Consider the following 72,089-nt stretch of genomic DNA (forward strand, 5'->3'; position numbering starts at 1 on the left):
TGTAATTGTGTACGTCTACACGCCATTGGCGCGTATGTAAATAATTGGAGTTGCAGTGATTCTTCAGTTTTTCCCGGCGTATTTGTTGCTCGAACAGTCCACGGGTATACTGCCGGTTCATAGTGTCTAACGGGCAATATATCTCGACAATCAGAAATGCCATCGTCAGGTGCGCTGACGAACTGAGCTCCCGAAGGCGGGCGGCCGATTTAAATCCCCTCCCCCCACGGGCCGCTCTCTCCGCCGTCCGCGCCCGCGTCCGCGCGCTGGCGGTCGCGAAGACGTGGGCGTCAGAATCTGTCGTAGCGTCGACGTAGCAAGCAAGTAAAAGTAAACCAAACAACAAAAAAGGACAGTGTGTCCCAATCAAACCTCCCCGATTTCTAGGACCCAGGAGTGAGAAACCACATTAGACACGACAACGAAAAATTCACCACATTGTAGAGCATCTCAAAGAATTTATATTCCCGCGGCAGAAGTGCCAAGTACCGTCGCCAGAGTGCAGCATGGTCACATGAAGTGAAAATGGCGACTCCACAGCAGTGTGCGCAAGCAGTAGTGTGGTTTAGCAGAAACAAAATCGCCAATTACTGCGCAAAGAAATTATAGTCGTGTGTATGAATGTGATATACCTGATGTGAGAACAATTAAGGAATGGTATAGGAAGTTTCTGGCAACAGAAAGTCTTCTGAAACATTCTGGAGGTGCACGTTACAGAGTTTCAGCTGAGACAGTGGAGGATTTAAGACAAACGTTTCTCAGAAGCCCACGTAAGTCTATTCATCAAGCATCTAGGCAACTTGATATACCTTAATCAACATTGCATCCTTTAGTTCAGCAGCGTCTTCGTATGTGTGCTTACAAAGTACAAATTCTGCAACATCTGACACCGAACGACAAACCATGCCTACAATAGTTTGGTGCAGATATGCTGCAGTGTACTGATATGGATGCCAGCTCCCTGGAAAGATGTTTATTCTCAGATGAGGCAACCTTTAATCTATCAGGAAGGGTTAAAAGGCTTAATGTTCGGATTTGGGGTTAGCAAAATCCGTACTTTGTCACGGAACATTTTCGTCATAGCCCTAAACCAAATGTCTGGTGCGGGCTAATGCAAACAGGATTCTTGGACCGTTCTTCTTTGCAGAACAAATATTGAAAGGGTCAATGTATCTAGACATGTTGGAGCAGTTTGTGTACCCTCAGACACAAGACTTGCAACCCAACATAATTTTTCAACAAGAAGGAGCTCCACCGCGCTGGTCAACGGCTGTTCGCAGTTCCTGGGTAGGAAATTTCCCAATCGTTGGATCGGACGTGGAGGATCCATTGCCTGGCCACCACGTTCTCCCGACATTACGCCGCTTGATTTCTTCATGAGGGGATTTGTGAAGGACCGCGTGTATGCGACCAAAGTGGACGATATTCCTATACTCCGACATCGTATCACTAATGGGATAGCAACAATAATACAGGAAATGTTACATAGAACTTGGCAAGAAATTGACTATAGACTCGATATTCTTCGTGCTACAAATGGTTCACATGTAGAGATGTCTTAATGATAAATAAATAGAATCTTTGAGATGCTCTACAGTGTGGTGCATTTTCATTGCCGTATCTACTGTTGGTTTTTTTTCCCTGTGTCTTTGAAATCAGGGAGGTTAGAGTGGGACCCCTGTAATTCGAAAAATCCTTTGTTACGGGAATCGCGTTGTTAACTAAATAACTGAAGCAGGTACTTTTAAAAAAAGAAAAAGTTTCGAGCTCTTCAATTCTATCCAAATGGCATCCTGTAGAAACATGATGACAATTATCAGTACGTTGTTCCATGCTTCTTCCTGTATGCTCAGTTAAAAAAAAAAAAAGAATCAAAAGCTGTTTTGTGTTATACAAGTCTCACTTTCAGTATTTATTAGGTATTACTCTTTCCTTACGCCGTATTTCATGTCGAAGTTGACTGCCCGTACGGGCGAATACTCGCGTTTTATTCTCAGGGAAAGTAGGAGGAATCTGTTCAGACATCGTTGCTTTTTAATGTGATACAAAGAATTTCTTTTTTTTAATTTTGTGTTTGTCCCTTACACTGCTCATGCACTTCTTAATTATGATCTTATGCAAGTTATTGACATTCTTTTCTTTATAAACGTTATTCACCTCTACTCGTTTCAGTATGTCACGTTCATTATTGTATACTTCCTGATATAGAGGTAGATTGTGTAATCTGTAAGTCATAGACCAGAAGCACAGCCAGTTATATTGCTGGGGAAGCACGACTTCTGATTGATGATGGCATCTGAACAGTTCGGTTTACGGTTGTCAGCGAAACTGTTTATAACTCTATTTGCACGTATTAATATCTGAGAAATTAACGCTGTTATTGTGGTGTCACCGCCAGACACCACACTTGCTAGGTGGTAGCCTTTAAATCTGCCGCGGTCCGTTAGTATACGTCGGACCCGCGTGTCGCCTCTATCAGTGATTGCAGACCGAGCGCCGCCACACGGCAGGTCTAGAGAGACTTCCTAGCACTCGCCCCAGTTGTACAGCCGACTTTGCTAGCGATGGTTCACTGACTTCTACGCTCTCATTTGCCGAGACGATAGTTAGCATAACCTTCAGCTACGTTATTTGCTACGACCTAGCAAGGCGCCAGTATCCGTACTATTGATATTGTGAATCATGTACCATAAAGAGCGACGTTCTCCATTAATGGATTAAAGTTAAGTATTCCACCAGCTACGTCCGTTTTTCTCAATTCTAATTCCCTTCTCATGTTCCAGACCTCACGCCAGCCTGCGTGAGCTAAAACGCGTGCATTTCGGCGTCCTTTAGCAATACGGTGTTGGCTCTCCTGCCAACCACCACATTGGCGACGAGGGTAAAAGTGTTCTTACCTAGATTGCCCTGATTTACTTGTATAATGGCTTCGCCACAATCTCCAGATATACTGTCCGAATTTTATAGCTTACAGAATCAGCAGACTCAGGCCTTACTGGATGCCCTTGGACAGCTCGTCCAGGGTCAACGTGCGATGCAAAACGATGCGGCAGCAGCCTATTCACCGCTAACGCAGCCACAACACGCTGTTGCACCAACTTTTCGACTTTTTGATTCTGCACTGGAAAGCTGGACGGAGTGGTCACGCCAATTTGGATTCCATCTCGCCGCTTACAGAATTCAAGGTAACGAGCGGCAGCCTTTTCTCCTTTCGTCCGTCGGCGGGAATACGTACCTTGTGATAGTCAAATTATTTCCCCGACGCGATGTAGCAACTCTGTCCTACGAAGAAATTTTGTCTGCATTAGATGCATATTTCGAAGAATCAGTCAATGTAGTTGCGAAAAGGTATACCTTCTTTCGTACAAAACGTACGGCAGGTCAGACTAATCGGGAGTGGGTTGCAACCTTGCAAGGCCTTACTACGGATTGTGCTTTTGAGTGTCAATGTGGACTCCCTTATTCAGATACTATGGTACGTGACGCAATTGCACAGAACGTTTCTGATGTTCGTATAAGGGAACAGATTTTGAAACTAGTAAATCCCTCCCTTGGACAAGTGATGGACATATTGGATCGGCATGACACACCTGACTTTGCTCAGGAATCATTTGAAACTTGGCCAGCAGTGTGTCAGGTTCACCGGCCCGCCGGGCGAGCTGCACGCAGCAGTAAAAAGCACTCGCGCCCGGCCGCGCCGCTGCCGCCAGGCTCTCAGCCACGTGTTCCCCGCTGGCAAGCAAATGCAGTGATCAGATCATGCCCGCGGTGTGCTACTAAACATTCGCGTGAGAATTGCCCGTCACGCCAAGCTATTTGCTTTTATTGTAATAAAAAAGGACATGTTCAGAACGTTTGCCAGAAAAAGCTCAGATCGGAAGCTCAAAACCGTTCCAAGTCCTTTGCTTCGCGCCGGAATCGGAATCGAACCAAGGGTACTCAGGCTCGCGAAACTTCGCCCATGGAAATTCATGTAGTTCATTCCACTCTGCTCAGTGCCACTCTCTCTAACAGTGACTGTGTTCGTCCCAAAAATAGTGTGCGTCGACGTTACCGGAACTCCCGTCAAGTCGCAAGTAATTCTGCACCAGTGTCAGTTCACGTTGCACGAGACAATCGCTCTTGTTGTCAGCACGACAATAAACTTTTTGTAGACTTGGACACTAACGGCAAAATGATACCATTCCAGCTCGATATCGGAGCTGCAGTTTCACTGATCAATCAAGACACCTACAATCTGCTGGGCACACCTCCGTTGCGTGCCGCAAATGTTAACTAGCTATTCAGGTCAAAATATCCCTATGTTAGGACAGTGCAGGCTTCTTGCAACATAAGAAGGACAAACAAAACATGTGCCATTTTACGTCCTTCGTTCTTCTTCTGCAGTGAACTTGTTTGGTTTCGATTTATTTCAGTTGTTTAACTTGTCTATAGTAAATCAGGTCCTATCAGTGAACCAGACGGTGCCTTCAGACCGTGTTTCTCGTCCATGTGTAGAATTTGCAGATATTTTTGCACCGGGCCTCAGTTGCGCTAAGAACTATAAAGCACATTTGGAACTGAAAGTAAACGCTCAACCGAAAGTTTTCAGAGCGCGCAATGTTCCCCACCCTTTGCGTGATGAGGTCGCAAAAACATGACACGATTTGGAATCACAAGGTGTAATTGAACGTGTGCAGGCTTCTCTCTGGGCATCACCCTTAGTAATTTTGCCAAAACCTTCCGGAAATTTTAGACTTTGTGTGGACTTCAAGGCAACAGTGAATCCACAAGTAGTGATTGCAACTTTTCCTTTACCCCGCCCGGAAGATCTTTTTGCCCGGGTAAATATCTTTCGAAGTTGGGCCTCGCAGATGCGAACTTGCAAATACCGGTGGACGAAGAATCCCAGCGCGTTTTGGTGGTTAACACGCATCTTGGATTGTATCGATTCAAACGACTGCCATTCGGGTGTGCATCCGCCCTGCATTGTTTCAGCAATATCTGCAAACTGTTTGTGCGTCGGTCCCTACTGCAGCAAATTATCTGGACGATATTGTGATCTCCGGAAAGACGGAAGAAGAGCACTTGGCCAATCTCAGAACATTATTTCAGGTCTTGCGACAAAATGATCTTCGCTTGCGGAAGGACAAATGTGTGTTTTTTGCTCGGGACTTGCCATGCTTGGGACATGTACTCAATGCCCAAGGCATACATCCCAGTCCAACGCACCTCCGTGCCATACGAGACTTGCCTCCGCCGCAGCATTTGAAGCAGCTACAGTGTGTGCTGGGAAAAATCAACTATCAGAATAAGTATGTGCCGCACGCCTCTTCCATTTCAGCTCCGCTTCATCGCTTACGCCGTAAGGGTGTTCCGTTCGTCTGGACGACGGAATGCGAACGCGCCTTTCGCCAGTTGAAATCGGCGTTGCTTTCCAATGCTTGCCTTACACCACTCGATCCCCAAGAAGCCTCTTTTGTTGGTGGTGGATGCATCGGATTTCGGGATCGGTGCTGTGCTTGCGCACAAAGATGGATCGCACGATCGCCCTATTGCCTTTGCGTCCAAATTGCTCTCGTCTGCTCAAAGAAATTATTCACAGATCGAGAAAGAAGCATTGGCTCTCGTATTTGGTGTTACAAAGTTTCATGATTTCATGTATGGTCGTCACTTTACCATAATCACAGACCATAAACCTTTGACATCGCTTTTTCATCCGACCAAGTCTGTAACTCCACGTGCAGTGCAGAAATTCATTCGCTGGTCTATTTTCCTCTCGCAGTACCGCTACGATATCCTGTATCGGTCCACTGCTAAGCACGGAAACGCCGATGCGTTGTCCCGCTTGCCTGTTGCTGAGGATAGGGCATTTGATTCGTCCGAACTTGCTTGCATGTTCATTGATGCGGAAACCGATGACGTGGTCGAATCGTTTCCGATTGATTTCCGTCGTGTAGCTACAGCCACAGCTGCCGACCCTGTCCTTGCTCCCGTTCTGCGTTTTGTTGCTACGCAATAGCCCTTGTCAATGTCAAGGATCGGGGACCCGTTGCTCACAAGGAGAGACTTTTTGTGCGACGTGGTGTTTTGCTGTTGCGTTCTGATAATGATCAGTCCAGGGTCGTGGTGCCATGTTCGTTACAGTCCTCTGTCTTACAGCTTCTCCACCAAGGACATTGGGGTATAGTGAGAACGAAACAACTTGCTCGTCAGCACTGTACTTGGTTCGGAATCGATGCCTCGATTACGAATATGTGCTCTTCTTGCATGGTGTGTGCCGAACAACAATCAGCACCACCACGAAAATTCTTAGCATGGCCAAAAGCCACTTCCCTTTGGCAACGCTTACACATCGATTTTGCTGGTCCATTCTGGAATGCTCGATGGTTGGTTGTGGTAGATTCATTAAGTAATTTTCCTTTTGTTGTCCGTATGTCTTCCACGGCGTCATCTGCCACCATCCACGCGTTATCCGCTATCTTTTGCATTGAAGATCTTCCACAAACTATTGTTTCCGACAATTGCCCACAATTCATGTGCGCAGCATTTCAGTCATTCTGCAAGGCCAATGGTATTCAACATATGACGTCTGCGCCGTTTTCACTACAGTCAACGGTGCCGCTGAACGATTGGTTAGGACTTTCAAGACACAGATGTTGAAGTTGAAAGAGTCGCATTCTCGGGAGGACGCATTATTGCTCTTTTTGTCCTCGTATCGCTCTCAGCCCCGCGATGGTCGCTCGCCGGCTGAGTTACTCCACGGTCGCCCTCATCGCACCTTGATGTCTTTGCTACATCCGCCGCATCAGGTTCCTGTGCAGCGACAGACACCTGCTTTTGCTCCAGGCGACGTTGTTTACTATCGCCGCTATCGAGGTTCACGGCGTTGGCTCGAAGGGCGCATTCTTCGCTGCCTCGGCAGCGCTATGTATCTGGTTTTTGGGGCCTCTGGTGAGGTGCGTTGGCATCTCAATCAGCTGCGCCTCTGTCGTCGCACGGGATATGTCGTTCGCCGTCTGCTTTCAGCGACGGTGCCGTCCGGTCAGTGCCCCGGGGACCCATCTACTGGCTCGTCTCAGCCACAGGTGTTACCGACGCTGCCTTCCATTTTGCCCCATGGCGACGCGCCGCCGACGCCGCCGCCGCCGCATGTTCTCCCGCCGGCAACGCTCGCAGTGGACGCGTCGCTGCAACCGCCGGCCGCCTCCCTCGGTCACGCGTCGCCGATTGCTTCCCGTGACCAGTTGTCCTCCGACATGGAACTCTTGCCCGCTCCGGACCATATGTCGTCTTCGCCCGTCGGGTGCCCCGGCCCGATGGAGGTCGACCCTTCGGCCCCTGCTGTCTCTCTACGGGCGCATACACCGCATGTTGGCGTGCACCCTGGAGCAGGTTTTCAGGCGTTTCCTAGCTCCCCGCGGTCCGAATAGCAGGGTGCGGGTGGCACAGCCTCGCCTGTTGTTAGCCTCCCCACATCGTCGCATGCGTCAACATGCGGTCCTCCTCACGGCGGGCGGATGCCTTATGCCACAACCGTACGCCGATTTGCGGGGGAGGAATGTGGTGTCACCGCCAGATACCACACTTGCTAGGTGGTAGCCTTTAAATCGGCCGCGGTCCGTTAGTATACGTCGGACCCGCGTGTCGCCACTATCAGTGATTGCAGACCGAGTGCCGCCACACGGCAGGTCTAGAGAGACTTCCTAGCACTCGCCCCAGTCGTACAGCCGAGTTTGCTAGCGAAGGTTCACTGACTTCTACGCTCTCATTTGCCGAGACGATAGTTAAATGGTTCAAATGGCTCTGAGCACTATGGGACTCAACTGCTGCGGTCATTAGTCCCCTAGAACTTAGAACTACTTAAACCTAACTAACCTAAGGACATCACACACATCCATGCCCGAGGCAGGATTCGAACCTGCGACCGTAGCAGTCGCACGGTTCCGGACTGCGCGCCTAGAACCGCGAGACCACCGCGGCCGGCGAGACGATAGTTAGCATAGCCTTCAGCTCCGTTATTTGCTACGACCTAGCAAGGCGCCATTATCAGTTTCTATTGATATTGTTAATCATGTACCGTCAAGAGCGACGTTCGTCATTAATGGATTAAAGTTAAGTATTCCACCAGCTACGTCCGTTTTTCTAAATTCTAATTTCCTTGTCCTGTTGCAGACCTCACGTCAGCCTGCGTGAGCTAAAACGCGTGCATTTCGGACTCCTTTAGCAACACGGTGTTGGGTCTCCTGCCAACCACAACAGTTATACTCTTTCTCTGCAAAAACAACTTATCAAAGGGTAACAAGCGAGGTAGGGTACCTGCCGCGCACCCCTCCTAGTTCACTTAGAGACGTACATTATTTAGAGGCACAGCCACGATCAAAAATGACGTCAGCAGATATACGACTAGTACTGTATTTCGGTTGATACCAATTTTTGCTAGTAACTGAATCAAAAGTCTCACCCTGGATGCTACTGTCACACAATGTTAAACGTCTTATAGCTCCAGTTATACTCTATCCTATTCTATGCTTCCTTGGGGAAATGTACGCTCTGCTGGACGATCAGGAGAAAACTGTAACCGTGCTACTGGTGATTATTATTTCGCTCAAGTTCTTGAATCGAACAGGAAACGCGCTGAGAGTTCATGAAACTATCACTGGAAACCTCATGACACTTCTCGACGAGAGGAAGAATGAACGTCTAGCTGAAGCGCCTCAACAAGTGGTTGGCGCCATCAATACAGAGCGAAACAATTGAAATTATGACTCGCACGAGACTTTCGCTGCAAATAAAAAATTGTTTGTTTCCCGGAATTATGGCAGATTCACTGTCGGGCGTGGTTGGCCGAGAGCAGTTAAGTCTTTCTGTACAGTGCGTCCTCCCCGAGGTGCTGGAAGTAAAAGAACGTTGCCCCATATGTCAAGTAGTGTTCATCATTTCCAGTAGATATGATTTGTATTTTATACATTGTTTGCATATTAGAAAAAGCTACAAAGATTTCCTTTCTTATCTTTCCATTACTTTTTTTAAATTTCCAACATTTTTTTATTTAACATACTACGTTTTCTTTCATTCAGTTTTCTCTGTAACTCGTAATTATTACTTTAAATTTTTTAGTGCTGAAAACAATATTTGCTTGTAATGTGGAACAATTTTTGTTATTACGCGGAAAAGTGTTCAATTTACAACCATTTTTTAAACTGACTAATGAAAAAACATCGCAACACCAAGAAAGAGTTGTGCGACGTCATCGAAAGTTGAGAGACGCGTCTGTACACCTGAAAGATGATGTCTAATAAACTTTTGGGCCAATCGCATAAGAGTGATGCTAGTAGCACCACTATGAGGATGCAAATCTAGTTTGTTCTAATAAACGCTGGAACGGTCGTGAGCATTAGTTACCTTCGAGATTGGACGTGGTGAGCTGACGTTAGTCAAGAATGCCTTCAACGAAACAAAGACGCCATTATCAACACCTCAATGAGTTCGGACGAGGTGGTGTAATAGGGTTACAATAAGTTGGATGTTTCTTCTGTGACATGTACGATCGCTTGGTAGTGTTACGTGACACTACCGAGAGGAGAGACTTTCGTGTTCGGCATCTGACTCTGGCGCATCGTACTGAATCTGCAGCAGCAATGTGAGCAGCAGTTGACAACACAATGGCACAACGAAGTGTTACAAATCGGTTACAACAAGACAGATCCAAGCCAGGCGCCCTGTAGGGTGCATTCCACCGACCTCAAACCACCGCCATTTGCGACTTCAGTGGTGTCAAGTGAGATCTCACTGAACGGCAAGGTGGAGGTCTGTTGTGGTTTCTGATGACAGTTGAGTCAGCATTGCTGCCAGCGATGGTTGTGTGATGGGTGGACAGAGGTCGGTTGAGGACCTGCAGCCAACCTCTCTGTGTGCTAGACACTCTGGACCCACACCTGGTCTGCAGTAGCACTCAGGTTGTTGACCCATGCACTCTGACTGCAAATTTGTACATCAGTTTGGCGATTCGACCTGTTGTGCTCTCATTTATGCACAGTATTCCGAGGAGCGTTTTCCAGATGGATAACGCTTTCACACATACCTCTGTTGTAACCCACCATGCTCTATAGGATGTCGAAATGTTGCCTTGGCCAGCTCGATCACCAAATCCGTCTCCAGTGAAGCACATATGGGACACCATCGGACGACAACTCCTGCGTCATCCACAAACAGCAGTAAACGATCCCGGATTGTCCGACCAACTGCAACAGGCATTCCATCTAGTGCTTCAACAACACAATGCAGAGTCGTTTGCAAGACTGCATTCAATATTCTGGCGGTTACACAGGTTATTAATGTACTAGCGTTTCACATTTGCAATGACTTATCTCGCGCTTACATTAACATGTGATCTGGCAATGTCAGTCAGTTAAATATGTTACTTAGACAAATGTATTCCCGAAATTTCATTACTCTACACTAGTTATTCCTTCCTGTTGCGAATTTTTCTCGCCAATGTATTTCTCAACAGCTTTTTAAATATGCAATAAATGAAGCGAAAAATGCTACAAATATTCTTAAGATGATATTCCCGGGGAACCTTGAAATTTTTCCAGTGCCCTTATTCGTTACTGAGATCCATTGGTTCAGAGTTAATTATAGAGTAGTTTTAACTAACAGAGTGAGCCGGCCGGAGTGGCCGAGCGGTTCTAGGCGCTTCAGTCTGGAACCGTTCGCCCGCTACGATCGCGGGTTCGAATCCTGCGTCGGGCATGGATGTGTGTGATGTCCTTAGGTTAGTTAGATTTAATTAGTTCTAAGTGTAGGGGACTGATGACCTCAGAGGTTAAGTCCCATAGTGCAAAGAGCCATTTAAACCATTTTAACTAACATAGTGAACACATGGCAGAGGGTCTGGGTCATTGCAAGGGTAAGTCACCATTTTTTCGACATTAAAACTTTGTGCCGTTCTGTCTCTGTATAATAGGCACTTCAAGCCTATACAGGCTGTCTTGACGTGCAAATTATATGACGGTGCCATTTGGCGGCGCACAAGTTCCTTGCAAAATTTATTTTGTCATGCGAAATGCTTTGTACTTACGATAGAAACTCTGCATTTTTCTTTAGTGTAGGTGTAGTCTAAAAATGCTTGGAATTTTTGTGTAACGTAGTCTAAAATGAACTTGCATTGGATAGGAGATTGTTTTCTTTTAGCCTTATATTATGCCTACGTATTGTTGTTTATATGTGTCAAAGTATATAAATGTGTCGAAGTATATAAATAAACTATCAAAACTTTACTGTCCTACACAATACGTTTTATATAACCAGCACACACTGACGCACAGGGAAAAGAATTGAACCAACTGAAAAATGCTCTTGTTGGAGCGCAGAAATGGCGAATATGCTCCTCTTTAGCACGGAGGGATATTTTGTAAGGAATGGTAACGAAAAAATAAAAACAGCAGAAAAAAAGGTCACCCTCTACGAAATTCAACCTTCCAATAAAGAGTTCTAAATATTTATAAATTCCCTGAGAAATGATGACAGTTTTGACAAAAACTGATGTGAAACTGTAATTTTTATAAACAATATATGCATAAAGGCTGAACATGTCATAGGTGCGCAATGTAGTGTCGTAACCAGAAGAAAAAGAAACGAAGAAGGTGCCACAATATCAAATTCAGTGATAAAAAGCTACTTATCTATAGTACAGGCAGAGTAAATGTGGTGGGAGAAGCCAGTACCTTCTGTAAGATTGGGAATAGGCTGGAAAATGTGAAGGTTTTGGTGGTGGAGTCTGATTTTCAGATAATTTTGGGACTAGAAACGTGTTCAAAACTGAAGCTGATAAAAAGAGTAGAACAGATAAGAGTAAGCGTGCTAGGAGTCTACATTCCAGATGCATTATATTTTTCACGCTTGGGATGTGTAAAAGATTTCGTGTACGACATAGATCTGTACCAAATACGAGATGAACTTGAGATAATGGTTGAAATTGGAGTAATCAAGCCTGTGAAAGATGATGTGCCTGCTGCTTCACGTATGATAGTCATATACGAGATAAGAAACTTCGTATTTGCTTGGATCCAAGAGAACTAAATGTAATTACTCTTGGAAGTCACTATCCAATAAAGACACTGGCAGAAATTAGTACGATAGTGAGAGAAGCGAAATATTTGACACTTTTAGACTGTGCAAAAGGACTCTGGCAAATCAGTGGCAGAAAGAACTAAATACTTAACATTTTGCACACAGTGGGCAGGATGAGTTGCACATGATCACCAATTGGCTTAGCTTATGTTCCAGAGGTTTTCCAACAAGTCATATCTAGAGTCCTAAAGGACCAAGAATGTAGCATGTTTTATAGACGATAGTTCGATTAATGCAGAAACATATAAATACTTAATGAAGTAACAAAACAAGTTATACAGAGATTGAAAAATCTGAGCATTAAACTAAGTAAAGACAATGTGAATTTGGTGTGAAGGAAACAAAATTCATATGACACGTTTTCGCAGAGGATGGACTTCATTCTGGTAAAGTAATTGTCATTAACAACTTCAAACTGTTCAAAATAATTAGCAGCACCAACATCTATTAGGTATGGTGTATTACTTACCTAAATACGTACTAAGTTCTTATGTAGTTAGGTTAGTGGTTAGGTTAGTGTTGTTTAACGTCCCGTCGACAACGAGGTCATTAGAGACGGAGCGCAAGCTCGGATTAGGGAAGGATGGGGAAGGAAATCGGCCGTGCCCTTTCAAAGGAACCATCCCGGCATTTGAATGAAACAATTTAGGGAAATCACGCAAAACCTAAATCAGGATGGCTGGAGACGGGATTGAACCGTCGTCCTCCCGAATGCGAGTCCAGTGTGCTAACCACTGCGCCACCTCGCTCGGTCTTATGTAGTGATAGACCTATTGCAGTAGTTGCCAAGGAAAGAAACTGAGTGGAAATGGGATTTGGCAAAACAGTAAGCACTTACCAAAATAAAAGCATGTCTCACAATACTGCCAGTGCTTCATTGTTATAGTGAAGCTGTGAGTTTATCAGTTGATGCCAGCCAAAGAGCCATAGGAACTCTCCTGTTACAGGGTAAACAGCCAGCTGCATATGCTGCAAAGTCATTGTCACAAGCACAACAATTATCTCCACAAATAGAAAAGTAGGCCATGGCAGTTAAATACGCAGTCAAGAAATTTCATGACTATATTAATGGCAAGAGTTGATAACTGAAACTGACCACAGACCACTGGAGACAAATTTTAAAAAAATATTGTAAGGTGTACCTGCTAGACTAAAACGCATAATATTTGAAATTTTGTCTTTCTCCTAAGGTAATTTATACTGAAGGGTCATATATACCGATTTCAAACATCATAATTGGAGACTGCAAGAACCAAGAAGATAAAGCAGAAATGGTAGAACTAGAGGTATTGACGGTTTTACCTATCAGTGAAGAATTCCTGACAACTGAAGGAAGCTACACAAGAGCTGTCATTTTTGGACCTTTAAAGAAATTATTAACTATGCTGAAGGAATTTTCTTCAAAGGACAAAAGATAATTACGCTATCACAATTACTTCAAAGGAAAATGAAATGGATCCATGAAGGACACTTTGACATAGAAAGCTGTTGCAGGAGAGCTAGAAAATATGTATACTCGAGAAATATGATACAACACATCAAGAATTATGTATCAACATAAAACATATGTCACCTGCATTCAAGAAAAGAAACGCATGAGTTCATTGCAGTAAAATCAATGCCAAGTTATCCACGACAAATAATTTCTGCAGATTTATTTTATTTGGGAAAAGAAGAAAATTTATTGATAGTGGACAGTAACTCTGGGTTCTCTGAATTTTATTACATGCACTGAAAAAGTTTTGAAAAAATTAGGTAACTAGAGCAGTTTGTTTGGAATACCTGAGGCGCTGAAACCGAATGGACCAACTTTCAGTTCTAAGTCTACTAAAAAGTTAACTGTCTAAATGTTCAGTAGATAAAACAAACATTTCTCATTTACCGAAACACGCCACAAGATAAACACTTGGGGTCATCAACCAGATATCATTTTCAAGAAAAACTAGAATATACACTAGAAACATTCCGTCCACAGGCTATAAAACCACAGCAACTTAGTCGAGAATTGGAAAATAAGGGATATTAGCAGAGATGTTACGTAAATATACAATATCTGAAAATTCTCGACTAGCAGGTGATAAATCTTGAATATAGTTTGTCATGGAAATTGAAAAGGAGGAGAAGTTGTAAGACCAGCAAATCCTCTGAGATCAGTAATGGTTAAAACAAATGATGGTAAACTATACAGACATAAACTCAACATGTTCAGCCAAAGTAACGGTCATCAAACCGGAACTAGTTGTCGTTTCCGAAGAGGTCCAGAGAACACTTTCACGACATAAAAACATTTATTATAAATTAAACACAGTAGAGTACACAAATACTGACAAACATTTTAAAAATATAATATTCTGAGCAGCATACTACGTTATGAAAAGCGTGATACATTAAATCTTTTTTCCTTTTTTTTTCAAATTACCAAGTGAGCAACACAATTATAACTGCTACAATATAAGCTTAGAAACCAACAATGACAAAATTATTTCACACAGATCTTCACATATATTATGGCTATTACACATTTACCTGTCCACCACTGAACTAGAAACATTAAGTATAAATACCTTCAGCTTCCTCAGTAAATGTTTACACCTCCTCATCAAAACACACATATTACCTCGGTTATATGCTACAGACAAAGATATTATTTCAGATTTCTGCGCCCATGATAGTTCAGCACAAGCCAATTCTCTTATTAGATGCTGACTTTCAAGACAGTCTCTCACGTGGGAAATAGGTGTTGACTTGTTTCTTCATGGCAATGCGCATACTCCGCCTGGGCTGTCCCTCTTTACGTTCAGCCCACACATGATGAGGTAAAGTAAAAGCGTGGCGCGCAACAAAGCTAAGAAGTCCTTTGTGGTCCCACGGTTCCCTGCTCCTCCTCTCGAAGAACCCGGCATGTGCTTTGCGTGCATCTTCTTGTGCAGGGACCTGGCTGGAGGAGGGCGCTACCACGCTTTGAGATGTCCCCAGTAGTGGCTCTGATTCCATTGGGGGCGAATGTTCAGGCAGAGATACTGGGAGCAGCGCAGATGGCTCGGGCTCTGATTCCATTGGGGATGGATGTTCAGCTACAGAAGCTGGCAGCACCGCAGATGGTTCAGCCACAAAAAATTGCTTCATGGGATGATCATGTGAGGAAGATGGCAGCTCTGCAGGGAGTCCTGACACTAGCTCTGCAAATGGAGCCACAGGCCCTGGTCGATTTTCAGCTGGTTCCTCTGTGGTGCAGTCCTGGACATGGGAGAATGGTTGGCGTGAACAGAGCTGCATGGGAGACTGTGGTGAGAGTGCTACGGCTGCCTCTTCTGACAATGCGGCTGACTGAATACCTGCTTCATTGAGATGAATTGGTAACACAAACTCCTGTGCCAGCGGGGCTGGCAGCTGGACAGCAGGTGTGCAAGCCTCAGCGCCCATTGGTGGAGGATCTTCTGGTAGCGAATGAATCGCTGGCGGATCTCCAGGCTGCATCTGCTCGATGTGTGGCTGGATGTTGGAATTCTGCTGAAACTGCTGCTCCCCAAGTGGTGACGACTTCTCAGCTACCTGCTGCTTTTCCTCCTGGGCTCCTGCCGCGTTCTTCTCGTCATCAGGAGTAAGATCAACCATTTCATACTCATTGTTGTCACTTCTGTGATGCTGTTTATTGCGAGTTGCTTCTCTGTCCACAGATTGCCCTCTGTCTACATTGATGTTTCCGAACTGTTGCGTGACAGAGTTCTGTGTGGCGTTCGAGACATGAAGCCCAAGGAATGTAGTCTTTTCCGTTTTAAAATTCGGAATATTGTCACTTAACCGAGCCTGCCATTTCGACAAGAGTTTCAACAACCTGGTCTTCGGCAGTGCCTGAATCAATATATTGAAAAGGCACTCTTCCAGCATTGCAGTAGAAACGGTACCGGGTCTGTCATTTATGAGCAGGAGCTGACTTGCAAGCAAAGAGCTGTAAAGGGGTAAGGCTTGTACATATGCATTCTCAATCCGTTTCCAAGGTTTAGGGTATGAAGCTGTTGCTTGTTTTTTCCCATCTGAATCATCTACTGAATCATTAGAAACGTCCGACAAATGAGTGTAGGTCGGACGTCGGATGGGTGAGCCAGGCCGTCCCTGCTTAGATGGCTGCACAGGGGTGTCGCCGTCGCCGAGGCCGTCACCGTCGCCATCGTCAGAATCGTCAAGCTCTGAATCTGAGTCTGTGTGGCTTGGTACATCTTGGTTACCCTTGGGCATAGGCGGGTCAGTTGGCCCCTCATATTCTGGACAGTTATCTGAAACGTCGCCGACCGCGTTATGAGATGCTGGGCGTGGCTGCACTGAAAATCCTAAAGACTGATCGCTTCCGTGTGCTCCATATGAACCAAAAGATGAGGTGGAAGGAAAAGCATATGGCTGCCTCCTGTGAGCTGTTGTATTCTGAAAGGAGGGCTCCGCTTGTGGAGCAGTGTTATCTGAGCTTGTGTCCACTGACATTTTTCGAGACACATACGCTGAGAGGTTGGCATCATCTCTCGGGATTGGCTCGTGGAATATGGAGATGGTGGCGCGGACTTCGCTGCTGGCAGGTGAGGCTCCTCCAGTGACGTCATTCAGAGGAGCATGGCGCGCTTCCTCGTCCTCGACGGAGGGGAAACTGCTGGCGGCCGGTGGTGGCTGCTGGAGCTGTGGCGAAGATGCCTGATCTAAGGCAGGAATTCCGAGTCCACTCAGCAGCTGGTACGCTGGATGGCAGCTTTTCTCCGATGCTGTTCCCATCGTCTGTGACAGCCACAGGTTGTGGATGCTCCTCCAGTTCAGCAAGAACATGTTGTCAGAGCAGATTTCCATCTACTACTGTATTGCTTCCAGCCCTCTAGCTTGGAATGCTCTCAGGTACCCTGAAAAGCAGAACAAAAAATGTTTTTAATTTTTATAGTTTTTTCACACTATTTTCACAGACTTTATAACTACCAGTTGTATTATCAGTTCTGTTATATGTGTCTTTTTCGCAATTTTCGTACAACAAAATTTTATGAAATTTAGTGTAATCTGCTATTTATATAGTACACTACTGTTATAGCCTGGTTCGTACCAAACCTTGTTTCTAACCATTCTTTATCAATTCTAGGCGTGTGTTGGCTTTTAGCGTCAGTATTATTGATTTCCAATGGATACTTATATCACAAACGCCTGTTAGAAACTGATTTTCCTACACGTGGACGTTGTGCATATTACCTAGCGTTACAGATTAGTTAACAGCACTGAAACAACTAATCAAAACAAAGGACCTGGAGTAGACGACATTCCCTCACAGTAGCTGAGATCCTTGAGAGAGCCAACCAGTTCAAAACTATCTGCAAATACAAGCGAAATAAACCCAGACTTGAAGATCAAATAAATAATTCCGACTCCAAAAAAATCTGACTAACAATGAATGGCTGAAAAATAAAAGTAGGCATTATTTACAGACACATAGGAAAACTAGCAGAAGCCAACCTTATGGAAGAACAGCTTGGCTTCCGAGAAATGTAGGAACACACAGGGCTTGCCTTTAAAGATAGATGAAAGAAAACAAAGCTTATTTTCATAGCATTTGTAGATTAAAGAAAGTTTTTGGCAGTGTTGTCTCGAGCCCATTCTTTGAAATTCTGAAAATGACGCCGATAAACTACAGTGATTGTAAGGTTACTTACAACATATACAGAAGCCAAGGTTGGAGTGATGAGAGTCGAAGGACACGAAATGGGCGCACTAGCTAACAAAGCAATGTGACTGGATTGTCCCCTGTGCCTGATATTATTTAATCTGTACACCGAGCAAGCAGTAAAGAAACCGAGAAGTAATTTAGAAATGTGATGAAAATTGCTGTTTCCCTATGGCACAGAAACCCGAGGTGGCAAGAAGTCTTGGGATAGCGATATGCACATACACTCCTGGAAATTGAAATAAGAACACCGTGAATTCAATGTCCCAGGAAGGGGAAACTTTATTGACACATTCCTGGGGTCAGATACATCACATGATCACACTGACAGAACCACAGGCAACAGAGCATGCACAATGTCGGCACTAGTACAATGTATATCCACCTTTCGCAGCAATGCAGGCTGCTATTCTCCCATGGAGACGATCGTAGAGATGCTGGATGTTGTCCTGTGGAACGGCTTGCCATGCCATTTCCACCTGGCGCCTCAGTTGGACCAGCGTTCGTGCTGGACGTGCAGACCGCGTGAGACGACGCTTCATACAGTCCCAAACATGCTCAATGGGGGACAGATCCGGAGATCTTGCTGGCCAGGGTAGTTGACTTACACCTTCTAGAGCACGTTGGGTGGCACGAGATACATGCGGACGTGCATTGTCCTGTTGGAACAGCAAGTTCCCTTGCCGGTCTAGGAATGGTAGAACGATGGGTTCGATGACGGTTTGGATGTACCGTGCACTATTCAGTGTCCCCTCGACGATCACCAGAGGTGTACGGCCAGTGTAGGAGATCGCTCCCCACACCATGATGCCGGGTGTTGGCCCTGTGTGCCTCGGTCGTATGCAGTCCTGATTGTGGCGCTCACCTGCACGGCGCCAAACACGCATACGACCATCATTGGCACCAAGGCAGAAGCGACTCTCATCGCTGAAGACGACACGTCTCCATTCGTCCCTCCATTCACGCCTGTCGCGACACCACTGGAGGCGGGCTGCACGATGTTGGGGCGTGAGCGGAAGACGGCCTAACGGTGTGCGGGACTGTAGCCCAGCTTCATGGAGACGGTTGCGAATGGTCCTCGCCGATACCCCAGGAGCAACAGTGTCCCTAATTTGCTGGGAAGTGGCGGTGCGGTCCCCTACGGCACTGCGTAGGATCCTACGGTCTTGGCGTGCATCCGTGCGTCGCTGCGGTCCGGTCCCAGGTCGACGGGCACGTGCACCTTCCGCCGACCACTGGCGACAACATCGATGTACTGTGGAGACCTCACGCCCCACGTGTTGAGCAATTCGGCGGTACGTCCACCCGGCCTCCCGCATGCCCACTATACGCCCTCGCTCAAAGTCCGTCAACTGCACATACGGTTCACGTCCACGCTGTCGCGGCATGCTACCAGTGTTAAAGACTGCGATGGAGCCCCGTATGCCACGGCAAACTGGCTGACACTGACGGCGGCGGTGCACAAATGCTGCGCAGCTAGCGCCATTTGACGGCCAACACCGCGGTTCCTGGTGTGTCCGCTGCGCCGTGCGTGTGATCATTGCTTGTACAGCCCTCTCGCAGTGTCCGGAGCAAGTATGGTGGGTCTGACACACCGGTGTCAATGTGTTCTTTTTTCCATTTCCAAGAGTGTATATACACGACGGTAGTATAGCGTGCACAATGTATTAAAGGGAATTGCATGAGCGGAGTTGTCATTTGTGCTTAGGTGATTCACATGCCAGGTTTGCGACGTCATTATGGCTCCACAACTGGAGTAACAGACTTTGAAAGCAGCATGATAGTTGGAGCCAACTGCATGGTACATTCCATTTCAGAAGTCGTCATGGAATTCAATATTCCGAGAAACAAGGTGTCAAGAGTGTGCTGAAAATAGCAAATTTCAGGTATTATCTCTCACCACAGACAACGGAGTGGCCGACGGCCTTCACCTAACGACGGAGAGCAGCGGCATCTTCGTTGAGTTATCAGCTGTAACAGGCAAGCAACATATGTGAAATAACCGCAAAATCAATGTGGGATGTACGTCGAATACATCCGTTTGGACAGTGTGGCGAATTTCGCGTTAATTGGCTATAGCAGCAAAGTAACGATGCGACTGCCTTTGCTAACAGCACATCAGCTGCAGCGCCTCTCCTCGGTTCATAACCATCTTGGTTGGTCCCCAGACGACTTGAAAATCGTGGCCTCGACAGATGTGTACTGATTTCGGTTCGTAAGAGCTGATACTAGGGTTCGAGTGTGACGCAGATCCCGCGAAGCCATGGTCCCAAGTTGTCAACAGGACAACTGTGCAAGCTGTTGGTGGCTCCGCAAAGGTGCGGACTGTGTTTACAAGGAATGGACTGAGTTCTCTGGTCAAAATGAACCGATCTTAACCGCAAATGATTATGTTCGACTACCTGGAAACCATTTCAGCTATTCATGGACTTCATATTACCAAACGACAATCAAATTTTATGGATGGGAATGTAACATGTCACTGTCCCCAGTTATTCGCGACTGATTTGAAGAACATTTTGGACAATTCGAGCTAATGATTTGGCCACCCAAATCGCCCGACATGAATTCCATAGGACATTAATGGAACATAATCGAGAAGTCAGTTTGTGCACAAACTCCTGCTTCGGCAACACCTTCACAGTTATGGACGACTGTAGGGGCAGCATGGCTCAGTATTTCTGCAGGGGACTTCCATCGACTTGTCGAGTCCATGCCACATCAAACTACTGTACTACACCGGGTAAAAAGGCGTCCGACACGATGTTAGGGGGTAAGAGGAAATACCGTGATACGAGGCTTGTTGATGTTTGGGATGGAATACAAAAAAATCCAGAATTGCACTACACAAGGTAATTTCGTGATTAAATTACAAATTTTCTGGCACGATGGAGAAACGTATCAATTTGATGCAAGAAACACTGGTGTGTAAACGACGGAGTTATAAGCGAAAATGGTTCCAGTAGCTCTTACAGTGGACTACACCTACCAGTACTGTTGCTGCCAAGATTTTAGGGTAGGCAACTTTCGGAGGAGAAAGTACGGTTTAAAAGACGAAAGGTATGTCCTGTAAATTTGATCTCTAAAATGCATACCTAAAGACCGATGAGCACTTGTACATTTTCGATACAGTAAAACACCTTTCTTCTACTGGTAGCGCTTTGCTTTTCATACTTTTGGAGGAGTTTGTGTGGGCCAAAATAAGAAAAACTGTCCAGTAAACAACCTTGCTACACGCTATTACGGGTATGAAATAAGCTTCAAATAAACTTTGGAGACATATTACAGCTGAGCTTTCAACTACCATGCTCAGGCGAGTGTCCTTGTAATATTTTGCTGAAATCGGCATTAGCACTTCCTTATCTGCAAGGACAGTCCAGGAACCATGACATTCTGCCATCTGCTAAGGTGAAGGCGGCGTGGGGAGGGGAACAGAGGGGAGGGGAGGGGAGGGGAGGGGAGTGCCCTATCGCCTCTCCCCCTCTGCGTTCCTGTTATTTGCAAGAAGCATAAGTTTTTATGCCTGTATGCAGTTTTCATTATCTACCTGTAAACTATATGGAGATTCTTAACACTGGCTCCAACAATGACAACATGAAGTATTACACAGAAGTGCTATATTAAAGCAAACGAAACATATTTCTTCCAATTCAGGACATTGTTCTGTAAACTATATGGAGATTCTTAACACTGACTCCAACAATGACAACATGGAGTATTAGACAGAAGTGCTATATTAAAGCAAAGGAAACATATTTCTTTCAATTCAGGACATTGTTCTCCCGGATACCATCGGATATAGATACAGCCGAATTAGGAGTGGCACCCACAAACAATGTTATCCCACAAGTCAGAAGAAAAAGAGGAAATATATTGCACAGACTTAAACCATTCCCCAGTACAGAAATTACGTCTTTTAAGTGCAGTTACTGTGGTGCAAGTGCGAAAAAGGAAACTAGAAGTGGCAGAGATCGAAGCCAAAAAACAAAAACTGGAGTATTTGGAGAAGACAGCTGCCATGAAGAAACAATATACACTGCAATTGGAAAAAGCGAAAGCTACTGAAGAATTGCAGGTAAGGCTTACATATTGTTTTTAACACAGTGTATGGCAAAATCTGGCAACGGATAGGGAATATAAAAATCAGAATTTTACTGTTAATAGTACTGGTAACTGGCAATATGTTGGAGTCCTGACCGAAAATGATGGACTGGAGCATGTTTACTAGATTAAAGAACACGCGAAAAATGTTTTTATAAAGCCCCTAAATGTGTATCTAAATTTGCCAGACTGGATATTGCGCACCTGGCAACAGATAAACCATTTTCAAAGCTTTAAACCAACGGAATAACAACATTTAATGACGACTCGTTAGCAAAAGTTGTAAAAATGAAGTTGTATACAGAAATTCCACAAGATTATGCAGCAGAAGAGGTGGTCGCGTACGCCGAGGAATATGTGGAATGCTATAACAATCGTGCAATGCAAGAAATAAGAGGTACGATTAAAATCCCCGAATGCTCTCGACTAGTACTACTGGAATGAAAGGAGCTATGTGTCAAAGCCATAAGAGAGGTAGTTTACAGGAAAAACTTAGATATGTATTGGAATTCAAGAACATACCTCCTACTGGCTGGGGAAAGGATTAGAATAGTACAATGTAGACTTTAATTATAAGTTGCAAATTAAGTTGTATGTAAGAGGTACACTGCACCAAATAAAAGGATACAGTGAGGTTTTGTGTGAATGTTCATGCAAGAATGAGTGAAGTTTCAGAATATATTATGCTTTTTTATTCGCTAGCCAGGAAAAATCCTAAAACTTCTCCCAATAATGGTTATCTATGTGTATGGCGCGCGAGTGGTTGCATAACCTTGGAAAGTAGGTGAAGTTAGATAGATAAAAGTGTAGCGACACCCTATATAACTTCAAGGGTCTACGTTTCCGGTTTTCTTTTCTGTCCCTTATGCATCACACATGACACCTTGGGCTACACTAAACAATAAGGCTGCTGGGGATGCCTGTTTAACGTAGATGACTTGCAATTGTAGAGAAAAACCTACAAAGTACATTTATGTGTTAAACGATAAACCCAGGAGAAAGCAAAGTTATTGTGAGAATGGGGAATTTTTATGTTTTCCTTGGCTAAAAAACATGGTACTACCAGGCTAGAGACCGTTACATAATGGATCGTGTGTTTGATCCCTGTACAAGACTGTGTAGGTATGTACGCAGCAATTTGTACCTTTTTTCAGCTAATCTGTTATGGAATATAATTACGTCACTTTGTCAATTATTGAATACGCCTCACCGATACTGCTCCTGTAATCACTTTATTCCATCTCCATTTTCCATGTATTACACCATCAACATATTCTTCTCTGCTTTGTCATACTGTCCCACTGCAATGTAAAGGTAACATACCTTGTAATATTTATAGCCATTCTGTTAGGGTTTCCCTATTGGAAGTCCTAACATGAACGATGTGGTTGAGGTCTTGATATTAAGCATATATTTCAACTGAGGCAGCATCATGACTTTGTAGGAACTCTTACATCATTTTCGGTTGTGACTCACTAAATTTTAGAACACGATAACTTCCACATCTACGCATCTATACATTATAAAGAATAACACTACTTTGATAGTTGTTTAGTAATTATAATAATGGAAGCTGGTCATACGACGTCTTGCGTTAGGCGTGTTTTGATGGCTCGTTGTTCTTGCAAGGTGCACAAAATCGAATTTTCGTAGCGATTTTGATTATATTAGGATAAATATGTGGTGGTGTAGTTGCTTACAGGTTTTTCTTTTCGCAAGCCATAGTTTCTAGAAATCCAACTGCACACAGTGAATACACTCTTTCCGTATTTTGATCCCCTGCAATATGAAATCGAGTTTTTCGTGCTGCTGACGTATTTTTTTGAACATCGTCAGCAATTTTATTGGAAATATACGATCTATAAAGCTTTTTGGGAGACTTCTGACTACCAACTGCTGTTATTGTGCATAGCCTTTAGTTGGCCTGTATTATTTGTAATAATGGCAATAACTGGCAATGAATAACATCGTTTATATTATTTCTAGTGCAATATCTATATCCCTCCTAAAATGGTGCTTGAGAGCAATTTAAATAATGGAATGTATTCTTTGATGACGTGTTGTTACTTACATCAAGAATAGCCCTAATTATTTGCATTCAGTCTATTTGCGTGCTTAGCGTAATATTTTTTAACTAAAACATATTTTTCTATTGTTATGAACCTACTCTATGGGCAGTTTTATGGTACTGAATTATTACACCTAGCTTCTACGTCAGCATATATTAGACACTGAAATCTACCATTGGGGTACATACTTTAGAAATTTAAGCGTTCATTGGGTGCACTTTTGTATACATGGAAATTAACTTCTGCGTTCTTTTACATTGAATACATATGTGACGTCATATTAATTGACTTTGCCTGCTTACGTATTCTGTAGACTTCCAGAATTTTTCAATACGTTAACTGTGGAAAATAATTAATTTGCGACTGTCTTGTGTTTTACCACAGCAGATATCACTGCAAGCTGTTATTATTGCACATAGCCTTCAGCACGCATGTGCCATTTGTAATACTAGCAATAACTGGCATTCAGTAGCATCGTTTCTATTGTTTTTAGGGAATAACATGATGCTTTATCTTTGTCTCTCCTAAAACGGAGCTTAAGTATAATCTAAACGAGGATATTTCTAATTGGAGGGTGTGTTGTGACAGGGCCTAATTAATTTCGTTCAGACTGACTATTTGCGTGCTTAGAACAATAGTTTTTAGCTAAAGCGTGTTTTTCCTGCAGTTATACGCATGGTAAGGTTAGTTTTACGACTTCGAATTATTAGGCCTACATTCTCAAATGACAACTATTATCAGGCATTAAAATCTTGCATTGGGAGTAAATTACTTTTGAATTTGGGGACGAATATGTGTATATGTGGAAACTGACTCACACTTTCTTTTACGTTACAGACGTACTCTTACTGTAACGTGACATGTCATTAACTGATTTGAGTCTTAAGGCGTTTTTTCAGGTATTAACCTCAACTAAGTCCTGGATACTCGGTGCAGACATTGCACTTTTTGTGCTGCCGACATATTTTATAAACATTGACGAATATCGCAACATCTTAACTATGGAAAATGATTAGTTTATGACTCCGTTATGTTTTATACTGTAGAGCCACCTGTTAGTAACAGTGACAACTACTTACTAATGATACAGCAACGAAGCAAGGACGATTTTAACAGCTGAACCATCTATTAGGGTAGTCCAAAGACCGCACTACATTCATATTTTCAGTGCAGCATCTGCTGGTGACAATAGGAATTGGGATGTGAAACAGGACTTCACGTTTTATGGGTTTGTAGGATAGCATTTAAGATAATACTCAAGATCAACAAGTACGAATTCCTATCTTGTTATTTATATTTTACAAGCAAATGTTGGTTTTTAATTATTTAAACAGAAATATGTTAGCTACTAGTTCAGTACCCATGGCGAATGATATATCGCTCCAAATCAATGTTACCAATGTCACTGGTGAGCCAGTCCTTAAACGAATTTTGGAAGCCAGTAATGCAAACATAGGTCACAAATTTTTCGGCAATTCAGATACTTAACCATATTTGGCTTCAGAGTAGGGGCACCAGGGACAGGGGGTGCTTCATGAAAATAGCAGGAACGCAGGGGAGGGGGGGGGGGGGTAGCGAGAGAACCCTTCCCTCTCCTCTCCACTCCTCATCACCGCTTCCATTCCCTCCTCTTCTCTCCTTGACTTTGTCATGTGGCGGGATGTCATGATTGCTGGAATAGCATTGGAGACAATTAACTGCAGATGCTGAAATCAGTGAAACATAACAAGCCTGAACGTGGTATTTGAAAGCTCAACTGTAACATGACTCCAAAGGTTACTGTCTTGAAGGTTTTTCGTAGAACTGTTCTGGCAGTGCACTACTACTCTTGTTCACCTTCGTTGCTGTGAAATATATCTCTTCTACTGAAAAAGCGGCCGTAACTCATATGATATGAATTTTTAGGTATATCTACTGCATGTTTTTGCTTGCTTTGGTCTATACTTCCACCTCTGAAAGTTGGTCACCATACAATCTAAGCAACAACGGTACAGGTATGTGTATTCCACTGACAGAGGTCTCAGAAGGACTTTCGCTTAAAAGTTCCACCTCGGTCGATACCAGACTAGAGTCCCTTCCCTCAAATTGATACATTTACCCCTTCTATATCATCCTTGAAAGTTTTAACATCATCACGGAATCACACTATCTGTACTGGTGCAAATACAATTTTCATTCCGTCTTGAGAAAATCACTTGGAAATGTTCCGCTTGTGTGGGTCATGCCTGCTAGTAAAGCAGAGTGCGATATACGGTCCCAACTAAACATAACGTAACACCGCTGGCTCTCAGCTCTATGGGACTTAACTTCTGAGATCATCAGTCCCCTATAACTTAGAATTACTTAAACCTAACTAACCTAAGGACATCACACACATCCATGCCCGAGGCAGGGTTCGAACCTGCGACCGTAGGAGTCGCGCGGTTCCAGACTGTAGCGCCTAGAACCGCTCGGCCACCCCGGCCGGCTAACACCGCTGGCACCATTGTCTTGGCTGCCATATGTAGTACAATTCTGGGCGATTCTTGTATTCCATCTCAAACAGCAACACGCATTATATTCTGGTATTTCCTCTCTTTGCGAGTTCCCCAATATGTATAAGGAGAAATGCATCTCCCCATTTCAAAGAAGATATTGATTTCTTATTTCGGTATATTAATAAATTACGAATACTGGCCAAACAGAGAACTATTAGGGAGCCGAGTGTACTGTCGCAGCGTAAAACATAAAAATGAAGGAATTTAGGGTTTACCATCCCATGAACGTACTGTCAGTGTGTAGGAGACGTTTACGTTTCGAGAAAACGTGAGTTCTTCGCGTGATGGGTACTAAACTCCGTGACGATTTCGATTTCAATCATGAAATGGTGACAACCAGCCATATTTACTTCTGTTTTTCCAATTTCTTCCACCATTTCCTGTTCTGTGTCGCACTCACATTCAGAACGCGATTTTAGCTCAACAAAACTTTCATTTCTCTCTCTCTCTCTCTCTCTCTCTCTCTCTCTGCCTCTCATCGTCAACAACGATACTGACTAGGAGTAGAAGAATAGTAATAATACGAGGGGACTTAAAAAAGTATTTTGTACATTATTATGGCAGGTCGAGTAACTTTTATTTAATGCTGCACTGCACTTCAAAGAGACACATGTTTGTCATACTAATTTTCAACATAATCACCCAATCCCTGTAAACAACGTTCTGCTAATCCTTCAGTTCTACTTTGAGAGAAATGCGCTTCTTGATCACAGAGCCATTCGAGAATCGCTGTGTAAACGAACGCCCACAAAACTTCTTTCCCCCAGGTATTCTTTCGGCTTGCCTAAAACATGGAAATCGCACTGTGCAAGATATGGACTTCGTGATCGATACCAGTGGTGTGGCAGTGGTCAAATTGCTGGCATGCTCCATTGCCAGAATCTCACGATGAATCTATGTGCAACTCATATGTTTTGTTCGCAAGAATCGGACTGTCTCGCAGAGTACGTTTACAGCTGTCGCGCCATTTTGCTGGCACACTGAGATGCGCCTGTCATCCGTGCCGCGGCAAAACAATGTCTGCAGGAAACCCGAAACATGTACTCTAATATGACAACTCACCAGTCCTATTGCGCAATGGTCTCGGCGTGGGACGACATGTGTAACTTACTTTCTGCAGTCCCTATGTAATAACGCCAGTGGCGTTACGTCAGAATATAGGAGACCTCCACCAATAGAGTTAGTCTCATGAACGTTAATATTAAGTGTAACGACAGTGTACTAAAAGGAGGAATGGAAAAAAGGGCGTAACAAGCGAAGGACAGTGGGGAGGGCAGCTGCCATCCCGGCCACCACCCCCTCTCTCACTCCCGCCCTTCTTTGGAGTTAATGATCTTTAGAAAGTGAACTCGCATCCTTTCTTGCTACAACAAACACATCAGCTCGGTTTCAGTGTGAAGGAAGTCAGAAAAAGTAATGGATATTAACAATCAGAGCTGCATCCTTCCTACTCCTACATCAGTCAGTCTGGTCCCTTCAATCCCCCAAACCAACCTACATCAGTGCTTACCATCCTTTATGAGACCCTTACCACTGAGTACATTCAGATATTAGCCAGAACACTCTGCCCCCTTCTTTCTCCCCATCATCTACATTAGTGCCTCACTAAACATTTAAAATGACCACATATAAATAATTTTTTGATGTTTTATTAAAACACAAATTAGTGAGTAAATGAGACAGCTGGCTCTGTTTGTTTCTAATTGTTTTTTCTCATACTGTATTACAGGGTGTTAAAAAAATGGTACGGCCAACTTTCAGGAAACATTCCTCATACACAAATAAAGAAAAGATGTTATGTGTACATATGTCCGGAAACGCTTACTTTCCATGTTAGAGCTCATTTTAGTTTCGTCAGTATGTACTGTACTTCCTCGATTCACCGCCAGTTGGCCCAATAGAAGGAAGGTAATGTTGACTTCGGTACTTGTGTTAACATGCGACTCATTGCTCTACAGTACTAGCATCAAGCACATCAGTACGTAGCATCAACAGGTTAGTGTTCATCACGAACGTAGTTTTGCAGTCACTGCAATGTTTACAAATGCGAAGTTGGCAGATGCCCATTTGATGTATGGATTAGCACGGGGCAATAGCCGTGGCGCGGTATGTTTGTATCGAGACAGATTTCCAGAACGAAGGTGTCCCAACAAGAAGACGTTCGAAGCAATTGATCGGCATCTTAGAGAGCACGGAACATTCCACCTTATGACTCGCGACTGGGGAAGCCCTAGAACGACGAGGACACTTGCAATGGACGAGGCAATTCTTCGTGCAGTTCGATAACCCTAATGCAGCTGTACAAGGTAACGTTGACCACGTCACTGTATGGAGAGTGCTACGGGAGAACCAGTTGTTTCCGTACCATGTACAGCGTGTGCAGGCACTATTAGCAGCTGATTGGCCTCCACGGGTACACTTCTGCGAATGGTCCATCCAACAATGTGTCAATCCTCATTTCAGTGCAAATGTTCTCTTTACGAATGAGGCTTCATTCCATCGTGATCAAATTGTAAATTTTCACAATCAACATGTGTGGGCTGACGAGAATGTGCACGCAGTTGTGCAATCACGTCATCAACACACATTTTCTGTGAACGTTTGGGCAGGCATTGTTGGTGATGTCTTGATTGGGCCCCAAGTTCTTCCAGCTACGCTCAATAGAGCACGTTATCATGATTTCATACGGTGTACTCTACCTATGCTGCTAGAACATGTGCCTTTACAAGTACGACACAACATGTGGATCATGCACGATCGAGCTCCTGCACATTTCAGTCGAAGTGTTCGTACGCTTCTCAACAACAGATTCGGTGACCGATGGATTGGTAGAGGCGGACCAATTCCATGGCCTCCACGCTCTCCTGACCTCAACCCTCTTGGCTTTCATTTATGGAGGCATTTGAAAGCTCTTGTCTACGCAACCAAATGTAGAGACTCTTCGTACTCGTATTGTGGACGGCTGTGATACAATACGCCATTCTCCAGGGCTGCATCAATGCATCAGGGATTCCATGCTAACGGAGAACATTTTGAACATTTCCTGTAACAAAATGTTTTAAGTCACGCTGATACATTCTGTTGCTGTGCGTTTCCGTTTTATGATTAATGTGATTTGAAGAGAAGTAATAAAATGAGCTCTAACATGGAAATTAAGCGTTTCTGGACACATGTCCACATAACATATTTTCTTTCTTTGTGTGTGAGGAATGTTTCCTCAAAGTTTGGCCGCATCTTTTTGTAACACCCTGTATAAAGAAATTTTCAATGCATTGCGAGTGCTGCTGTCAGCAATGGTTCCCAACCTGAGCGTTTTTACCCCCTGAGGGGTAAAGTCAAATATTCTGAGGGGTAAAACGAAAAGTTCAATAGTGTTTTTCTCACGAAAATAAATTATTTTTGAAAGGCCATTACTGTTAACACTATCTCGTAAGGTGATAAAACTGATAGCGTAAGTTACCAATGATTACATTTTTTGAAATACGAGTATTAGCATAAATGTGTGACAATATCTTGACTACAGCTTGTGAAGCGAATATATAGACAACATCTTCCTCATGTAGTCCATCCACTACACACATACTTTGAACATTGTACCTTGCTACTATGACGGTAAAATTGAGGCATGTACATCATATACCCTTCAATACTTAAAATGCCTTCTCCTCCTCCTTGCTGTAAGTGATTCCTGCTATAGAACACAAATTGCTTCATCATTCACTTTGCAACAATAAACGAACTGGTTGATGCCGGCCGGTGAGGCCGAGTGGTTCTAGGCGCTTCAGACTGGAACCGCGCGACCGCTACGGTCGCAGGTTCGAATCCTGCCTCGGGCATGGATGTGTGTGAAGTCCTTAGGTTCGTTAGCTTTAAGTAGTTCTAAGTTCTAGGGGACTGATGATCTCAGATGTTAAGTCCCATAGTGCTCAGATCCATTTGATTTTTGAACTGATTGACAGCACAACAGGACAGTAAACCATGTGCTGGCTGCCACACTGCTTTAGGACCAACACTGTATTATTATTATTATTATTATTATTATCGTCATTAGTGTCAGTCGTCAGACACAACTCCCAATCTGAAGTCTACCAATGTCTGCCAGTTCAGAAGTAAGAAGGCGACAATCGAGTGATTTGCAAACAATAGGCCTAACTGTAGTGCACACATTTTAACTTGGTCTATTTGAAATGGGGATGCAATGTGTGGGCGAAGCAACTGACGCCAAGCAGAAGCTTGTTTTGTAACAAGTGTCATCCCTCATTGTGGATAGCTTTCTTTCTTTTCTGAGAAGGAAATGTAGGTAGCACTCCTGATGCACTGCGAATTGCTTCATCATTATATACAAAATGTTGTTAGAAATAAGCATTACAAATTGTCTCGTTGACTCATTAGTTCGTGGTTTATTAAAACCCCCATATCAAATAAATAGAATTTATCTTCCGTCATTTTAAAACTGAAAGTGTACGAAGAAAATTCTTTGCCATTCTAGTTGACTTAGGCGCTAACGTTGATGAGGATAGGGGTATGGGTAAGGGGACGAGGGAGGGAGGGAATGGGACTACCTAATACCTCAGTGCACTCAGTGATAATAGGTTCAGAAATACTGGTAACCACTGACATAGAGAATAGGCACTTGTTACGAAACATCCTTCTCTATCAATCCTGACCCTCGCGATACTTGCTTCACACCCTGAACTCCCATTTAAAATAAACAAAGTTAAAAATTTTCTGAATCACTTGATTGCTGGACTTCTTTCTTCTGAATTGGTAGAAACTGGAAGCATTCAGCCTCACCTGCCACTAATAATAATAATATTTAATAATAACAATACGCCCTGCAACAATGTAGTAGCCTTTACACGTAAGTGAAGTCAAATGAAACAAGCCACATGTTATCAATGTTGTTCCGACTACACTGCAGAAGATTCGCTGGGGAGCCCTTACACATTCTCTATACACTCCCAGCGTCTCCCCGTTCGACTTCCATATTTTTGTGCCCTGAAGAAAGACACTCGTGGCCATTGATCTGCTTCGGACGAAGAGATGCCTGGGTACAATCATGGGTCCATACGCAATCGCAAATATTTTCCATGAGGGCAATGACCGACTTGCCTCACAGTGGTATAAATGTATTAACAGTTACGGCGATTACTTTTGAAATAATAAAAACTTTACTTAATTTTTTTCGATTTGTCTCATATTCGTTTGACTTCCCTTACAGTTGTTACCGTGTTGTGCTGTCCATTACTTCAGTTATTGTTGCGCAGCGAATAGTAAAATAAATTTTGGTCTATTGCGGGACTTCCTACAACTCGACGACGGCATTTTCATGAAATGTTTAAGCATATGTGACATGAAGCCTCAATTTTAATGTCATAGACGGATGGTACAATGTACAATGCGTGTGTGTGTGTGTGACATGAAGTCTTAATTTTAATGTCATAGTTGCATGGTACAATGTGTAATGTGTGTGTGTGTGTGTGTGTGTGTGTGTGTGTGTGTGTGTGTGTGTGTGTGTGTGTGTGTGCGTAGAGGGTGGACTATGGGAGGAAAACTTTCATACATTCGTTTCACATGCTGTAATCTCCACAATATTGTGTCATATGTTTAATGCTAGTATTTAAAAAATATATAATTATTAGTAGCTTACGTAATCAGTAACAGAATATTACTAAAAAATGATAATCAAAATTATCTTCTAAAAATAACTTAGTTTTGTGACTGAAACACAATTGTACGTTTGTCTATTTATCCCTCAGAAAATTTCATTTTACCCCTTCATGCGGTAATAAACATCAGGCTCAGAGCTCAGACCCTGGGCACGCTCTCTTATGGAATTGTGGAGTGGAGCAACAGTGGCCATGAACAAGACAGACACAATAGTACAAAAATAGAAGCTGCAGAGAACGAAGGAAATTGTTAAATGAAATGAATGATGAAGTGTGACGTAATGGAGGAGGAGGTTCAAATGGTTCAAATGGCTCTGAGTACTGTGGGACTTAACATCTGAGGTCATCAGTCCCCTAGAACTTAGAACTACTTAAACCTAACTAACCTAAGGACAAGACACACATCCATGCCCGAGGCAGGATTCGAACCTGCGACCGTAGCCGTCGCGCGGTTCCAGACTGAAGCGCCTAGAATCGCTCGGCCACAATGGCCGGCGGAGGAGAAGGAAAACAAACGTAAGGAGAGTGCATATATGTGACAATAATGGATTGTGAGAAACGTCGCTTCTACTTTTTCTTAAATGCCGCGTGAGACTATACCAAACGTAAATTGCGAAGAATCAGTAACCAGTGGCGGATAGAAATCTCAGATCTCGTCCTTCAAAGGTAGTCATTTCATTTAACGATTTTCTCCGTTCTTTCGCAGATTATATGCTTTTAGTGTTGTGTCTGTCTTGCTCATGGCAATTGTTGCTCCACTCCACAGTTCCATACTGTAATTACCATTATCATTCTAATTACTATTATCATTATTTCTTTAGATTATGATACTGTTTACATAAACTATTAATAATTACATCTTTTTAATTACTAGCATTAACATGTGACACAATATTGTGGACGTTTTAGCATGTGAAATGAAAGTATCAAAGTTCTCCTCTCTTAGTACATTGTACCATATACGTCTACGATGGTAAAATTGAGACTATGTGTCAAATGTGCTTAAACATGTCTTCAAATTGCCTTCTCCGAATTTTAGGTAATCCCACAACAGGCTAGAAATTTATAACATTATTCGCTTTGCAACAACAAATGAACTAATTCACAGTACGAGACAACAGTTACTATAAGGGACAGTGAAATGATAACGAGAATGATGGAAAAATGAACGTATGGACAGGTGCGACCATTATGGTTCCACTCGTTCATTTGCATGTATTGCATGTATGAGGTGAGTAACTGAGCTCACTGTAAGCTGACAAACTTTTAAACAAGGCACAGTACGCGACAGACACGTTGCTTGTCCGGAAACATTCAAGTTATTTGAAAGTGTAAGGTACTAACACCGTCAAACAGTCGAAATTCGGACACATATCGAGTGCAATCCCTGACGGATAGCTCCAGTAGAGGGGCGTTGTCATTTATGTAGCCATTTTTGACTACATTACAGTTTCTAAAAGGAATGGGTTCGTTAATAATAATGAGCGTATGCCATTGGTGGCCGGGAGACTCCTCGCGGGGCGGTTCGGCCGCCGCTCCACAAGTTCTTTAACGCGACTTGCGAGTGAATGAGGATGAAATGGTGATGAAAGACACACAACAGCCAGTCATCTCGAGGCAGAGAAAATCTCTGACCCCGTGCGCGGGAAGCGAGAACGCCACCGCAAGACCACGAGTCGCGGACAATGGTTTCATTAATGGCAGAAGTATGTTCAGAATTTTCTAATAGCCTAGAGGATGGACGAGATTTATCTGGATGTTAAAATAGTGTCTTTCGCCCAATTAAGGCTTTAGTTATGATTCCACCAACTTTTTAATGTGGTAACTGGGCGTTATCCGAGAAAAACGAGGTAAATCCTCACGGAAATGAGAGAAGAATCCTGTTTCCTCCCAGAATTATCCAATTCCACCTTCCTAATCTTCTTGACTAAATTACTCACCGGCTTCATAAGCATAACGTGTCCCCCCCCCCCCCCCCCTCAGTGACTCAGCCCCGCGTACTCAGTCTCTCCCAGATGACGAGAAAAGTTTTCACTATCTTCCAGTCCAAATTAGGGTTTCATTCGCGTGCTCCATGTTTTTGTATCGCGTTTGTTGCTACGGACACCGTTCAGAAAGATACATAAATTTACGAGGGCAAAAGGAGATTACAGTCCACGGCGTAGATTTCCGGAACGGTAAGAGAAAGGCCGTTAAGGTAAGTAAGACAAGAAGCATCCATAATAAACTTTTTTATGTAAGAGGTCGCTCTCAGCTGCTAATCATTGTACTGTAATCCGAATTCTAAACCAGGATATTCGCGTACAAATTGTTCACATTTATCCTAGTTCGTGTGTTGAGACACCTGTATGCAACAGGAGTGCTCCTTCCGTTCATTTTTAAGATGACAGAAAGCACCAGTCCAGTCGTGGGAACAAGAAGTCTTATACGGATATCAGCATATGAGTTCTTTGCTCAAAAAATGTGACTTTTGTGCTGTATGAAGTTCGGCGCTTAAACAGAATACGGGTGGTGAGGGTGGGGGTGGGGGATGGTGGGGGAGAGGGATGAAAACTACCGACAAAATTTCGCATCTTTGCTGCGTATTTTCGTACAAAGGACACGCTAGCTCCGGTGGTTCGTTGCAGAACAATGATGTAGCTGTAATTTATTCATTGTGTTAGCCCAGTTACTTTTATTTCCGTTACGGTACATTTACCACATTGAAAAAGCCTGCAATATGTAGTCACCAAAATGTGCAAAACAAAAAACAGAGTAAGGAGACACACATCAAATTGCTGTGATGTGGTTGCTGTCGGTGCGTCTAAAGCTCAGCATAACGTAGTTTCATTAACATTAGATTACCAAACCATCGAAAAATTTACGGTTCCAGTAGGGTACAAAACAAGGCATTTTGTACTAAATTTGGTATGTAACATAAAGTCTGCAGGAACGAAACTTAAAACATCCGAAATGGATTCCGTATTGCAGACCTCACTCCTTAAATGGACTTGACTGAACACTGCCCACAGTAGGACACTGTAACGTGAGAAATAACTGCTTTCCTATTTGATGTGGGAGCATTTAAAAAAGAAAATCGCGTTGCAGAAGGAACACAGTCTCACAAACACAGTCTAGTTACCTAATCCCACTGTCGTTAAAGAAAATGCGAGGATACAAGAATTCATTGTGGCCTTGAAAGAATTACAAGGATAGTTTCCTAAACATTCTGAGGGCTCTGCCAAGCTAGCATTCGTTTTCGAGCCGTTTTTGAGACCTCTTGCCGTTTCATTTGAAAGCGACCTTGTGCATATGCAGACTTAACTGATTGACCTGCAACGTAATTCCCGTTTTAATGACAAATCCTTTTACATTAAAACTCTAAAACACATGAACTTCCTCAGGTAGAGTTTGCATGTCTCCATAATAGGGTTGCAACGGTGCTACAATATTTCGATCGACATAGTATTCAGAAATAACTCTTTCAATTATGAAACTAAATAAGTCACAATTATGCAGCAACCTGAGTGAGAAAATCTGTGAAGTAATAATTAAACAATACTTCTAGAATGAAATTTTCACTCTACAGCGGAGTGTGAGCTGATATGAAAGTTCCTGGCAGATTAAAACTGTGTGTCGGACCGAGACTCGAACTTGGGACCTTTCCCTTGTAGCTTGGGTATCACAGTTGGTAGAGCACTTGCCCGCGAAAGGCTCGGTCCGGCACACAGTTTTAATCTACCAGGAAGTTTCACATCAAATAATAGTGCTTGTCAAGGTGCTGTTGAGAAATGTGAAATATAAAACCAAGTTGTATGTAGTGTGACTGCACAGCTATTTAAATGCACCGCATTTGCTGTTTACCCCTCTTCTGGCAGCCCGCAGTCAGACTGCATGGTGTGGTGGTGCGGGAAGTGTGCATTGAGGGTGAGCGCTACACCACTTGTGCCAGGGCATGGCTCGTGAGCCAAATTCTTGGCTGCGCCTGCAATAAGTGAACCAATACACGAGGTGCATACGGCCGACTCTCCATCTGTAAAACTGCCTAGACTGCAGCTTATCAATGTTGTACAGCTAACACTGATGGAAAAAGAAAACCAAGACAGTACTGGGCAGTACTGAATGCAAGGGCGAAAGTAGTGTGGGCATTTCTGTTGTGACAGCAACGTACACTTCAGGCTAACAGCAGAGGGCACTCGTATATGCAGGAGCGGAAATGCAAGGGAAATGAAGAAGTATTGCAGTGTAGTGGATGATCAAAGGGGTTAGAGGTGGCAGGAGCATATGTATATATGAAAATATGTTTATTTTATTTTATTTTTTATTATAAGGATGCTCTCCACATCTGACAAACGAACTGAAATCTCTCATCTGCTTTGCCTACTACCGAGCCTACTTAATCGTTCCATTTCATATCCGTAAAAATTGTTATACTCATAAAATCTGGAAATTTGTGGTAAGATCCAATGGGACCTAACTGCTGAGGTCATCGGTCACTAGGGTTACACAATACGTAATCGAACTTAAACTAACTTCCACTAAGAATAACACACACACCAATGCCCGAGGGAGGACTTGAACCTTCGACAGGGGAAACCACACTAACCGTGGCAAGGTGCCTCGGCGTAGCTATACTCAGGTTTGACATTGTATCAGATGAAAATGAATTTTTTCGTTTTGTGAAGTGCTCAGTGATACATTCCCAAACGCCGAAAGCAACTTATCCATCTGTGCACCACTTTGAAATATTTTCAAGATGTGACTGTACATTTGCCGGCCGCGGTGGCCAAGCGGTTCTAGGCGCTTCAGTCCGGAACCGCGCAACTGCTACGGTCGCAGGTTCGAATTCGTTCGAATCCTGCCTCGGGCATGGATGTGTGTGATGTCCTTAGGTTAGTTAGGTTTAAGTAGTTCTAAGTCTAGGGGACTGATGACCTCAGATGTTAAGTCCCATAGTGCTTAGAGCCATTTTTTTGACTGTACATTTGTACAGCATTTTACAGACAGTATTTCGCTATTGATGTGCCAACGGCCCTGCCTCAGTGGTACTACCAGTTTCTGTTCTATCACCGATGTTAAACACTGTAGGGCTTTGTTAGCACTCGGATGGGTGACGGTCCAGGTCTGCTGAGTGCTGTTGGCTAGCAGGTGCACTCAGCCCTTGTGAGGCGAATTGAGGAGCTACTTGACTGAGAAGTAGCGGCTCTGGTCACGAAAACTCATAACGGCCTCGCGAGCAGAGTGCTGGACACACGCCCCTCCATATCCAGTGTCGCCTACTGGCTGAGGATGACACGGTGGTCGGTCGGTATCGTTGGGCATTCCGCGGCCTGTTCGGTAGGAACATTTCACTGTAGACAACACTCTTTGCTTTTGCTCAATATTTTAAAAAAATGCATGAGATATTTTGCACAAAGATTTATAATAGTTATATCCTCATGGTAAACGAAACGTGTTATTTCTACTGATATGCCATGCCAACATGTATTTCACTTATGGGATGATCGGCATGTTGGACGTCATTCACGTGGATAATCTTCAAGAGGATTTTGGCATATTTGAATTCGTTGCCCGACTCTGGAGGGCGGCGATTCAGATCCCCATCTAATTTGAGTTTTCCTCTATTTCTCTAATGGAATACTGGGAGGGTTCCTTTAAAAAGTACACTGGCGATTTCCTTCCCCAATGTGAAATGAAGGAATATTGCGGTTTAATGTCCCGTCGATGATGGAATTATCAGTCACGGTGCGCAAGCTGGGTTCTGGGAAGAGCGAGGAAGGGAACTACGTGTGCTTCGTCTGTAATGATTCTGACGCCGACGGGACTGGGCGCTAAATCATGACCAAGCAGATTTCATTATTCATCCCCGTAGAGTGGGAGGTTGTGCTCTGTGACTAGTGACTTCGACGTTGACTGGGCTTGATAAAGCCAAATCTTCTTTCGCTTTTAGTGACATAAAAGCACAGAGATAATGCCTAAATCAGGGAGGCTGCATTCATAAGTCAGACAGCTTCTTCCTAAGTTTTGACGCATAGTTTACGGCTATATCATGCACTTATGCAGTCAGATTATAGGATATTTATAAAAAGTGTAAATATTCACTTCCTGTGATATTTTTCGTACTGCTGTTGATATAGATTCGCTAGGTTTTAGAATAACAGCGGGCAATGTTAGCGCGTCAGTATGTATGTATGAATTTACGGGGTAGAACCTTCTAGCTCTATGAATAAAATGTTTTCATTTATAAGGGGACCCCTTACATTTCAATTCTTAGGCATTTTCCGTGATCAAGTGTCAAAAACTTTGAAGCCGCGAAACAAGATTCAGCATAAATATTAAAATACACTCCTGGAAATGGAAGAAAGAACACATTGACACCGGTGTGTCAGACCCACCATACTTGCTCCGGACACTGCGAGAGGGCTGTACAAGCAATGATCACACGCACGGCACAGCGGACACACCAGGAACCGCGGTGTTGGCCGTCGAATGGCGCTAGCTGCGCAGCATTTGTGCACCGCCGCCGTCAGTGTCAGCCAGTTTTCCGTGGCATACGGAGCTCCATCGCAGTCTTTAATACTGGTAGCATGCCGCGACAGCGTGGACGTGAACCGTATGTGCAGTTGACGGACTTTGAGCGAGGGCGTATAGTGGGAATTCGGGAGGCCGGGTGGACGTACCGCCGAATTGCTCAACACGTGGGGCGTGAGGTCTCCACAGTACATCGATGTTGTCGCCAGTGGTCGGCGGAAGGTGCACGTGCCGTCGACCTGGGACCGGACCGCAGCGACGCACGGATGCACGCCAAGAACGTAGGATCCTACGCAGTGCCGTAGCGGACCGCACCGCCACTTCCCAGCAAATTAGGGACACTGTTGCTCCTGGGGTATTGGCGAGGACCATTCGCAACCGTCTCCATGAAGCTGGGCTACGGTCCCGCACACCGTTAGGCTGTCTTCCGCTCACGCCCCAACATCGTGCAGCCCGCCTCCAGTGGTGTCGCGACAGGCGTGAATGGAGGGACGAATGGAGACGTGTCGTCTTCAGCCATGAGAGTCGCTTCTGCCTTGGTGCCAATGATGGTCGTATGCGTGTTTGGCGCCGTGCAGGTGAGCGCCACAATCAGGACTGCATACGACCGAGGCACACAGGGCCAACACCCGGCATCATGGTGTGGGGAGCGATCTCCTACACTGGCCGTACACCTCTGGTGATCGTCGAGGGGACACTGAATAGTGCACGGTACATCCAAACCGTCATCGAACCCATCGTTCCACCATTCCTAGACCGGCAAGGGAACTTGCTGTTCCAACAGGACAATGCACGTCCGCATGTATCTCGTGCCACCCAACGTGCCACGCAACGTGCTCTAGAAGGTGTAAGTCAACTACCCTGGCCAGCAAGATCTCCGGATCTGTCCCCCATTGAGCATGTTTGGGACTGGATCAAGCGTCGTCTCACGCGGTCTGCACGTCCAGCACGAACGCTGGTCCAACTGAGGCGCCAGGTGGAAATGGCATGGCAAGCCGTTCCACAGGACTACATCCAGCATCTCTACGATCGTCTCCATGTATCTGACCCCAGGAATTTGTCAATAAAGTTTCCCCTTCCTGGGACAATGAATTCACGGTGTTCTTATTTCAATTTCTAGGAGTGTATATACCTTATCTCGTTCTGTAAGTAGAAAGTTTCTTTATATCTGATGATGACAGATGCCGAAATAATGACAATTTATTTAGCTATCTATAAAATTTTGATAATAAAGTATTCATGATGATTGCGGACTCATACCGAAAATTCGTTTCCTTTATTAATACGTACGTATCATTTTATTTTAACGATCTATGAACGAGTAAATCTTTACAAATGAAGCTCGAATTGACCAAGAAGAAAAAATAAGTCAGTTGCGTTTCTAAGGAAATTGTCCCGTTATTTCCCCAGATGTGATTTATGGACATTGTGTAAAGCCGACCTCATGGTAGCACGAAAGGTATTCGAACCACAGTCATCCCGAAAGCGAGTTCACCGTCTTACAGTGGAAGCATACACCGAAGGTGCTGGTTATTTCACTCATTCTTCGAAGGATTGTATTCTTAGGTGTAGCAAACGATGCTCAAGTACGATGCGCTTCTCACACGTTTTCGAGGAATCGTGGTTCAGTGTTTCATGTGCCTTTTGTAAACCACATGAGAGCACTAGCTCTCCAGCAGCGATTTTAGGGTGGGATAGACGTCTACTCGTGCTCGGTTCGAAACGCGTCTGTTTTTTTCCCTAATCTTCCACCAAATACTCGCTACAACAAATGACGTGTCTGTGGATAGTAATAATAATAATAATAATAATAATAATAATAATAATAATAATCGACATCTAGATACACATACACAATCCGCAATCCAGGGTACTGTGCGTGGCGGATGATACCAGCCATTTCCTTTGCTGTTCATCTTATCTTCGTGGTCCTAACGCGAAACGTGCATTGGCGGCAGGAGAACGTCGCCTTTCCTCCAGGAATTCTCCTCTGAGTTCACGAGGCATCTCTGTAATACTTGCGTGCTGATCGAACCTACTGGTAACAAATCTAGCAACACGCCTCTGGACTGCTTCCGTGTCTTCCTTTAGTCCGACCCGGTGGGGATCCCACAGGCTCGAACAGTAGTCAAGAAAGGGTAGCACTATTGTTCTACAGGGTGGTCGATTGATCGGGACCGGGCCAAATATCTCACGAAATAAGCGTCAAACGAAACAACTACAAAGAACGAAACTCGTCTAGCTTGAAGGGGGAAGCCAGATGGCGCTATGGTTGGCCCGCTAGATGGCGCTGCCATAGGTCAAACGAGTATCAATTGCGGTTTTTTTAAAAATAGGGACCCCCATTTTTAATTACATATTCGTGTAGTACGTAAAGAAATATGAATGTTTTAGTTCGACCACTTTTTTCCCTTTGTGATAGATGGCGCTGTAATAGTCACAAACATATGGCTCACAATTTTAGACGAACAGTTGGTAACAGGTAGGGTTTTTAAATTAAAATACAGAACGCAGGTGCGTCTGAACATTTTATTTCGGTTGTTCCAGTGTGATACATGCACCTTTGTGAACTTATCATTTCAGAGAACGCATGCTGTTACAGAAAGATTACCTGTAAATAGCAAATTAATGCAATAAAAACTCAAAATGATGTCCGTCAACCTCAATGCATTTGGCAATACGTGTAACGACATTCCTCTCAACAGCAAGTAGTTCCCCTTCCGTAATGTTCGCATCTGCATTGACAATGCGTTGACGCATGTTATCAGGCGTTGTCGGCGCATCACGATAGCAAATATCCTTCAACTTTCCCGAGAGAAAGAAATCGGGGGACGTCAAAGCCAGTGAACGTGCGGGCCATGAAATATGCAATTCAATACCGATTCAACCGCGCGTGAGCTATGTGCCGGACATCCATCATGTTGGAAGTACATCGTCATTCTGCCATGCAGTGAAACATCATGTAGTTACATCGATAGAACATTACGTAGGAAATCAGCATACATTGCACCATTTAGGTTGCCATCGATAAAATAGGGGCCAATTATCCTTATCCGTTGCCCAATAACGCATATTATGCCGGTTTACGTTACCACTGTTGGTGAATGACGCTTCGTCGCTAAATAGAATGTGTGCAAAAAATCTGTCATCGTCCCGTAATTTCTCTTGGGCCCAGTGGCAGAACTGTACACTACGTTCAAAGTCGTCCACATGCAATTCCTGGTGTATAGAAATATGGTAGGGGTGCAATCGATGTTGATGTAGCATTCTCAACCTCGACGTTTTTGAGATTCCCGATTCTCGCGCAATTTGTCTGCTACTGATGTGCGGATTAGCCGCGACAGCAGCTAAAACACCTATTTGGGCATCATCATCTGTTGCAGGTCGTGGTTGACGTTTCACATGTGGCTGAACACTTCCTGTTTCCTTAAATAACGTAACTATCCGGTGTACGGTCCGGACACTTGGATGATGTCGTCCAGGATACCGAGCAGCATACATAAAACACGCCCGTTGGGCATTTTGATCACAATAGCCATACATCAACACGATATCGACCTTTTCCGCAATTGGTAAAGTCCATTTTAAAACGGGCAATGTATCACGAAGCAAATACCGTCCGCACTGACGGAATGTTATGTGATACCACATACGTATACGTTTGTGATTATTACAGCGCCATCTATCACAAAGCGCAAAAAGTGGTCCAACTAAAACATTCATATTTCTTTACGTACTACACGAATATGTAATCCGTTTGACCTATGGCAGCGCCATTTAGCGGGCCAACAATAGCGCCATCTGGTTTCGCCCTTCAAGCTATACGAGTTTCGTTCTTTGTAGTTTTTTCGTTTGATGCTTATTTCGTGAGATATTTGGCCCAGTCTCTATCAATGGACCACCCTGTATATGCGGTCTTCCTTTATAGGTGAGTTGCACTTTCCTAAAATTCTCCCAATAAATTTAAATCGACAGTTTGCCTACAATCCTTACCTAATTATTCCATTTCATATCCCTTTCCAACGTTATGCCTATGTTTTCAGTTAAAGTGACGGTGTCAAGTATCGTACTGATAATGCTGTATTCGAATATTACAGGATTGTTTTTGCTAATCATCAGCATTAACATACATTTTTCTATATTAATAGCAAGCTGCCACTCAACATGACAATTACAAATTTCATCTAAGTCACCTTGTATCCTCCTATAGTCACTCAACGACGATGGGATTTTGTACACCACAGCATCATCTGCAGTGAGCCGTAGACTGGTGCCCGCGCTATCCGTCAGATCATATATGCATACAGAGAACAAGAGTGCTCCTATCACACTTCCCTGGGGCACTCCTCATGATACTCTTGTCTCTGACGAAAACTCGCCCATGGGGACAACGTAGTTAACAAGTCTTCAGGCCGCTCAGCTATCTCGGAGCCTAACCCATACGTTGCGATCTTCATTAACAGTCTGCAGTGGGACATCACGTCAAATGCTTTCCGAAAATCTAGGAATATGGAATATGCCCCTTGCCCCACATCCATGTTTCGCTGGATACCGTGCGGCCGGCCGGTGTGGCCGAGCGGTTCTAGGCGCTTCAGTTTGGAACCGCGTGACCGCTACGGTCGCAGGTTCGAATCCTGCCTCGGGCATGGATGTGTGTGATGTCCTTAGGTTAGTTAGGTGTAAGTAGTTCTAAGTTCTAGGGGACTGATGACCACAGATGTTAAGTCCCATAGTGCTCAGAGCCATTTGAACCATTTTGATACCGTGCGGAAAAAAGGCCAAGCTGAGATTCGCAGAACGATACTTTCGAAATTCGTGGTGATTTGTGAAAAGATGCTTTTCTATCTCAGGAGAAATTTAGTAGATCCGAGCTCAGACAATGTTTAAGAGTTCTGCGGCAAATTGATGTGCAAGTGGTTCAAGCTCTGAGCACTACGGGACTTAACATCTGAGGTCAACAGTCCCCTAGAACTTAGAACTACTTAAACCTAACTAACCTAAGGACATCACACACATCCATGCCCGAGGCAGGATTCGAACCTGCGACTGTAGTGGTCGCGCGGTTACAGACTGAAGCGCCTAGTACCGCTCGGCCACGCCAGCCGGCAAACTGATGTGTGGGATACTGATCTGTAATTATGTGGGACCCTTCTTTGACCCTTCTTATGCACGGGAGTCACCTGCTCTTTTTTTTCTGATCGCTTGGGACTTTGCGCTGGGCGAGAGACAAAAATAAGTGTCCACATACTTGACGTGTTAGGCTCAAACTATAATACGGCATCGTGATGAAATCATCATTTAATTAAAGGAACAGTGAATAATACGTTTTAACCGCTATAACTATTTTTGATAGAATTCTATGGCACTTTTTACCAAGCAATAACTTGTCATCTGTGGAACGTTTCACAGCTTACACGTAACATAGCTAGCAGTGCTGCACAAAGCGCCCTGTTTTATCCGCATTAAAATGCATATAAAACGTGTCTTCTTTCAGATTTGACACCAAAGTACAGAACATTCGCCATCACAGGCATTAGCCAGGGTGCTTTGTTAAAACTAAGGAGTTTGCGTGGAGTGTAGCCTTGAGCGGAAGCGAAACGTGAGCGATAAGGAGTTATGACAAGAAGTAAACAGAAGTTCTGTAAATTTGATGCTACAAAAGAAGGCTCAAGGTTTGATGGATTTGATTGTTCCAGTATACTGTGAATTGAGAATTTGTTTTATGCCCTGTCCTCTGTTAAGCCCCTTAACTTCGTACCAGGGTACGACTTAAACTAATCTATGCTCTCAGTTGTGTAAATAAACTGTCGTATAACATTTCCAGTGCTTGTATGTATGGGCACATTCCGAAAGCCAATACACTAAAAAAATAGATGGTTAGGTAGAGCGTAGAACAAATTGGAGAGAAAAGAAATTTGTGGAACGGCTAAAAGGAGTGATCGGTTGAGGGGGCACATTATGAGGCGCCAAGGAACCGTCAATTTGGTAATGGAAGCAGGTGTGGGGGATGAAAATTGTAGCAGAATATTATGGCGTTGCCTGCGGTAAGCAGATTCGAATGAATGTATAAGATGTAGTCAAATGAAAATGGTACAGATGGAAAAAACGAAGTAAACTATTTATTATTTCAAAAGTAATCGTCATAACTATTATTACATTCATACCACCGTGTGATAAGACAGTCAATACATTCACGGAAAAATGTTTGCAGCTGCTTACTGAACCTTGACTGTACACAGGCTTGCTCCTATTCTTCCGAAGCAAATCAGTAGGCACCAACGTCTGTCTTCAGGGCTGCGTAATATACATATCGCATGGAAATATGACCATTGGTAGTTACGTCGCTTTAATTTGCATCAGCGGCAAGAGACAGAGCTAGCTTATCCGACGAGAATTTGTGTGCATCGGTGTTAAATCCTAGTGCTGTCATCCAGACTTATGTTCCCTAGGTCTGTAAGTCCTTTAGCGGATGGCTACGTCCTAACCGTTTTACTCGTCTCACTGTCTCTATTACCATGAACTCTAAAAGAATACTAAATTCCTGTTTTCATTCACGGTTACGCAAATATTTCTATGGCACTCTGTACCAAGCAATAACTTATCATCTGTACCATGTTTCCATAGTTTACACTGTCCGCTGCATAGTATCCTGTTTTATCCGTCGTATCTTTCCTAAAGATACAGTGAGTCAATAACCTGCACATAAAACGTATTGTCTTCGGAAGAAACTGTCCTAAAACCACACACCGCATTTTAATTTCTTAACCTGAAAATACTCGTATATCCAATCCATCTGTATCGGAAATTAATTTATATCTGTTTGTTGCTGTTGTGGTCAGGAGTCCTGAAGAAAGAGGCCGTCGATTTGCTTCGGGCGAAGAGGTGCACATCTGAGTACAATCTCGGTTCCGTAGGCAACCGCGAATAGCTTACCGACTTACTTCCATATATGTCGTTTTCATTTGACTGCCCATCGTAGTTAGCAAGAGGTGGCTTGTTGATTTACAACAAATTAGTCTTTGGACTAGACCACAGTCGAAACGAACAGGTATAAATCAGTTTCAGAAACAGTTCGAGAGACGAGTCCGAATAGGATGTATATATTTCCAGGTTGAGAATTTAGAATGCGGCGTTGGGTATATTTTCACGACAATTTCTTTTCACGTGCAGTCTATCGGCTCATCGTATGTTTAGAAAAGATACGACGGGTAAAACAGGATACTTTGTAGTGGACAGCTAGCTACGTTACGCATAAACTATGAAAACGCATCACAGACGACAAGTTATTGCTTGACACAAAGTGTCACAGAAATGTTATTGTAACCATTAATGGCAATGGGGATTTGGTATTCCTTTTGATTTCATGGTAATTAGTGAGACGACCAAAACGGCTAAGACGCAAGTATAGTCCCAAAAGGACTTACAGACCTCGAGAACGGAAATCAGGATGACAGCCCCAGGATTCAACTCCGATACACGCGAATTTTCGTTGAATGAATTAGCTTTATCTCCTGCTACTGGTGTGAATTGACACCTCTTTCAATGAACATATTCTTAGTGTACTGTGTTCAGCTCGTCACATGCCTAGAATCATAGGCCTGCTACACAAACAGTTTTCGGGAAGAAGATCCGTCCTAGTTTTTTCAGGGAAAATTAGTTGTGGTGAACCTGATAGCCGAGAACTTCTGAAACTGTGGAAAACGTAGCCAGTTTTAAAATACCAAAATGAAAATTCTCCTAAGTGTAGTTGAACCAACCTCTCAAATACTGTTTATGTTGCGCCCACTTGCTAATACCACCACGAACTCTGCCTGGCGTTAATGATTTTAGAAATTCATAAGGAAAGGACAGACATTTTTCAGAGTAATTGACATTCTTATTCTGTTATGAGTCTGCTTTTGGTTTGCTGTAATATATTCTCAAAAAGTGACTGAAAGATTAATGAATATGATTCCCCACTTTACTGCAGTATCTAAGACAGTGCTGATATTCAAGCAACCCCAAAACGCTCAAGCGGCGTCAATTCCGGCACCCATCTCCTAGCTGTCAATGAGAAATTTTAAATTAAGCTGACCACAAAGAAAAGCGGTGAAAACGGATACAAAATTTGCTTTTTAATTAAACAAAATATTATTTATAATCTAACGCTTTTTACTGTTACATTTACAAAAAAATTACTTGTATTTTGAAATTGTGAGAAAAGATTTTCATTTCCTCCTTACAAATGTAAAAGCCATTTTTAAGCACATTACATATAATTTTTGTTTCTGTTCATAAGCGGTTACATTTTCTTAGTCAGCGCAACAGACCAAAATTTTTTATTTATGAAGTTTCATAAAAAAAAAATTTTAATGTATAATGTTTTTTGAAAAAACATGATTTTTGTGCAACAGCTGAATGTCATGTTATTAAAACTACAACTTTCGGTCAAATAGATCATCGTCGAGTATTACAACCTGGCCATAATTAGAAGAAATGCATCAAATCATTATCATTAACATAATTTTTTTCATACCTGAGGATTGTCTGTCGTTTACAGAAACGTAGTTTTAATATAATGACTTACAGCTAATGTGCCAAATCATGATTTTTCAAAAAATTTCGTACCTGTAAAACAATGTGCAAGTAACTTAAACAGCTGCTGTGTCTCTACCATTTTACAGTGAATAAGAGTAAGAAATGTACAGGTGTCACCTCGTTACAAAAATTGTTATTTTTGTAACATCATCAGATTTAAAATTTGCTATTAGCCTCCCCCTAGTTCTCAGCAGATTTACCATAAGGCCGGCCGTTGTGGATGAGCGGTTCTAGGCGCTTCAGTCCGGAACCGCGCTGCTGCTACGGTCGCAGATTCGTATCCTGCCTCGGGCATGGATGTGTGTGATGTGCTCAGGTTAGTTAGGTTTAAGTAGTTCTAAGTCTAGGGGACTGATGACCTCAGATATCAAGTCCCATAGTGCTTAGAGCCATTTGAACCATTTACCGCAAAGTGAGGTTCACAATACCCATTGCCCCTAAAGATTTGCCTGAAGTGCATGTCACCCAAAAATACCTGGACACGTCTTTTTCCAGATAGAAGACTGGTTCTGCGAACTACACATGCCAAACATTACAAAAACGTGTGAGAAATACAGGTGCACAGTGGTAAGATCAAAGAAATAAGGTGATTAGTATTCACCTACATACAAATAAATCGTTCGTTGCAGTATCTGAAAACATAATTACGTACATAAGACAGAAATTATTCTTTATATCGTTACAATTTATTTTTCATTATCAGTATGTTGTTGATAACATGTAAATTACCAGTTGTGAAAGTTACCTACTAAAATTTACTGTTGTTATAGTGAGTTAAATGCCAGTATTAGAACGCAGAGCCAATGGATCCAGGGGAAGTGCCTCTCAGAACCATACTTCCATCATAATGAATCCAATTTTTCACCACGTCCTGCCTTTGACAACATTAACTTTGTCCCTTACTTTCTAAGTTATTTGTACTTAACAGTTTTCTGTGGTAGTAGATAATATAAAATAATTTTAAACAGTACTATTAACGTGCCCGGAAGTTTTTTCTCGAATTGTGTAACAAATTTATAAACTCGTTAGCAAAATGTTGTGTCTGAATGCTTTCTGCAAAAAATGCGATGAAATACATATGTCTCAAAACAAGTGCGTGCGTATTTGCTGTGCTGCAGCCTACCTCACAGTACAGCAGCAGAAGCACGCCGCTCTGATCAGAGGTCTTCTCGAGCTTCCACTTAGGTGTTTGGATGGGTACCAAAGACACGTGCTGCTCTGCCCAGCTGCCGTCACCAAGTAACGCTTTCCTGCCGCTCACGCGGCTTTACTTCGTCGTGATACCCCACAGCGCTACAAGAGGCGCTGCTGTCGGAGTGCTGCCATCTGCAGCACAGAAAAGGAACTTCTTTGAAAGCGGTAGTGCAATTTGTGTGGCGGGTTGTATGCATTCTTTCCGCCAGCGTCCCTCAATAACAGATTGTTAACAATAAACCCCTGATTCTTTAAAGAATCAAACACCAGCGTATCAAACAGCTTCGAGTGTCTGATTATTTGCAGATGAATTAATGTGCTAAATATTTGACGTTCAGTTTGTAAGTAAGAAAAAGTTCTGAAAAGTTTTGAAATTATGTTTTAAAGTTCGTTGGAAATCACAAGTGCTCTCATTATGAAACACAAGCTGAATAATATCTACGCAATTTGCGCTCCATGTTAAGCAAAACCTAGTTTTTCAGGTATCTCCACTTTACGACGTCATATATACTGAAGTATGTGCAGGCCCGAATCTAGAGGGGGGTAGGGGTGGGGGGGAGCGCAAACCGGGGTATCTGCTCCGGGTGGCAAGGCAATTTAAGGATTTAGGGGGCGCCAAGTTCATATTCTTGAAAAACAAAACTTTGTTTCAGATACTGCCTAGCATGCAGAACGTGTTGGTCTATCGGTTATTCTTATGATTTTGAAACGCATCCCAGTTTGTTTTTGACCATATTCTAAGTTGATTTCTGAACAAACCACAGGTAGAATTTTGAACGCGTGCATAATGTACGTGATGTCTCTGCAATGGGAATCCCCGTCGCATCTAGAAATAAAATTCTTTGCCGCAGACAAACGGGAAAGGGGCTACACGAGCTGAGCAGAATAAATACCAATCGCTGTTTGTTTATGTGATTGATGGGGTCTGCGAATGATAAACATTGTTATAATTATTAGCGAAATCCACAGATTCAGACTACCAGAGTGGAAATAAACGACTAACAAGAATAACAGCTAAGGAAGATTACCTATTATCTTCTCGGTGTGTCTAAGAAAATGAAATTTCGACAGAAAATTTTTGCCATAAGGCAACACTACTACGGACCTGTTGTACAGTCCCCGATTAGGAGCCGCTTAATTTTATTCCCGGAATGGCGCAGAAAACGAATTGTACGAACACGTATCAGCGCTTAGCCGGAGAATAAACGCGGGATAACTGAACCAGTGATTCTGTTAGGGTTGGTGAACTAAACTCGAGGGTAAGTTTTGACATGGCAGGAACAGTTACAGAATTGATGATGACAAGGTTGCTTGTTACGAGAAGAAATGGGGACATGACACAAATTATATGGAAGACTCTGATGATTCCAAATGTATATAAAAATTTCGTACTGTTGCTTTTCCATCTCCTGCTTCAGAAACTGGAGTGTATGAATGAAATACTAAGCTATTTACTAACATAAAGCTTTTTGCTTGTAATAAGCCTAGTAGGTATTTGATATTGCTACTTCATGAATTATATTCTGTCGTGTTATTTATGTAAATGAGGTACATAAAAATGACCATTTGTGCCAAAACAGTCTAGCTTTTTTCACGTGTGTTACAACTGCTGCAATATTAGAAAGACCTATTTCGTTTTATCTAGCAGACAGTGACAAAATAGACGTAATCAAATCGAGAAACCACACCAGACTTGGTTACTATTCGTAATAACAGCTTTTTCAGTATTAGACAAGGACATTTTGATTTTTCGTGTAGCAAAACGTTTTACGAACTTTGATGAGGTAACAGAGTCCTTCGCCAAGTAAAGCTATAGCAAGATTAGAGAGGAAAAAATGCTGGGACCTAAGGACTGAAGAAATGTGTACTGTCTTATTTGTCTCTTGCCTGTGGACCCGGGACTGAGAATGTGTCGTAGAATGATATCATTTTGCAGGTACATTCAGTAGTATAATTGTATGGATTTTGTCTGCAAAGTGTGTTTCGAATAGAGTTAGCAGTAAAGAAGTAATAAATTATAACGTTATGCTGACAGTGAAGTCCATTTTAGTAAAGCTAGTTTTTTTTTTTCACGCAACTCAACGCTTCTGGCATCGTGTCCCCTGGACTATGTGTCGTACAATGATGTAATTTTGCGGGTACATTCCGTGGTATATGTGGATACCGCCTGCAAAATAAGTTGCGAATGTAGTTCGCAGTAAAAAAAGTACTAAATTAACGCTTCTTGCCTGATGCTGAAGTTTTACTGCAAGGAGAGCGAAAATATAATAACCTATAACTTTTTTCCTCTCATTATTTTGTGGCAGTCGTGAGCGAGAAAAACTTTGAAATTATATTTAAAATCTGTTTTAATTTGCTAAGTGAACGAACGTGGTCTGGATAATTCGTGTAGTGAGCTGCATTGCCCCTGGGCACATAAACTATTTTTAATTCTCATCTTACTGTGTTAAACCTTTAACGTAACTTTATTACCGTTAATGAGTAGATTATGATGGAACTTAAAATCTTTAAAGTCAGTCAATAATATGCAAAAATCAAAGCGACCAACGATAGCAAATATTTGTATTATTCAGTGACCAGTCTCAGTCGCTACGATCATCTTCAGATTCATTTGTTCACCAATGTCTCCATTAATGAATTTCAGAAATGGTGATACAGGTACCAATCTAAAGACGAACATAACGACTGAAACCTGTCATTGTATAAAACAAATATTTGCGATAGTGAACTGTTTTGGTTTGTACACTTGTCAAACTCTGGATTGCTGTTATCTTCAATGTGACCAAGTACTCCTCATTGGCCAATAATTATACGAAATACTAACGAACACGGCAATGCTTCACAATTGCTAAATATAGAGGGTGATCCTTGTCAACATTTTAAAAATCCTGAAGCGATGTACATGACGCCGAGACAATTAATTTAATATAGAAGGATGTTGTTGTTGTTGTGGTCTTCAGTCCTGAGACTGGTTTGATGCAGCTCTCCATGCTACCCTATCTTGTGCAAGCTTCTTCATCTCCCAGTACCTACTGCAACCTACATCCTTCTGAATCTATTTAGTGTATTCATCTCTTGGTCTCCCTCTACAATTTTCCCCTCCACGTTTCCCTCCAATAATAAATTGCTGATCCCTTGATGCCTCAGAACATGTCCTACCAAGAAGGATATGAGGCCGCAAATGTAGGGAAATATACTAAAAGGGAATGAAAATGCTGAACATGTGACGTCACCAGATGACGAGCCTCCCTGCACGTGCAGTGGGTGAGCCCATCGTTCTGACGCATCTGATTATCTCTAAGTCGGTGTGGCCCCGGGCGTATGTGAGCGACTTTCAGTACTCGAGGCTTAAGGTTCGAGTCTTGAGTTGGGCAGGAAGTATTTTTTTGCTTTGAGTTAGACAGCTATATGTTTACGTTGAGGTAAGATTTGTTATTTTATTTATCGGTCTTGTGGCCTCCACTGGTTAATCGCAGAGTACAGTACAACAAAAACCTGCCGTATTACGTGACAAGAAAATTAGTATAAGCTTTCGAATAGCGTCATTACTCGTAATTGACATACGGGGCCTGTACTAGGTAAAATCTGTAAACTAAACAGAAGAGTTCGAAATTTGCACAGTCTGTGTGATTGTAAATATTGCATCTCTCAGTGTGCGATGTGTAGCGGTGTCCCATACCTGCGAGGGCAGAAGTGAAAAATCTAACCATTGTTCTAGCGGTGAGGCATGTCATTGGGTGACGCAACATGTTCAATATTCGTCGTCCATTCCTGGGCTATTTCTCGACGTTTGCGGTCTCATTTGTCTTATTTTAAATTACTTGTCTCAACGTCATCTACGTCGCTTCGGAAGTTTTTAAACGTTAATAAGAATCCCCTATATACTGGAGTTGGATACACATGCTAATCTCCTGCTGCCCCGCTCTTGGTCCATCTTCTTCTCCCTTCTCTTTCTCGGTCTTCGTCTCCTCTCCTTCTCTCTCTTCGTCACCTCCTTCCCTCTCTCTCTCTTTCCATCTCCTCCCTCTCCCATATTCCTGTCCGTTTCCTCTTCCCTTCGCTCTCCCGCCTTAAGGCTTGTTTACTATTATTGGAAACCAAACTTGAATGGAAACTGGAGTAACTTAAAATGAGTGGACAAATCGGTTTGGAGTAATGGTTTACGGGGTATGAGATAGACGTTTCCAGCTGCTGGACGTGTGAAGATAGTAGCTTCAATAACAGTAATTGGCGCAATCTTAAGCTGCGAACGGCTACGATTACCAAGTTTCAGACAATTCATGTTCCGTATTCTAATCATAAGCCGAGATGCCATTAAAATAGATTACATATTTTCTTCAACGCACTGTTGTGTCTACAATTTTTATATAAAAGTACATATAAGAAGAACGAATATGTGTGGGAGAAACAATCTCTCTGATGGTTTAAATACCCTGCTAATGTAGTTAAGACTGACTACGAGAAAGAAAACTAACATTTTCCACAGCACAGCATTTTATTTCTCGCCGTTGATTTTAACAAAAAACCTGTACACTGTGTCATGAACCGGGTTATTCATTAGTACAGCGAAACCAGAAATATAGTGGCTTTGTATATTTTGCAGGTCGCTGTAAAAGATATAATGATGGATAATGATGGTGGATTCATAAACTACGAATAGTAAATATTGGTTAAATTGATCAGTTAACTACAATATAATATTGCATAAAGGTGAGCAAACGCGTAGCTATAAGTTTGTTAAGCGAGTACTTCTTACAAAGGATGTTTGAATAAATTCGAGCAAGCTTTCCGACCGTTCATGTTATTCGAGGCTTGATCGATTTTCACTTATGCAATGTCCATATGTCTGAACGAGTGTACCGACAATTTGCTGGTTTGCACCAACAAACGACAGTTGTGAGCTGATTTCGTACACCCTGTTTGGTAAGCGATGTGAAGAAATTCAGTTGCAAATTACTGGGAAAAAGTTATTCTAGTATGTGGAAATCCGTTTCGTTTCAGGAACACAGGAGCAGCGTGAACTCATCCTGGTGTCTTTCGAACCATGCACCTCCACTGCGAACTGTGTGACACTTAGCGTCGTTTTGCTGATAGACGTCAGGAAATATATGTCCTGTTTACGGAGGTAATATCACTGTTGTAACCATTGCAATAAAGTGGTTCCATGGGCCTTCGGTGATGACCTTCAGAAATCTTTCATTCATAATTACCCACTTCCGGTACCCCAAACAGTAGTAGGTGACCGGTTGTGTAACATTTCTTTTTTCATGTGTAAGTAGGCTGTTTAGCTTTTTATGTTGGTAACGCCGTGTAGCGCTCTATATGAAAATCACTGACTGTGCTGTGTGCAGTCTGTGGCTGGTTTGCATTGTTGGAATTTGCTATTGTAATGTTGGGCAGTTGGCTGTTAACAGCGCCTAGCGTTGCGCAGCTGGAGGTGAGCCGCCAGCAGTGGTGGATGTTGGAAGAGAGATGGCGGAGTTTTGAGAGCGGATGATCTGGACGTGTGTCCATCAGAGATAGTAAATTTGTAAGACTGGATGTGATGAACTGATATATATTATGACTTTTGAACACCATTAAGGTAAATACATTGTTTCTTTTCTATCAAAATCTTTCATTTGCTAACTATGCCTATCAGTAGTTAGTGCCTTCAGTATTTTATTCAGCTGGCAGTATTGGCGCACGCTGTATTGCAGTGGTTTGACTAATGAAGATTTTTGTGAGGCAAGTGATTCATGAAAGGTATAGGTTATTGTTAGTCAGGGCCATTCTTTTGTAGGGATTTTCGAAATTCAGATTGCGTTGCGCTAAAAATATTGTGTGTCAGTTTAAGCACAGTCATTTATAATTTTTCCAAGGGGGCGTTTCATACATGTAATAGTTGCAAAAGCCATCATGGTCACCAAACGCTTTCAGTGGGAACTGCGAAACTCATTTTGTGACTACGTACTTACGATTGTTCGATTTACAGGCCCTGACAGATATCGACCTTCCCTATTCAACGTTTTTACTCTTAATGAATGGGGTGTCCACATATCAACATGAGGAAGAAAAATGATTAGCTGAGCTCTAACGTAAGAGCAAGCTCCACATTATGGTTTTTCCCTAGCCACAGAAGACGATCTTACACGACTAATCGGCTGAGGATTTCTGATGTCTTACGGACTGCTGTCTAGTCCGACGTACACTGAAGAGCCAAAGAAACTGGTACACCTGCCTAATGTCGTGTAGGCCCCTCGCAGAAGTGCCGCAACATGAATGCCATGGACTCGACTAACCTCTGAAATAGTGGTGCAGGGAACTGACACGATGAATCCTGCAGGGCTACCCATAAATCCGTAAGAGTACGAGGGGGTGTAGATCTCTTCTGAATAGCACGTTGCTAGACATCCCTGATACGCTCAATAATGTTCATGTCTGGAGAGTTTGGTGAGCAGGGGAAGTGTTTAAACTCGGAAGAGTGTTCCTGGAGCTACTCTGTAGCAATTTTGGACGTGTGGGGTGTCTCATTTTCCTGTTGGAGTTGCCCGAGTCCGTCGGAATGCACAATGAACATGAGTGGATGCAGACAATCAGACACGATGTTTACGTACGTGTCACCTGTGAGAGTCGTATCTAGACGTATCAGGGATCCCACATCACTGCAACTGCACACGCCACAAACAATTACAGAGCCTCCACCAGCTTGAATAGTCCCCAGCTGACACGCAGGGTCCGTGGTTTCATGAGGTTGTCTCTGTACGCGTGTCCAGTGTCGGTGTTGGCGGGCCCAGGCGAGGCGTAAAGCTTTGTGTCGTCCAGTCACCAAGTGCACACGAATGGACCTTCGGCTCTGAAGACGTTTCGTTGAATGGTTCGCACGCTGACACTTGCTCGTGGCCGAGCACCTAAATCTGAAGCAATATGCGGAAGGGGTACACTTCTGCCACATTGAACGATTCTCTTCAGTTGTCGTTGATACCGTTCTTGCATGTTCTTCTTCCGGTCGCAGCGATGTCGGAGATTTTACGTTTTATCAGATTCCTGATATTCACGGTACACTAGTGAAATGGTCGTGCGGGAAAATCTCCACTTCGTCGCTATCTCGGAAATACTGTGTCCCATCGCTCGTGCGCCGACTATAACAACACGTTCAAACTGACTTAAATCTCGATAACCTGGCATTGTAGCAGCAGTAAACTACCTGACAACACTTTTTGTTGCCGACCGCAGCACCGTATTCTGCCTGTTAACATATATCTGTATTTGAATACGCATACCTACACCAGTTTCTATACCAGTGCATTGCACTCTCAGTTCAAGAAACTTCACCACCATAACCAACATTACAGCGTTCCCCACAGCTGCAATACGATAATGTATATCCGCACTCAGTTTACAGGAAGAATATAGCTGTTCTGTAATTCGGCACGGAGATGGTTTGACACCCCCCATATTTTCTCAGTCCTGCAAACTCAGATTTTACTGTCTTCTACTATCCATCCAACAATCTTCGACTGAATTACTTTTGATACCACAAATACTTTTGAAACTTCAATTACCGATTACTTCGCAACTGCAGACCAGCAACTTCCTTTGTACGTGAAATTGAAACTTGTCTTAGCGCCGACAGACCGTGGGGCGTTACGCTACAAATTATGTTTTTTTCTTTTTGTGTGGCTTCTTTACTTCCATTATGTAGACATATTAAACCTGCTCATCTAGCTGCAGTAAAACTGGAATGAAATATTAATTACTGACATGAAATAGCGGAGGTGAGTCTGTAGTATTATTAGTATTGTAATCAGCCCAAGCATACATATGCCAACGGAAGAAATGGTAAACAGTGTTCGTAAAAGTATCATTGACTGGTATATGAGACTGCAGGCTTTCTCGGCGAATCTCTATGATAAAATCCTCTCGGGTTGATAGCCGGCTGTAAACCCGAGAAGATTTTATCGTCATTGGCTAGTTTTCTGGAAATTGTTTCACTCTCAAATTTAAAAAGACAACATATTTAGTTCTGCACGTGTATAGGTACTATACTACATATAAATTGAAACGTCCCCTTTGAAAAATTATACAAGACTGTGCTTAAACTGACACACAATATTTTTTAGCGCAACGCAATCTGACTTTCAATAATCCCTACAAAAGAATGGCCCTGACTAACATTAACCTATACCTTTCACAAATCACTTACCTCACCAAAAATCTTCGTTACTCGAACTACTGCAATACAGCGAGCGCCACTACTGCCACCTAAATAAAAGATTCAAACTACAGAAGTCACTAACTACTGATAGGCACAGTTAGCAAATGAAAGATTTTAATACAGATCAAACAATGTATTTACCTTAAGAGTCATAATATATATATCAGTTCATGACATCCAGTCTTACAAATTTCAAAACTCCGCCATCTCTCTCCCCACATCCACCACTGCTGGCGGCTCACCTACAAACTGCGCAACGCTACGCGTTGTTAGCATCCAGCTGCCGCTGCCCAACACTACAATGGCAGACAACAATGCAAACCAGCCACAGACTGCACACGGCACAGCCAGTGATTTTCATACAGAGTACTACGTGGCGTTACCGATAAGAAAACCTAAACAGCCTACTTACATAGCCCCATGCTCCCCACAAAAAAATTTACAATTTGTTTTGGGCAGTGGCCAATGCAGATTTGAAAAATTTTTTCATAATTACAATAACAAAGAAATGAAATGCACACACTTATCGATACAATGATGGTCAAAAGCTAAAATTTTCTCACAGTCCATAAAGACAGTGCTGATCATTCATCAAAGTAAAATTGCAGTGTTGTTCTCAAAGTCTTAGTAGTAAAAGAAAATGCACATGGAAGTAGTGGATTTCCATGCAGTCTTGAAGAAGTACTGTTGTCATTTCGACAGAAAGACAGTGCTGACTCTTGACATGCAGACAGGTAATGGGCCACAACAGAGCAAACCCACAGCAGAGTCAGTCGAAGTTTTGAAGAATATTGGTAGGTAGGTCAACACAGAGTAGACCCATTGTAGTCCTGGTAGAGATTACGGTATTGGTGGGCCACCAGAGATGCAGACCCACTGTAGACCTTGTAGAAATAATGGTTTTGATGGGCCATCAAAGATGCAGACCCACTGTAGTCCTTGTAGAAATAATGGTATTGGTGAGTCATCAAAGGTGTAGACCCACTGTAGTCCTTGTAGAGATGGCCAGCAGCCATATGTTTGACTGTGCAGGCGCACAGTCACCATTGAAGAGTCTTGCGGAAAATATAGCAAGTCCATAACCCAACACTTGTCCACTCACAAAGTTTTTGGAATTGTCCTTAGAGCCAGCAATGCTGTTAACCAGTCCCTTGCTGAATTATCAACACACTTGCAAACACTATCAGTCCCTACTTCTCACATATTGTGCATATACTATGACCAACAGAAACGTGTCCAGTGAAATGTAATTTACAAGTTACTTATTTTGATGAACTGGTGTCAATTACAATTTTATAACATAAGAATACAATAACAAAGGTACAAAATATATCACTAAGGAACATAACAATACAGATAACATTTGTAGTAATACAGGCTTTACAAAAGAATCGAAATAACAAATACATCAGTGTTACAAAAATTATGATATAAGTACATACATAAAGGATCAGAATAACTTTTGAAACATCAACTTCACACATGAGCATTAAAACAGAACAGAATAAATAATGTCTAAACATCTTTACAAAGAAAATAACATATTATCAGAAAAATTCTACAACGGAAATCTTATTACCTAAACACATAAAGATAGGACAAACACAGATTCACATAGTATAATAACACAAAATACAGGACAGGGTTTGTTTTCAGTGTGACATTTGGTACTGCAGTCCAACCCAAAACGTCATTCTGTAGATCTTTCGTCTTATCTCAACATTTGTTTCCACCATAAATATCCTATCCAAGCATGCTTTCTGTATTTTGTTCACATCCTCTTTCAAAAATAGTTTTTCTCCACTGAACACTACTTTTTTTTTGGCCAAACCATTTTCTTATAGCTTCTCAATGCTTTTCTTCCAATTCATCATAGTTAGTTTCGTATATAGTCTAACCCCTCTTAAGCTAACTTAAAGCTACTGAGCTCAGATGCTAAACTAAGAGACGAGGCAATGCAGCAGCACAAAACAATTAATACAAACAGCAATGACAAAAAAATGCAAGTAAGCAAAGCAAGCAGCAATAAATGTAATAATTTATATCTAAACATGACAAAGCTGAAGCAGAAAAATATTACAGTAAAAATGTTTAATACCTATGTCACATCTTAACACTAGAGTGATGCATCACGAGAACATACGCTAGCAGATAAGTTACCAAAGCGTAAAAAAAATTATTTTTGCAATTCCTGTGAAGGGAAATGTCTATTTGTGCTCTCTTTTCCAAGAAAGTACATCATAAAATGATTCTTTACTGGGCCTGTAGACAGAAAATATTGATATTAGTACATCTATTAAATTTTATTCTAACCAATGCTGCAGTGCAGATGGAAACTGGATATTACACAAAATAGGCAAAGCAAGGCGTGAAACGTCATTCGCTAGCCATATGGCGTTTCATAGTGCAGTAAACAAACTTTCAACTAGCAAGACAATAGACATGAAACGTTTCTCATCATTTCATTTCAGTAAATATCATAAATTAAGAACTCTAAAGTGTAATCATGTTTTCAAGTTTGAGGGTGTCGTATTTACGATGTTTTCTACAAAGGAATGTCAATAGCGAGGATAATGGCCTCTTTTTTTTCTCTCCACCTATGCCTTTGACAGGCACACACTAATGGTTTTCTTTTGTCAGATGGTTGTCGCGCAGCTGGGTGCCCACGACGCATTACATGCAGCTGGTCACTTAACTGTCTTATCGAAATATTTACGACACCAGTTTCCGCTACAGTGGCAGTCCCATATTTAAAAAATTCACAGGTCAAGAATTTACGTCACAAATCTGTAGAAACAAAATCCTTTAAATATAATAGTGTCCAAAAAATTTTTGTCAGCATTGTAATACATTCACGCATGTACATACATTTCATAACTCTTAAAGTATGATTCTTGGTTTCCAACAACCTTTTTCACAAACCAGAGTCCATAACCACTACTCATTTCTCCTTACCTTATTTGTCGACATTCTTGAATAGTTAATCATAACAGATACGTAGCATAATCAAATAACACATAAGGCATTAGCTTATTGATCATAAACATACCGCAACAGCATAATACGCATAGTCATCGTAATAATAACATCATAACACCTCAGTCAAATTCTCAAAATCGTCGTAGCTTCCTCCAATAATTTTAAAACCTAAAAAATTCTCTGCTCATATCAAAAGTGTCATCTACCTCAAACGTACTTTAAAAATCATGATCCCATACCAAATACATCATTCAAAGCTCACATAGTATCACAATGGTTCCAAAAAAAATATGAACTTTTCACAAAGTACAGACAAAATACAATTTCATAAGTGTGAAGTTATCCAACCGTGTAATTACGTAAACATCTGTCACTGATGTACTAAAATAAATATTTGTCTCTCTCAGTTAAATGATCAGATAGCTGTGTAATTCTGTGTTAGAGAAATAAGGTACCGATGTGTAAAGTTGCATAAGCAAATACCATATTAGCTAGGGCTCCCATTCCAGGTTCGAATCCTGGCAGGGTCGCCATATGAAACGTCCCCTTTGAAAAATTATACAAGACTGTGCTTAAACTGACACACAATATTTTTAGCGCAACGCAATCTGACTTTCAATAATCCCTACAAAACAATGGCCCTGACTAACATTAACCTATACCTTTCACAAATCACTTACCTCACCAAAAATCTTCGTTACTCGAACTTCTGCAATACAGCGAGCGCCACTACTGCCAGCTACATAAAAGATTCAAACTACGGAAGTCATTAACTACTGATAGGCACAGTTAGCAAATGAAAGATTTTAATACAGAACAAACAATATATTTACCTTAAGAGTCATTATATATATATATATATATATATATATATATATATATATATATATATATATATATATATCAGTTCATGACATCCAGTCTTACAAATTTCAAAACTCCGACATCTCTCTCCCCACATCCACCACTGCTGGGGGCTCACCTCTAACTGTGCAACGCTACGCGCTGTTAGCATCCAGTTGCCGCTGCCCAACACTACAATGGCAGACAACAATGCAAACCAGCCACAGACTGCACACGGCACAGCCATTGATTTTCATACAGACCGCTACATGGCGTTACCGATAAGAAAACCTAAACAGCCTACTTACAAAATGTGACACATCCTGAGGAGGTAATAAATAGGGTGGAAATTTCGAAATTTTTAGGCGTCCATATTGATGAGAATTTAAACTAGAAAAAGCACATTTTGGAACTCCTGAAACAACTTAGTTCATCCACGTTTGCTTTTAGAACCAATGCAGACCTTAGGGGAGAGACAAATCAGTAAGTTGACATACTTCGCATATTTTCGTTCATTAATTCATACGGAATAATGATCCCAGGTAAGCCGTCTTTAAGAAAGAAAGTCTTCTTTGCTCAGAAACTAACTGTTCGAATAGTATGTGGTTCTCACTCATTTTGGGTAGTGTGTCACAGGATATTTATTCCTACAGGAAGTTTGTTGTAAGTAATCCACTGCAGTTCAGAAGGAACATTGATGAACGTAATTACAATATCAGAGGATAAAACCCCACATAAAGTTTTCCTTAGCGCAGGGTGCACACATTTGCAACCAAAATTTGTGTTCACTTACCCAGTGATATAAAATATCTGACAGACAATGAAGCAAAATTTGTAAAAGAACTCCTTGATAACTCCTTCTGTTCCATAAAAGAATGTCTGTTATTGTTATGTGTGAAAGGTGGTGCATAGTAATTGCTAACTCACATCTGTACAGTTTTTTGAAAAAATTAGAAATAAAAAACCTTTTAAAACATGAGCATGTTGCCATTTATTTATTTATTTTATGACAATACATGTACAAAAATTACGAAACTACTACATGACAACAACTAAAGACATATCTCTAACATAAACTACACGAATGACAACAGCTATATACAGTTATCAAAATCTTTTATTAATTTTTCACACCACTCGTCGCTGCCTAGAAATCTTCGAAAGGACCCTTATAGGCACGTGCGAGACACATTAATACAACACGAGCAATTTGTTTGTCGTTCCGCACCACAGTCACAAGATGGTGATGAATATTTGCGCCACTAGTCAAAGCCAGGGATTTCCTCTGGAAGCAGGGCAATTTCAGGCATTGCGGGGAACAGTTTTGTTGCTAGCACCGTGTCTATTCATCAGTGACATTGAATTCAATTTCAGAGAGAGTCCTGTCTGTGATAAGAGTGGGTTGTACTGATCTTAATCTTTCTCGCTCCACAGGGAATACATCGCTCAATATTGGAAGGTAGGGGTTATTAACAATTATTCCCTTAGTATCAAGCTCTTCCATCTGATATCAGGAGGTGGAATGTGACTCAAGATAGTGACCAATACGTGACAGCAGATCGTATTAACCCACTAACGGCCGATACTCAAACACTGTCTACTGACGATTCCAAACTAGCGCCACAGATCTTAGATGGAATGTTGTTTCTACTACTGAGCTTAGTAGGTGTACTTGTCAAGTGCTCTTTAAAAAGAACTATCTTAAATAACGTGATTCCAAGTTACACTCCTGGAAATGGAAAAAAGAACACATTGACACCGGTGTGTCAGACCCACCATACTTGCTCCGGACACTACGAGAGGGCTGTACAAGCAATGATCACACGCACGGCACAGCCGACACACCAGGAACCGCGGTGTTGGCCGTCGAATGGCACTAGCTGCGCAGCATTTGTGCACCGCCGCCGTCAGTGTCAGCCAGTTTGCCGTGGCATACGGAGCTCCATCGCAGTCTTTAATACTGGTAGCATGCCGCGACAGCGTGGACGTGAACCGTATGTGCAGTTGACGGACTTTGAGCGAGGGCGTATAGTGGGAATGCGGGAGACCGGGTGGACGTACCGCCGAACTGCTCAACACGTGGGGCGTGAGGTCTTCACAGTACATCGATGTTGTCGCCAGTGGTCGGCGGAAGGTGCACGTGCCCGTCGACTTGGGACCGGACCGCAGCGACGCACGGATGCACGCCAACACCGTAGGATCCTACACAGTGCCGTAGGGGACCGCACCGCCACTTCCCAGCAAATTAGGGACAGTGTTGCTCCTGGGGTATCGGCGAGGACCATTCGCAACCGTCTCCATGATGCTGGGCTACGGTCCCGCACACCGTTAGGCCGTCTTCCGCTCACGCCCCAACATCGTGCAGCCCGCCTCCAGTGGTGTCGCGACAGGCGTGAATGAAGGGACGAATGGAGACGTGTCGTCTTCAGCCATGAGAGTCGCTTCTGCCTTGGTGCCAATGATGGTCGTATGCGTGTTTGGCGCCGTGCAGGTGAGCGCCACAATCAGGACTGCATACGACCGAGGCACACAGGGCCAACACCCGGCATCATGGTGTGGGGAGCGATCTCCTACACTGGCCGTACACCTCTGGTGATCGTCGAGGGGACACTGAATAGTGCACGGTACATCCAAAACGTCATCGAACCCATCGTTCTACCATTCCTAGACCGGCAAGGGAACTTGCTGTTCCAACAGGACAATGCACGTCCGCATGTATCCCGTGCCACGCAACGTGCTCTAGAAGGTGTAAGTCAACTACCCTGGCCAGCAAGATCTCCGGATCTGTCCCCCATTGAGCATGTTTGGGTCTGGATGAAGCGTCGTCTCACGTGGTCTGCACGTCCAGCACGAACGCTGGTCCACCTGAGGCGCCAGGTGGAAATGGCATGGCAAGCCGTTCCACAGGACTACATCCAGCATCTCTACGATCGTCTCCATGGGAGAATAGCAGCCTGCATTGCTGCGAAAGGTGGATATACACTGTACTAGTGCCGACATTGTGCATGCTCTGTTGCCTGTGTCTATGTGCCTGTGGTTCTGTCAGTGTGATCATGTGATGTATCTGACCCCAGGAATGTGTCAATAAAGTTTCCCCTTCCTGGGACAATGAATTCACGATGTTCTTATTTCAATTTCCAGGAGTGTATTTTGGATTCATATTATGATGAAGTTTGTGTCCCTCAAAACAGACATCAAAGGCTCTGTGTGACAACCTATTAGACAGATACAAAGATGCAACTTCTGTTTCGTTTACGTTTGGCCGTAACCTCCATTTACGGAAAAACTGGCTTAGGATGTCTAGAGCAGAAGTTAGAATTTATTCAGCTGTTTCAAATGTTTTGTGTCGGGTAGCTGTTGCCGAGTCATCTGCATAGTCAAACTTTCTAGACTGTATTGGAGGCATATCAGGTACATATAAATTAAACAAGACAGCAGCGAGGATGGATCCCGATGGTAAGCCATTATTCAGTACTTTTGAGAATCTCGTGTCTCTTCCTGTAGTTACAGTAAATTCCCTTCCAGTTAATATATTGTTAATTGATTTTGTTTGCTGTCTGCATCGACTGAAGTTGTAATAATCAGTTAAGCAGTCCATGACTCCAAACCATGCCATATGCTGCACTTAGATCAATGAAAGCAAATGATGTTTTCTGCTTAATTTGGTATCCTGTTTCAATAAATGTTAAAGCTAAACCTGATCAGTGCAGCTCCATCCTGACTGGAATGAAATGTGCTCAGTAGGAAGATTCTGAGAGGTCGCTGGAATAACCCAGTTGTATAGAATTCTTTCAAGGAACTTATAAATAGTGCTGAATAGAGCGTTAGGGTGATAGTTTGTTGGCTGGTCCGATACGTTGTCGGGCTTGAGTATTGCTACGATTTTCGACTGCTTCAATTTTTTGTGCGATTGAACCAGATATCATAATGTCAGAGAAGATATCCACCTGCTACTTTTTGCGTTGTTCCCACTATGCACGAGTATTCTGGATGGATTCCTTCATTTCGCAATTCCATTCCAGGTGTTAAAGATTCAAGAGCAACAGAAACATGAGATACAGGGAAAGTTCTCGAGAAGTCAGATTGTTCACTAGTGTTCTGTGTGAGCAAAGTAAAGTTGCGTCTCATGTATCTTGTATGAGTTTTATCCCCTGGTAGTCTGCATGTGAACAGTAAATGTGACGCAATCCTGTTAGCTGATATATAAGTGTTAGCCTTAGTACCATTTTGTTTCCACAAAACTTTCTCTGTAATGACTATATTTCTCTACTTGAAAAGCTGAGTGACTTGAGAGTCTCTGTCCACGTACACTGGTATCCAAAATTAAAGTAACAAACTTCTGTGCGTCTAATTCAAGATATAATCTACATCTACATCTACATCCATACTCCGCAAGCCACCTGACGGTGTGTGGCGGAGGGTACCTTGAGTACCTCTATCGGTTCTGCCTTCTATTCCAGTCTCGTATTGTTCGTAGAAAGAAGGATTGTCCGTATGCCTCTGTGTGGGCTCTATTCTCTGACTTTATCCTCATGGTCTCTTCGCGAGATGTACGTAGGAGGGAGCAATATACTGCTTGACTCTTCGGTGAAGGTATGTTCTCGAAACTTCAACAAAAGCCCGTACCGAGCTACAGAACGTCTATCCTGCAGAGTCTTCCACTGGAGTTTATCTATCATCTCCGTAACGCTTTCGTGATTGCTAAATGATCCTGTAACGAAGCGCGCTGCTCTCCGTTGGATCTTCTCTATCTCTCTTCTGTCAACCCTATCTGGTACGGATCCCACACTGCTGATCAGTATTCAAGCAGTGGACGAACAAGCGTACTGTAACCTACTACCTTTGTTTTCAGATTGCATTTCCTTAGGATTCTTCCAGTGAATCTCAGTCTGGCATCTGCTTTACCGACGATCAACTTTATATCATAATTCCATTTTAAATAAGTCCCAATGCGTACTCCCAGATAATTTATGGAATTAACTGCTTCCAGTTGCTGACCTGATATATTGTAGCTAAGTGATAAGTGATCTTTCTTTTTTTATGTATTCGCAGCACATTGCACTTTGTCTACATTGAGAATCAATTGCTATTCCATGCACGATGCGTCAATTCGCTGCAGATCCTTCTGCATTTCAGAACAATTTTCCATTGTTACAACCTCTCGATGTACCACAGCATCATCCGCAAAAAGCCTCAGTGAACTTCCGATGTCATCCACAAGATCATTTATGTATATTGTGAATAGCAACGGTCCTACGACACCCCCCTGCGGCACACCTGAAATCACTCTTACTTCGGAAGACTTCTCTCCATTGAGAGTGACATGCAGCGTTCCGTTATATAGGAACTCTTCAATCCAATCACACAATTGGTCTGATAGTCCGTATGCTCTTACTTTGTTCATTAAACCACTGTGGGGAACTGTATCGAACGCGTTGCGGAAGTCAAGAAACACGGCATCTACCTGGAAACCCGCGTCTATGACCCTCTGAGTCTCGTGGACGAATAGCGCGAGCTGGGTTTCACACGATCGTCTTTTTCGAAACCCATGCTGATTCCTACAGAGTAGATTTCTAGTCTCCAGAAAAGTCATTGTACTCGAACATAATACGTGTTCCAAAATTCTACAACTGATCGACGTTAGAGATATAGGTCTATAGTTCTGCACATCTGTTCGACGTCCCTTCTTGAAAACGGGGATGACCTGTGCCCTTTTCCAATCCTTTGGAACGCTACGCTCTTCTAGAGACCTACGGTACACCGCTGCAAGTATGGGGGCAAGTTCCTTCGCGTACTCCGTGTATAATCATGCAAACTGTCAACAGATGTCGTTACAATCGTGTTCTGCAGGGAAGATAGCATTCCGATCAACGAACAACCACGTCAGCAATGACGTCAGGGCACCTGTCAAGCGGGGTAGTGTTTGCATGGTAGTCCCACATTGCTGTGTACGCAGTCACAGACGGTGCAGTATGGCACAGAGAAACGCCTACAGACACTCTGTTGTGGAGAGCCATAGGAAGAGTGGAAGCAGGCGAGGCTGAAAGGGCAAGACGGTACCGTCTTACTGCTGCACTGCAGCTGGCATCTAACCTCGCAACATCACCTGGACGTGTTGTATCGAGGAAAACGGTGTACAAAGGCTTCATCAGAGTGGCCTCTATTGTTGGAGACCCGCTGTCTGTTTACCTCTGACGTGTGTTCACAGAAGGGAACGTCTAGAGGGGAGCTGTCAACAAGCCACCTGGACAGTCGAATGATAGGCCAATGTTCTTTCCACAAATGACACACGATTTGGTCTGGACAGTGATTCTCGTCGGATTCGCATCTGGAGAGACCCAAGTATTGTGGAAAGAGACCGATATCGAGGAGGGTCCCTAATGGTATGGGCAGGGATTATGTTGACCACTAGAACACCTCTTCATGAAAATGTACAAGTGAATCAGCAAGATCAAACTGCTCTCACTTGCCGTGAGGTAATGGGACCTCATGCGCGGTTGTTGCGAAGTGATGTGGCCCAGACTTCTTGTTGGTGGACCTCATAGAGCACGGAGATTGCATCGCGTCAGCATCCACCAACCACTCTCCAAGACTTGTGAGCAGCTCTAAAGGAAGAACTGGCGTTATTGCCTCAACATGAGATTGATGACGTCATTCACAGCACGTCGCGCCGTTGTCAGGCCTCTATTGATTGGCTCCAGAGATGGTCACTCCCCATACTGATAACATTAACCGGTTGTCAGACTGTGTCTGCAAATCCGTTAAGCAGGAAAAAAAAAACGAAGAACATTTTTGTCTACAGTCATACATGTTGCAGTTGGTTACGTTCTGTATTCTTTATATTGTTTTCACTTTACTATCACCTACGTACACTGTTTTGTTGCAAAATAAACGCAACCTTGCAAAATCTCCGTTTATTGCTTTAATTTTAGACACCAGTGTAGTACGTCTGGCTCTATCGATATTATGAAGTAGATTATCTGCTATTTACAGAACATCGCGTTTTAGAAGTTCATCATATAACATCTCTTTAATTTCATTCCAAGTTGAAATATATTGCCTCCGGTAGCCGCTCGGAATTGCCTTCTTTATTGCACTTATCAAAACTCCAACAAGTCTCTCAGAGTTTTTTGCTATTAATGGAATCCAATAAAGATGTTTGTCCAGGTTTTAAGCAAATACATCCCACTTATCTATGATAAAGTTCCATGAAGCATGTAGCTATATTTAAAAACTAAATTTTTGATGTGAATATAAAAAGACACGATCCACATTATTACGATTTATCGTGCAACTGACCCATGAAACACGAAACTAAGTAACCTCAGTAAGTCTTTGCTTGTTCACAGTCGTCTCATAAATGTTGTACAGATCGTTTTAGCTACTAACAATGCGTCGGACTTCCTTGCAGTCTGGCCTGTCCGCTTACCGCAAAGTAATTCAGTTTTTCCAGAGCGAAATTTTCACTCTGCAGCGGAATATGTGCTGATATGAAATGATTCAGTATTTCCTATCGCCTTTGCATATCTTCTTCTTCTTCCTCTTTCTGATGACAGTTGAAACTAAAGTGGCAACTGCGGGATAAAAACTCAAGCGAGCTCCTAATCGCTAGCAAAACCTGTCCTCTACGTAAGAAGGAACATTCATCGGTACAAGGAATATCGGAGAAGAAGTTCTGACTGGCGAGGATTTATTGCTCTGTGCACTCACAGGACTGTACACGATTCAGAAAATCGTTCTCATACCATTTTTGGTGAAAACGTACATGATAGGAAGGAACTGGTGACATATTTCAGTGCGATGTGTACTGGTTTTAGGAATCCCAATCTCCTGTTCAAGCTGTCGTGAGTTCATGTTTGTATTCATTGCAACAAAAGCGAGAGTGGTATAATAGGCTGTCAAATGAACACGAGACAGATTGAAAACAAATTGTTTATTATTTCAAAAGTAATCGCCATAACTGTTAATACATTTACCCCACTATGAAACAAGACGTTCAGTGCCTTAGTGGTGAAATATTAGCAGCTGCCTTTTCGTCCGAAGCATATCGACGCCCACGAATGTCATTCTTAAGGGCTCCAACAAAACGGAAATCTCATGGGGAGTGATCGGGATTGTGACTGTTTAAGGGCTTCCCAGCTAAACTTCTACGGCGTACTCGAAATAACCTCAGCAACATGTGGGACATAAAAATCATGGTTTGTTAACATTTAGCAGCTCTCTTTTTTTTCCTTTGACATTCATTGCAGATTTGACTTTGAGTGCATTAAAATGGCGATTGACCATGTGTTATTTGGCATGCAGAATCCAAATCTGTGACTGTACTGCGGTATTATCAAGGCCAGTATGGGAGAGCGTCACCGGCGAAAACAAGCGCAGTAAGGCGGTTCAAAAACTATAAAGAGACAGGCAAAGCCAGAGGCCTTCGTCAGAGTAGATGCCCCCTGTCTCTCAAAGACCTGTCGACAGAGAGCAAGCTGCATTTCAAAGCAGACTCCAGACGTCAATTCAACGAACATCACGCTAAATGCAGGAAGGAAGGTCAGGTGTCCCTGAAGTGTTACACAAGTTGTTAGGTCTTTTTGCGTGCAAAGTGCAAATGGTCCGAGCTTTGCAGCTAAACCACCGTCTTCTGAGCTATGTATTCGCATCTTCCATGCTAGCCTCCACAGCAGCTGTCAATGACCCCCTGACGAAGTGCCTGTTTACAGATTGAGCAACGTTCCACATTTCTGGACATTTTAATCGTCACAATATTAGGATTCGGAGCTGCGAAGACCCATTCACCACACGTAAACACATCAGTGATAATGCACAGCTTAATCTTTGGCGTGGCCTAATGCGCGATAGGGTCGTAGACCAATTTGTTTTTTCGCAGAGGGAACCATGATGGGAAATGTTTACTTGGATATGCTCAAATAGTTCCTGCTGCGACAGATCGAAGAGTTGCAACCGTCTATCATCTTTCGGCACGATGGTGCAACCCCACATTGTAGTTCGAGTGTGCGTGTGTGATGAATAACACTGAAACTAAGTCTTTACTTACTTTTATATTTTAAACACTGACCTACAGAATTTTCCCTGACAAAGACAACTCAAACTTAACCTAATTACCCACAATATATAAGCCCAACACAATCTGATGCTATACAGTGAAAACATGAATTCCAGTAACTAACAAAAAAGAATGCCCCTGAATTACAAGAATTCCTAACAATAATAAAAGTCCAAAAAATATGAAATTAAAGAAATAAGAAAATACCTCCAACTCTTAATTGCCTAAACTCATTTCAGTCACGAACCCCATTTTTTTTTACCTCACAGAAAACCTTCATAACACGAACTACAACAATTACAGCAAGAAACAACTGCAGCCAGCGAAATAAAAAGATTCTAAGTACTATAGACTCAATCTATTAGGAGGCATATGGTTAGCAAAAGAAAGATTTTGTAAAGGGTAAACAATGTATTAAGAAAAATTTACCTTATTCTACACTCCTGGAAATTGAAATAAGAACACCGTGAATTCATTGTCCCAGGAAGGGGAAACTTTATTGACACATTCCTGGGGTCAGATACATCACATGATCACACTGACAGAACCACAGGCACATAGACACAGGCAACAGAGCATGCACAATGTCGGCACTAGTACAGTGTATATCCACCTTTCGCAGCAATGCAGGCTGCTTCTCCCATGGAGACGATCGTAGAGATGCTGGATGTAGTCCTGTGGAACGGCTTGCCATGCCATTTCCACCTGGTGCCTCAGTTGGACCAGCGTTCGTGCTGGACGTGCAGACCTCGTGAGACGACGCTTCATCCAGTCCCAAACATGCTCAATGTGGGACAGATCCGGAGCTCTTGCTGGCAAGGGTAGTTGACTTACACCTTCTACAGCACGTTGGGTGGCACAGGATACATGCGGACGTGCATTGTCCTGTTGGAACAGCAAGTTCCCTTGCCGGTCTAGGAATGGTAGAACGATGGGTTCGATGACGGTTTGGATGTGCCGTGCACTATTCAGTGTCCCCTCGACGATCACCAGAGGTGTACGGCCAGTGTAGGAGATCGCTCCCCACACCATGATGCCGGGTGTTGGCCCTGTGTGCCTCGGTTGTATGCAGTCCTGATTGTGGCGCTCACCTGCACGGCGCCAAAGACGCATACGACCATCATTGGCACCAAGGCAGAAGCGACTCTCATCGCTGAAGACGGCACGTCTCCATTCGTCCCTTCATTCACGCCTGTCGCGACACCACTGGAGGCGGGCTGCACGATGTTGGGGCGTGAGCGGAAGACGGCCTAACGGTGTGCGGGACCGTAGCCCAGCTTCATGGAAACGGTTGCGAATGGTCCTCGCCGATACCCCAGGAGCAACAGTGTCCCTAATTTGCTGGGAAGTGGCAGTGCGGTCCCCTACGGCACTGCGTAGGATCCTACGGTCTTGGCGTGCAACCGTGCGTCGCTGCGGTCCGGTCCCAGGTCGACGGGCACGTGTACCTTCCGCCGACCACTGGCGACATCATCGATGTACTGTGGAGACCTCACGCCCCACGTGTTGAGCGATTCGGCGGTACGTCCACCCGGCCTCCCGCATGCCCACTATACGCCCTCGCTCAAAGTCCGTCAACTGCACATACGGTTCACGTCCACGCTGTCGCGGCATGCTACCCGTGTTAAAGACTGCGATGGAGCTCCGTATGCCACGGTAAACTGGCTGACACTGACGGCGGCGGTGCACAAATGCTGCGCAGCTAGCGCCATTCGACGGCCAACACCGCGGTTCCTGGTGTGTCCGCTGTGCCGTGCGTGTGATCATTGCTTGTACAGCCCTCTCGCAGTGTCCGGAGCAAGTATGGTGGGTCTGACACACCGGTGTCAATGTGTTCTTTTTTCCATTTCCAGGAGTGTATGTTAGTGCTCAGTTAAATATGCACTTTAACTGATATCATCACAATTTCCACGTTGGTAAATGTGAGTTAGTTCAGTAAAAGAAGAGAACAATTTTCGTGTCAGTATCACACGTAATTTTAGTTGTTTCATACGGTGCCTGACAATACTTAACATATTGTTGTTGATATCCAAATTCACCCCATTACGTATTTTTCCAACGAGGAAGGTGACGTCGCCACTGATAAGTGCATTACATATGTGAATAAAACTCTTCCTTAGGTCTAGAAAAATATTTTCTCGCTTTTAGGTACTTTATATTTACGATAGACGTTAGTGTTCATGAGCGTAAAACGAAATTGGTAGTTCGTTACTTTAATGTAAATGTAGTTAGTGTTATTATCGCCAACAATCTAGATACTTTCGAACGAAAACGAGTGCCGCCTTTCTAACTGAAATATCACATCCAGTTTCTTGCCTAACTGCATTATGGCGGCGCTAACAGACGACGGCTCGCTGTGACAGCCCAAGTTCGCCATCCAGATAGTACAGAGATCACTGAGTATAGGAGACCATTACTTTCTTTCTGCGCCATAATTTGGATAAGAAATTAGATAAATATATAGGATTGGATGCAAGGTCCTGCCAGTATTTACATAGACCAAACGGGAAGGGATCTTAAAACAAGATTCAGGGAGAACGATTGTGCAGATAATGGCA

General features: G+C 43.1%; 1 protein-coding gene across 1 annotated transcript; it reads right to left on the reverse strand.

The window, feature by feature from the left end:
* Positions 1-14,383: 14,383 nt before the first annotated feature.
* LOC126333320 (uncharacterized) lies at positions 14,384-48,534 on the reverse strand. The gene is made up of 2 exons (XM_049996727.1): positions 48,387-48,534; positions 14,384-16,994 (listed from the first exon to the last, which is right to left on the reverse strand). Exon 2 carries the CDS (start codon positions 16,942-16,944, stop codon positions 14,824-14,826), a length of 2,121 nt encoding a protein of 706 aa, XP_049852684.1. The 5' UTR covers positions 16,945-16,994; positions 48,387-48,534; the 3' UTR covers positions 14,384-14,823.
* Positions 48,535-72,089: the final 23,555 nt, after the last annotated feature.

Source organism: Schistocerca gregaria, chromosome 2, assembly GCF_023897955.1.
Source record: "Schistocerca gregaria isolate iqSchGreg1 chromosome 2, iqSchGreg1.2, whole genome shotgun sequence".
Classification (NCBI taxonomy): Eukaryota; Metazoa; Arthropoda; class Insecta; order Orthoptera; family Acrididae; genus Schistocerca; species Schistocerca gregaria.

Bases quoted from the DNA above. Each gene is read 5' to 3' on its own strand.
- LOC126333320 (XM_049996727.1), bottom strand. From the start codon at position 16,944: ATGGAAATCTGCTCTGACAACATGTTCTTGCTGAACTGGAGGAGCATC.